Source organism: Dryobates pubescens, chromosome 3, assembly GCF_014839835.1.
Source record: "Dryobates pubescens isolate bDryPub1 chromosome 3, bDryPub1.pri, whole genome shotgun sequence".
Classification (NCBI taxonomy): Eukaryota; Metazoa; Chordata; class Aves; order Piciformes; family Picidae; genus Dryobates; species Dryobates pubescens.
The window spans coordinates 19517253-19578200 of NC_071614.1; the positions used below are offsets into that span (position 1 = coordinate 19517253).

The 60948-nt window shown below is 48.9% G+C and overlaps 3 protein-coding genes across 3 annotated transcripts; 1 reads left to right on the forward strand and 2 right to left on the reverse strand.

Annotated features, from left to right (window-relative positions):
- Window positions 1–20130: 20130 nt before the first annotated feature.
- Window positions 20131–24462, forward strand: LOC104303059 (interleukin-17F). Its single transcript, XM_009903634.2, has 3 exons — window positions 20131–20157; window positions 20934–21178; window positions 24225–24462. The coding sequence occupies exons 1-3, from the start codon at window positions 20131–20133 to the stop codon at window positions 24460–24462; spliced, it is 510 nt and encodes a 169-aa protein (XP_009901936.2).
- Window positions 24463–33722: 9260 nt separating this feature from the next.
- Window positions 33723–38981, reverse strand: LOC104303058 (interleukin-17F). Its single transcript, XM_054178168.1, has 3 exons — window positions 38955–38981; window positions 36216–36460; window positions 33723–33960 (listed from the first exon to the last, which is right to left on the reverse strand). Exons 1-3 carry the CDS (start codon window positions 38979–38981, stop codon window positions 33723–33725), a joined length of 510 nt encoding a protein of 169 aa, XP_054034143.1.
- A 7939-nt stretch (window positions 38982–46920) lies between these two features.
- On the reverse strand, window positions 46921–60701 carry MCM3 (minichromosome maintenance complex component 3). The gene is made up of 17 exons (XM_054178177.1): window positions 60627–60701; window positions 59448–59560; window positions 58388–58596; window positions 57957–58087; window positions 56586–56824; window positions 55824–55932; window positions 55029–55182; window positions 54355–54486; window positions 52614–52822; window positions 50704–50878; window positions 50395–50521; window positions 49643–49793; window positions 49351–49491; window positions 49037–49143; window positions 48002–48084; window positions 47584–47659; window positions 46921–47354 (listed from the first exon to the last, which is right to left on the reverse strand). Exons 1-17 carry the CDS (start codon window positions 60699–60701, stop codon window positions 47156–47158), a joined length of 2430 nt encoding a protein of 809 aa, XP_054034152.1. The 3' UTR covers window positions 46921–47155.
- Between the last annotated feature and the right edge of the window lie 247 nt (window positions 60702–60948).

Here is a 60948-nt window from a genome sequence, read left to right on the forward strand (position 1 = left end):
TTTACCATGAGGGTGGTGGAACACTGGAACGAGTTGCCCAGGGAGGTGGTTGAGTCCTCATTCAAGGTCAGGCTTGACAAGGCTCTAAGCAATCTGATCTAGTGGAGGATGTCCTTGCTTCACTGCAGGAGACTGGGACTAGGTGACCATTGGAGGTCTCTTCCAACCCAAACCATTCTATGATTCTGTGATCTAGTTAGACTTGCCTATGCTGCAGTGACTCATGTTCACAACTTAATTTTAACCTGTCTATGAGAAGTGCTGCTAGCAGGCAGACTTTGTAGCTCAACAAATTCATATCCCTGCATTTGTCCAACCTCCAGGCCAATTGTGCACTTCAAGCTGGCCACAGTCTGCTGTAGACAGTGCTGGAACCAGCTATCTTTCGTCACTGTAGCTCATAGTCCTTGGCCTCATACTCCAAAGAGGCTTTGACATATGGGAGTCCAGGTTTTGCTGTCTACACCACTATGAGTTCACCAAATAGTGCCAGCAGCTGTGTTAATGCCCTCAAATCAGTGAACAAAAAATGACTATGCAACTCTCTCACCTTCTTAAACAGATGGCCATCTTCAAGCTCCTTACTGGGAATGGTCCTTGGCCTGCCTTAATTCCCAAAATGAGCTTGGGAACAGTTAGGGTCAGTGCTAGTTGACACAGGTCAAAACTGTCTTAGCAACTGTGCTAAACACAACAGAAACCACTGAGTTCCTGTGCTTGTGTCTTGGCTCTGTTTGATATACCAATATACAGACCTTGAAACCAGTGACATTTATGTTCCTCAGTCACCAAGATGCTCTGCCAAATTTCAGTCTGAATCAAAACCAAGGCTCCTTCATCTGACCCAGTCTCTGTGGTCTTCTAAAGGTGCTTCAGATGTAAACATTGTTTAACTCTGAGGTTACAAAGCCTAATTCAGAAGAGAAACAGAGTAGAGGAAAATTCTTCTTCTTTTCTTTAATCTTAACAACTAGGCAATGAAAAGGCTGGCAAGGGTGTGAATCTGAACCTCTGTTCTCTCCCTGGCTTTGCTGATCAATGCATTGCTCATGTCTCAAACACATTTTTTCCTTTCTGCACCTGGTGGTCTTCTCACCTCTAATGCATTGTGTAGTCTGTGGAGATCTGGGTTTTATTTGATTGCCTAAAATGATAACATTGGAGACACCCTAAGAATAGCTCACTGGCTTCCAGCGCTTCTTCAAGTATGTCCTGTGCCATACCTGCATGTCACATCCTCTGGGTCCTCAGATGGTGCCAGATGTTTGTGTTGGCAAATGAAACCGACTCCTCTGACTGGTCACCTGAACCTACCCCTAGTTTTGACCAGCTATAGGAATTTGGGCTTTAAATCTGGAGTGGAATCCCATCCCTCCTTTATTTTCTGCAGCTGTCTCCAGCCTGCATACTCCTGTTCCACCAGAGCCTGCAACTAGCATTAACTCTTGCTGCACGGCGTGGACCGGGATCAGGTTACAGACACACACTTGCAAGGACACACGAGAAGAAATAAAGCAGACTTCTCAGGCAGGCATGGGGCTAAGGTTTAAGAAAACTTACAGCCTGGCTGAGGGTCAAGGCCACTGTTTTAACCCCATTCCTCCCTCCCATCCTCTAGCTATCTGCACCCAGACCCTGACTGAAGGTGAAAATATCAGACAGACTAAGGACCGGTCTAATTCTGCTTCACTTCCATCAAGTTTGCAGCAGCCTAGAGTTGATGGGAGAGTGCATGAAGTGAATGTTACAGCTGAAGGGTTGCCTGAGCTGCTCTTTTGGCAGCAAGCTTGGTATCTCTATAGGGAATACAGAATTTATGTTGCTGGTGCTTTCCTTGCTCATGAACAGCCTTGGTGAAGCAGGGAGAAGATGAGAAGCAGTCTTGAGGTTACTAAGGTTAATATTCCTTCAAGGTCAAGCAGTGAGAGGGCAAAGGGAGAAAAAAAAAGAGAAATAAAGAGGGAAAGAAAATCCTCCTAATTAAAATGTATTTCAGAGGAAAAAAAAATGTATCAGGTCCCTTAAGAAACACATGCACAAGGAAAGGGGCCTGGGCACAGGGTTAGAAAAATGCAGCTTTTGTCCTGGTTGGAAGCTGCCCCATTCCTCCCTGCTTGTGGTCTCTGGCAGCTGTCTCCTCGCTGAGGCTCCCAGGTACAGCTGGAGGTCTCTCTGAAAAGCGATGCCTGACTGACAACTGGCAGGTGACCCCCCTTCAATTGACAAAGGAGGTGGCTTTCCTCCCTTCCTCCCTCCCTCCCTCTCTCTTCTTTTTTCTTTTATTTTCTTTTTATTAATTATTTTCCCCTCTTTTTCCCTTTTTTCCCCCTTTTTTGTGTGGTTGGGTTTTTTTTTTAAGTATTTAAAAATTATGGGGAAAAAAATAGGAAAGAGGAAAAAGAGGGAAAGAGAAAGCAGCAGGAAGGAAAGAGTTGTATGAAAATAAGTCTTCAGGCATACACTGCTGTGGCTCAGGATCTAACAGGCTGCCCAGGGGGGTTGTGGGGTTCTTCCTCTCTGGAGATATTCAAAACCTGCCTGGATGCATTCCTGTGTGATTTAGTGTAGGTGATCCTGCTCTGGCAGATGGGGTGGACTGGATGATGTCTAGGTCCCTTCCAGCCCTTAACATTCTGCTGTTCTGTGATGGGCAAAGGGCAATCCTGTCAGTTTCGGAAGGCTTTAATCATTACCCATGTCCAGCTGAAGACTAGACTCCAAACCAGGCCCAGAATCTATGAAACATATAATCACAGCCCTGGAACTTGGCTTCTGGGTTTGTCCTCAAGCCTAAATACTATTCACTTAGGCCTTGGTGAGAAATTCGCTCCAGTCCAGACAGCCACCCAGGACCTGGGGTATCACATGGACCCTGTGCACAGACCAGTTTTCCACCAAAATGGATGCACCAGAGATCACCTTATTGCTCCCTACAATTACCTGAAGGGAGGTTGTAGCCAGGAGTGGGTTGGTCTCTTCTCCCAGGCAACCAGCACCAGAACAAGAGGACACAGTCTCAAGCTGTGCCAGGGGAAGTTTAGGCTCAAAGTGAGGAGAAAGTTCTTCACAGAGAGAGTTGTTGGCCATTGGAATGTGCTGCCCAGGGAGGTGGTGAAGTCACCATCCCTGGAGGTGTTCAAGAGGGGATTGGATGTGGCACTTGGTGCCATGGTTTAGTAGTCATGAGGTGTTGGGTGGCAGGTTGGACTCGATGATCTTTGAGGTCTCTTCCAACCTTATTGATTCTATGGTTCTATGATCTAAGATGCAAAGCGGTGAGGCCTCCTAAGCTGGTGTCCCTGCACCATTCCTCTCTCTCTCTAAGCAAAGATTTGCACCAGTGCTTCTGTCTAACCTGTCTAATTCTTCTTCCAGGTAAGGCACAGCAAAGCCAAGCAAGTTGTGTGGTCAGGAGCTATGCTCTGCTCTGGCTGGTCAAACGGAACCAAGCCCATCTTCCTCGGAGGTTTGGTCCCCTTCAACCAGCTACAGCAGCGTTGAAAACATCAAGCCAGGAAGGTACACCTCCCTCCACTTCAACATGACCCCACCAGCCCTTCTGCCTGGATGGATCTGCTGCCCCTCTGAACATCTCCAGGGGTGCATCTGGGTATGAGCCACTTGAAAAGGTCTGGGATAGGGTTTGGGGTTTAATAAGCACCACTGCAAGCTTGCTTGCCCCTGCAAAGGCACATCCACGTGCCAGCTCCAGCATTGCCACTGGCCAAATACGTCACACACAAGGCTTACTGGGTTTGTAACATTCAGCAGCTTGTTAAGTCAACGTGGATCCACAAGGCCAGGGGTGATTGTTTTAAATGAGAAGCAAGGAGACTCAGACTAGGTATAAGGAATAAATAATTTATGCTGAGAGTGGGGAAACACTGACACAGGTTGCTCAGGGAGGTGGTAGAGGGCCCCATCCCTGGCAACGTTCCAGGTCATGCTGGCTGGGGCTCTGAACAACCTGATCTAGTTGAAGATGTCTCTGCTCACTGGAGGGAGGTTGGACTAGATGACCTTTAAAGGTCCCTTCCAACCCAAACCACTGCTGTGCCTCTGAGATTCTTCACTTCTCTTTCCCTCCCAAAGATCCTCCCCTCCCCTCTTCCTGAGCCCTGCGAGCCCAGGTCGTTTGTATTCAAAATCAAAGGAAAACCAAATAAATCATAAAGAAGAAGGATGACATATCCTTGAAAGCACACTGTGTCTGCATGTCTTTTCTTAGGTATTTAATGCTGAATTAAGCTATAAATAGCCACAATCTACAGGGTAAAGGTTTGTGGCCCACAGGAAACAACACATCAGTCATGCCATAGCCGCTTAGCCCACAGCTCACACATCCCCTCACACAGCTTCGTGCAGGGTGGCTTCTGAATCTCCCCATCCACACCACACTGCAGGAAAGGAGGAAAAACATCCACAGAACTTGTAAATGGCTGTGCTAACAGGGCCTGGCCTGTTCTCTTAGCTAGGTGATAAGAACCCCAGCGTGGAGGCAGTTGGAAGGGACGTCTGAGGATCATCCAGTCTAGCCCCCACTGCTAAAAAGCAGGGTCACCTAGAGCGTGGTGCACAGGATCACATCCAGGCAGGTTTGGAATCTCTCCCAAGAAGGAGATTGGATCTCACATTAAAAAAAATAATCTAAGTGAATTGAGATGAAAAGTGAAAATCCTAGATTTATAGAACCTGAACCCAGAAACTGAGCTTTAGCAGTGGGAATGCCATTTGAGATCACATCCCTTCACACAACAATTCAACATATATGTAGAATCATACAATCATAGAATTGTTAGGGTTGGAAGGGACCTCAAGGATCATCTAGTTCCAACTCCCCTGCCATGGGCAGGGACACCTCACACCACGTATCAAGGAAGCCCAAAAGCACAGAATGTTAGGGTTTGGAAGCGGCCTTTAGAGATCGCAGTGTGCAACCCCCCTGCCAAAGCAGGATCACCTAGAGCAGGCCACACAGGAATGCACCCAGGTGGGTTTGGAAAGTCTCCAGGCAGGAGATTCCACAACATCCCTGGGCAGCCTGTTCCAGAGCTCTGCCACTCTTCCTTTAAAGAATTTTGTCCCCATGCTGAGGTGGAACCTCCTGTGCACCAGCTTGTACATGTGATTCCTTGTCTTAACACTGGGCATCACCAAAAGGAGACAGACACCTTCATCTTGACACTCACCCCTCAGGCATGGATAAAATCCCCTCTCAGCCTTCTTAAGGCTTAGCAACCCCATTTCTCTCAGTCTTTCTTCATAGAATCATAGAATTGTTAGGGTTGGAAGGATCATCCAGTTGCAACCCCCCTGCCATGGGCAGGGACACCTCACACTACAGCAGGTTGCTCACAGCCACATCCAGCCTGGCCTTCAAAATCTCCAGGGATGAGGCTTCCACCACCTCCCTGGGCAACCTGTGCCAGTGTCTTACCACCCTCATGGAGAAGACTTTCTTCCTAACATCCAGTCTGAACCTGAATAAATATACACATTTTTACAATGTATATGTACACTTTATTTCTAACAGCTACTACAAGCATGAATTTAGCTAACTTCAGATAGCCAACTCAGTAAGTTGCTCCCCATCTTCACCCCACCAAAACAAAAGTAAATGAATAAATGCATATCAACATTAGTTCATTACATTCACCATCCTTGCTGCCCTTATTTTTTGCTGGATGGGTGGGAATGAGGGAGAATGGAGCCAGCATGCACAAAATAAGGACTGGCATCAGGTGTCCCAAGCAGCTTGTGTCTCTGCTACAGGACCATGATGCTCCATGGAGGTCCATGTCTTCCAGGTCCCTGCATTTTCCCTGTGGGGATGCACTGGAGCACAACTTCATTTCTGCCAGGTCTCCATGGATAATGTCACAGGATCAGAGGCTCACAGGATGTTAGGGGTTGGAAGGGACCTCTGAAGATCATTGAGTCCAACCCCCCTGCAAGAGCAGGACCATAGAATCTAGCACAGGTCACACAGGAATGAATCCAGATGGGGCTTGAAAGTCTCCAGAGAAGGAGACTCCACAACCCCTCTGGGGAGCCTGTTCCAGTGTGCTGTGAGCCTCACAGGGAAAAGTTCCTCCTCATGTTGAGGTGGAACCTCCTGTGCTGTAGTTTCTATCCATTGTCCCTTGTCCTATCACAGGGTGCAAGTGAGCAGAGCCTGTCCCCTGCCTCTTGACACCCAGCCCTCAGATATTTATAAACATTTATTAAATCCCCTCTCAGTCTTCTCTTCTCCAGACTAATCAGCCCCAGGGCTCTCAGCCTCTCCTCACAAGGCAGTGCTTCAGTCCCTTCATCATCTTTGTAGCCTTCTGTTGGACTCTCTTGAGCAGATCTCTTGAACTGGGGAGCCCCAAACTGGATGCAATATTCCAGGTATGGCCTCAGCAGGGCAGAGTAGAGGGGGAGAATAACCTCCTTCAATCTGCTGGACACACTCCTCTTAATGCACATTTCACAGTCCTAAAGTCTCTGGAGGTTTCAGAGCACTTCAGGCAAACTCCCAGTTTGAAAAAGTTCCTGAAGATGAGTCAAAAGGGGATTTCTTTTTTTCTTTTTAGCATCTCATATTTCACTGCACCTCCACTCTATGCAACTCAGTTTTGTTCAGCCTCAGCACTGCCCTCTTAATGGCCTCACCAGGGCAGAGTAGAGGGGGAGAGTAACCTCTCAAGTGTGCTGGACACACTCCTCTTAATGCAGCCCAGGATCCTACTGGCCTTCTTGGCCACAAAGGCACATTGCTGACCCATGGATAACTTGGTATCCACCTGGACTCCCAGGTCCTTTGGAATACCCAGCCACACAGGGCTGACAGTGCATGGCAGAGGGGACAGTGGCCAAGACAGTGCAAAGGACAGCGGCTTCTAAGTCCGACACCACATTGGCATGGGGGTTTCCAAGAGGCAAGGAGTATGCACATCATGTGGGATTGCTGGACCTACTGAACCTAAAAGGTTTAGCAAAGTCAGGTCAAAAGACAAACTGTTCCAAGATGCCCAGATTTCCCCTCTTATGGCAGAAAGACAAATTCATCATGAGCAAGAGCTGTGTCATCACCGACAGTTCATGGATCTTAACCACCAAATGGGCAGAGATACCACATTTCACAGTCCCAAAGTCTCTGGAGGTTTCAGAGCACTTCAGGCAAACTCCCAGTTTGAAACAGTTCCTGAAGATGAGTCAAAAGGGGATTTTTTTGTGTTTTTTTTTCTTTTAGCATCTCATATTTCACTGCACCTCCACTTTACACAACTCAGTTTTGCTCAGCCTCAGCACTGCCCTGCAGAGACACCACACCTATGCCATGAGCCAACAGTGTGCCCAGGTGCCCAAGAAGGCCAATGGCATCCTGGCCTGCTTCAGAAATAATGTGGCCAGCAGGAGAAGGGAAGTCATTGTGCCCCTGTACTCTGCACTGCTTAGGCTACACTTTGAATACTGTGTCCAGTCCTGGGCTCCTCAATTTAAGAAGGACATTGAGATACTTGAAATGTGTACAGAGGCTGGGGAGAGGTCTGGAGCACAAGCCTTATGAGGAGAGGCTGAGGGAGCTGGGGTTGCTTAGTCTGGAGAAGAGGAGTCTCAGGGGAGACCTTATTGCTGTCTACAACTACCTGAAGGGAGGTTGTAGCCAGGAGGGGGTTGGTCTCTTCTCCCAGGCAAGCAGCACCAGAACAAGAGGACACAGTCTCAAGCTGCACCAGGGAAGGTTTAGGCTGGATGTTAGGAAGAAGTTCTTCCCAGAAAGAGAGAGTGGCCATTGGAATGTGCTGCCCAGGGAGGTGGTGGAGTCACCATCCCTGTGCCAGGTACCAAACGACAGGACAAGGGGTAATGGGCATAGGAAACTTCATGTGAATATGAAGAGTTTTTTTTTCCCTGTGATGGTGACAGAGCCCTGAAACAGGCTGCCCAGGGAGATTGTGCAGTCTCCCTCTCTGGAGATACTCAAGACCTGCCTGGTTGTGTTCCTGTGTGATCTGTATAGGTGATCCTGCTCTGGCAGGGGGGTTGAACTGGATGATCTTTCAAGATCCCTTCCAATCCCTAACATTCTGTGATTCTGTGAAAACCTTTGTCTAGAACAATAATGTGCACCAGCAAACAAGGCTGAAAAAGCCACCCCAGCAGGTTTTGTTTGTCTCTTGACGGAGGGTTAGGCAGGCTTAAATCCCATCCTGTTTTACACACAGATTTTTGCTGAAGTCCCATTTAAGCAGGTGTCTGAAATATGCAGGCTTCTCTAGCAACCAAAACCTGAGATAATAACAAGCAGTGACTCCAGTTCACCCAGAACAGTCTTTCCAGCCACCTCGCATCCCTCCTCGGAAACACACAGTGCCAGCCAGTGCTGCCCTTCCCTTCAAACACTTCGCTTTCTGCTTGCCTTTAGTTTTTTTCCCCTCCTTGTGTTTGGATGCCTTTGTGTTTTGTAATTCATAGTATCAGCATCATAGAATCAGTCAGAGTTGGAAGGGACCACAAAGATCATCTAGTTCCAATCCCTCTGCTATGGGCAGGGACACCCCACGCTAGATCAGGCTGGCCAGAGCCTCATCCAGCCTGGGCTTAAACACCTCCAGGGATGGTGCCCCAATCACCTCCCTGGACAACCCATTCCAGGGCTTCACCACACTCATGGTGAAGAACTTCCTCCTCACCTCCAGCTTGAATCTCCCCACCTCCAGCTTCATTCCATTCCCCCTAGTCCTATCACTACCTGAGATCCTGAGAAGTCCCTCCCCAGCCTTCTTGTAGGCCCCCTTCAGATACTGGAAGGCTGATACTGGAAGGCTGACTGATACTATACTATATAGTATTGTATATATATATTTATATAGTATTATATATATAGTATATAGTTTGACAGTGTGAAGAAAAATAAAGTGTGTGAAATTAGAAATAAGTGACTATTTAACTTTCTGATGTGATGTTCCCTCTTGGTTCCCTCCCCTGTGTGGGAATTACTGGTCAAAGTATATCTTTCCCATTTCTCCTGCATCCCAGCATCTAATGAACCCAGAGCTTCCATCAGCAGATTTCTAACCATTGCCACGAATCAGAACTCATGAAGAACACCAACAACTGTCAAATGGAAAAGTCTTTTTGAATGCTCAAAGCTCAAAAGTTTTCTTTTGTGATAACAGAATCATGCAATGTTTTGGGTTGGAAGGGAACTTTGGAAGCCGTCTAGGCCAACTCCGTGCGCAGCAATCAGGGAGGTCTTTAACTAGATCGAGCTGCTCAGAGCCCCCTCCAGCCTGACCTGGAATGTTTCCAGAAATGGAGCGTTTTTAACTAGGTCAGGTTACTCAGAGACCTGTCCACCCTGAAGTCACAGAGGTTATAGAATCATAGAATGGTTTGGGGTGGAAGAGACATTTAAAGGTCAGCCAGTCCAACCCCTCTGAAGTGAGCAGGGGCACCTTCAACTTGATCAGGTTGCTCTGAGCCCCTGCCAGCTTCACCAGGAATGTTTCCAGGCATGGGGCTTCTACCACATCTCTGAGCAAGCTATGCAACTGCTTCATTGCCTTCAGTGTGAAAAATCCCAACTCTTACTTTTGTCTCAATCTCCCCTCTTTTAGTTTAAAACCTTCACCTCTTGTTCTGTCACAACAAGCCCTACTAAAACAATTGTCCCCATCTTTCTTGGATGCCCACTTAAGGCCAGAAGGAGGTCCCCCTGCGACCTTCTCCAGGATGAGCAATCCCAACTCTCTCAGCCTGTCCTCATAAGAGAGGTGTTCCAGCCCTCTGATCATTTCTGTGGCCTCCTCTGAACACACTCCAACAGGTCCATGCCCTTCTTGTGCTGATGGCTCCAGAGCTGCATGCAATACTCCAGGTGAGAGTCTCACCAGAGCAGAGCAGAGAGTCAGGATCCTCTCACTCTTCACGCTGGCCACGCAGCTTTGGATGCAGCCCAGGATGCAAATGGCCTTCTGGGCTTCAAGACATCCATGCTCTCTTCAGGATTGTTGGACTAAATGACCTTTAAAGATCCCTTCCAACCCCAAACATTCTATGATTCTATGATTCTATGGTTATGAGATAAGGAAGACAATGATGAGTAATTCAGGGGGGAAGGGGGAAAAACAGTAATTCTTAGAATTCACTGATTTCCTTTGTTTTCAGAAAATGCAAATCTGACCCCATTTTTATTTACTGCAGTCACCTTGAAGTTGAAACTACTTTAGAAGCAAGCTTCAGCAAGTCTGCATTAAACACACTCCTTTACACAGCACATGAAAACAGGATGACAATCCACCTGGAGAATATTCTACCCAGACAGGGATGGGTGCAAAATAAACTGCACATGAATTGGGGATTCATTACCACAACTGTGATTTTTCAGCAAACATTCTGGCCTGCATCAGGAGCAGTGTGGCCAGAAGGAGCAGGGAGGTCATTCTCCCCCTGTACACTGCGCTGGTTAGGTCACACCTTGAGTCCTGTGTCCAGTTCTGGGCCCCTCAGTTTAGGAAGGATGTTGACTTGCTGGAGCATGTCCAGAGAAGAGCAACGAAGTTGGTGAGGGGTTTGGAACACAAGCCCTATGAGGAGAGGCTGAGGGAGCTGGGGTTGCTTAGCCTGGAGAAGAGGAGACTCAGGGGTGACCTTATTGCTCTCTACAACTACCTGAAGGGATGTTGTAGCCAGGTGGATGTTGGTCTCTTCTCCCAGGCAGTCAGCACCAGAACAAGAGGACACAGTCTCAAGCTGTGCCAGGGGAAGTTTAGGCTGGATGTTAGGAAGAAGTACTTCCCAGAAAGAGAGATTGGCCATTGGAATGTGCTGCCCAGGGAGGTGGGGGAGTCCCCATCCCTGGAGGTGTTCAGGAAGAGACTGGATGGGGTGCTTGATGCCATGGTTTAGCTGATGAGATGTTGTTGGGTGATAGGCTGGAGTTCATGATCTCAAAGGTCTCTTCCAACCTGGTTTATCCTATTCTATTCTATTCTATTCTGTTCTATTCTATTCTACTCACCTTGAAAATTTCAAAACAGATGAGTTCTGTAAGCTTGATCAGCAGGTCCATACCTTTCCCAGCCCAGAGCTGGACACAAGACTCTATGTACAATGCTTTCCTCTGTTTCTGGGAGTAAGTATCTTGTTTTGAGGTCTCCTGTGTACAGAGAGACTTCATTTCAAGTATTGGTACTTCTAAAAGGGTACAAACCCTCAGAAATGAAGATTAGCCACAAAGATGATTGTTTCTGGGCTGTTGCCATCATAACTACTTGGTCATAATTATATGAATAGCCTCTTTAGCCCACAGAGAATCATTTCAATGTTTTTATTCTACTTGTGTGATAGTTACAGATGGATACAAACTGTGTTTTAATTCTGTGCCAAGGAACTCTGTCCAAATAAATGCATGACCATCCTGCACAAGCAAACTGGGAATGCTTGCCCTACCTGCCTGGACCATATTTAAGGCCCCTTCCAACCCAAACCATTCTATGATTGCATGCTGTGTCAACATGAGAAGACACAGACAGAACCTTAACAATAGTTCATCTGGACCATACCCATGGCAGATAGTCACAAAGAGCACTCTTCCCAGAAAGAGAGATTGGCCATTGGAATGTGCTGCCCAGGGAGGTGGTGGAGTCACCATCACTGGAAGTGTTTAAAAAGAGACTGGATGAAGCACTTAGTGCCATGGTTTAGTTGATGAGATGGTGTTGGGTGATAGGTTGGACTTGATGGTCTCAAAGGTCTTTTCCAACCTGGCTAATTCTCTGTTCTGGAAGATGTAAAATATTTGCTTGCAAAAGACTTGATCAGGAATAGCTTACTTGTTTCATCATATAATTTCCTTGTGAAAGATCATTGAAGTAGCTCACCAATGTGAAGTTTGATTTGTAGCTGCAGCTACAAATGACAAGAACAACCACAACTACCTGAAGGGAGGTTGTAGCCAGGTGGGGGTTGGTCTCTTCTCCCAGGCAACCAGCACCAGGACACAGTCTCAAACTGCACCAGGGGAAGTTTAGGCTTGAGGTGAGGAGAAAGTTCTTCACAGGAGAAGTTGTTAGCCATTGGAATGTGCTGCTCAGGGAGGTGGTGGAGTCACCGTCCCTGGAGGTGTTCAAGAGGGGATTGGAAGTGGCACTTGGTGCCATGGTCTAGTAGTCATGAGGTGTTGGGTGACAGGTTGGACTTGGTGATCTTTGAGGTCTTTTCCAAACTTGTTGATTCTATGATAAGCCATCCAGCCAAGGACCTGTGTGGCCACAGTTCCCACAGATGTTTCTAAACCCTCCTCGTTGCTAAGAGGTCAGTGTCATTTGCTAGAAGAGCTTAGAATGCAGTGTACAGACAGAAGGCTTGCATGGATCACTGAGGGATTGCAATAACCAAGTTCTGGTCATTGCTTCCCAGTTGCTCATCTGGGAATTGAGAAATGGCTGTTTTCACCCACCAGAGAAGCTTTGGGAAATGGTGATGGATTATAGGCAATGCTGGAGATCTTTGGGCAGGATGATGCGTGAGGACCTCTCCTGGGGCCCCAGCAACTCACAGTGGAGTAGCTACTCCTTTGTGATTCCAGACTAGGGACAGGAGCACCCAAATATAAAGGTGTTTCTTTGCATTTTCACTCCAGTGTTTCCAACCACTTTTCCCCTCATGTGTCTACATCTAGGCATTCATACAGGAGTCTGTTCTCCATCCCAAAAGCAACAGAAGCATTTTGGTTTGAAACCCAGTTTCAAGATAATCACTTGCATCATTTTCAGTTCTGAACTGCTGTCCTTTGAATTCTCCTTGTTCAAAGTACTCAAGAGCTTAAGAGGGGAAAAAAGGATTCAATATTAAATAACATACATCTGCAATCAACCAAGTGAGGATTTGGGGTTTAGGGAGAGAAATAATTAGCAAGGACCACAAACTGAGCTAAAGAGGCTGATATATGTGAAAAGCTTGAATGACTGATGACAAATTAGAATCTAAACATACCTTTCACTTTCATAAACAGGCTAAGATCATAGAATCAAGCAATCATACAACAGTTTTGGTTAGAAGAGGCCCTAAAGATCATCTAGGTCCATATCCAGCCTAGTCACAAGCACTCACATATTCCCTGGGCAACCTGTTCCAGTGGCTCACCACCCTCACAAGAATTTCCTATAGAGTCATAGAATTGTTTCAGTTGGAAAAGACTTCTATGGTCATTGAGTCCTTGTACATAATCTAGATCTCCCTTGTGTTTTTGTAGTCTGAAGTCATCACTTCTTGTCCTATCACTACATGCACTTGTAAAAAGCCTCTCTCCAGCTTTCCTGTAGAGCCCCCTGTAAGTACTAGAAAGCTACTGTAAGATCTCTCCAGAGTTTTCTCTTCTCCAGGCTGGACAACCCCAACACTTTAGTCTTTTCTTATAAAAGAGGTGCTCCAGCCCTCTGATCATCTTTGTGACCCTCTTTTGGCCTTGCTCCAAGAGGTTAATGTCCTTATGCTGGGTGATCCGTAGTTGAACACAGTACTATAGTTAAGGTCTCGTGGGAGCCAAGTAGAAAGGGGAGAATCACCTCCATCAACCTGCTGGACAAGCTTCTCTTAATACAAGTTGGAAGAGATCTTTGAGATCATTGAGTACAACCTATCACCCAACACCATCTCATCAACTAAACCATGGCACCAAGCACCCCATCCATCCAGTCTCTTCCTAAACACCTCCAGTGATGGTGACTCCACCACCTCCCTGGGCAGCACATCCCAATGGCCAATCTCTCTTTCTGGGAAGATCTTCTTCCTAACCTGCAGCCTAAACCTCCCCTGGCACAGCTTGAGACTGTGTCCTCTTGTTCTGGTGCTGGTTGCCTGGGAGAAGAGACCAACCCCCACCTGGCTACAACCTCCCATCAGGTAGTTGTAGACAGTAATAAGGTATCATCTGAGCCTTCTTTTCTCCAGCCTAAGCAACCCCAGCTCCCTCAGCCTCTCCTCACAGGGCTGTGCTCCAGACCCCTCCCCAGCTTTGTTGCCTTTCTCTGGACACCTTCCAGCAAGTCAACATCTTTCCTAAACTGAGGGGCACCATTGCATTTCTGAAACTCTCTTTTAAGAGACAGCCAAGTGTCAGATTGAGATAAATCCCAGAGGGCAAGTTCTAATCTCCTGGGCGAAATCACGCTCAATCCTCATGCTCACTTCAGACCAGGAAGAGCTGGGAAATAATTGTTTGGAGCCTAGCAAAATCTTGGTACCAGCGTTCTGTTTGCCTAATTCAGGCCTCGTGGAAACATTTCAAGAGGTTTCTTTCCTCCTGAGACCCTCTCATCCTCCCTATGACAACTGCACACAGACGCATTCACGGCTTAAAATAAACCATGGAAAGTTTTTTCTCCGTCACCACTGCGACGCTGCTCTACGCTAGGCGTGTTTGAATGGTTAACTATTCACCTCTCAAGTGCTGAGGTAACCCAAACCACTGACACATTTAGAGTAGATAAGTCAAGATTTAGGGGCAGGCTGGTTGAACCTGACCTTCTGCTACCTCGCACGCTTTAGAGCTCTAACATTGGAAATTGAGCTGACCCACTTTAAATGGATATTTCAGTAAATGGCAGTAGAGGAAACCCCTTCTGAGGGAGCCATTTCCTCTACCCTCTGCATCTCTAAGAGGGAAACTGAACAATGCCTTGAACTTTTCAAGCATCAGCAACTTTAAAACAAGCTGATGTAGGTTATGACTATCCCAGGAACCACAAACTGAATTCTGCTCTTCTCTGCGCCCTCCTGCGGACGGCACAAGTTGAGCACAAAGATTGGAGCTGCATGTAAATATTAAGCAGATTTTAGGAGCACACCTCATTTGCATGATTTTCATCTGAAATGGTCACCGAAATTAGACCTGAGAAGAGGCCTGCAAGGCTGCTACATGGAGTGCTGCTTCATGGTGCGCATCCTAGCTACTTGTAACCCGCAGACAGAGCAAAGCAACAAGAGCAAAGTGGTGATTTCCTTCCTAAGAAAGAAATGCTAGAGACCCCTCAACATTCACCTTCTCCTTTCTAAAGCTAAGCCCCTTTGACAAGACTATCTCTGAAATTCAGCCTATGAGCAGCATCAAGACCCTTGTGGCTGTCCATTGTCCACCTTCTTCCAACCCTGACTGATTCTGTGATTCTGTGGAGGTGGGGAGATTCAGACTGGATGTGAAGAAGAAGTTCTTCACCGCGAGAGTGGTGAAACCCTGGAAGGGGTTGTCCATGGAGGTGCCTGAGGCCCCATCCCTGGAGGTGTTTAAGACCAGGCTGGATGAGGCTCTGGCCAGCCTGATCTAGTGTGAGGTATCCCTGCCCATGGCAGGGGGGTTGGAACTAGATGATCCTTGTGGTCCCTTCCAACCCTGACTGATTCTGTGATTCTTTCCAGGAACCTCATCAGAGAAGGTGGCAGTAGCTTGTTTATTACATCTCACAGTTCCTTATGGTCAGCATCATTAGCTGGGAAGCTGCAGCCTGAGAGAACTGAGTCCATTCCTCTCTCTAAGTGCCAGGCTTTGTACATTCTAGGTGGAAAGTCTTCCCTTGGTAGGTATTGAGTTGTCCTCATTAGCTATGTTGCAGAATCATGGAATCATAGAATGGTTTGGGCTGGGAAGGAACTTTAAAGGCTATCTAGTCCAACCCCCATGCAGTGAGCAAGGACATCTTTAACTAGATCAGATTGCTCAGAGAATGAAGCATTAGCCAAGTAGAATACATAATACAGAATACAGAATAAACCAGGTTGGAAAAGACCTTTCAGGTCATCAAGTCCAACCTATTACCCAACACCATCTAATCAACTAAACCCTGGCACTAAGTGCCTAATCCAGTCTTATTTTCAACACTTCCAGGGATGGTGACTCCACCACCTCCCTGGGCAGCCCAATACAGAAGACACTGTAGGAGAGTGGTTGGGATTTTTTCCTGGGAGAGGCATCAGGTTTCAAGTTCCTGGTGTGGTCTGTGCTTTATCTATGATTTTCACATCCCTACTTTGTTGTTGATGGTGTAACTGTAGAGTTCTGAGCTCTCAGCAATGGATATTGAATGGTGCCACAGAAGCACCCTGTCCCAGAGCATCCTATAAATCCAGTGAGAAAAATACTTACTAGAAAGCTGTTGATTGAAATCACTGAAAACAGATGAGGGCAGTGCATGCAGACATCTCTCATTGCAGGTGAGGTCTCACAGAAATTTTAAGGTTGGAAGAGACCTCAAGGATCATCCAGTTCCAACCCCCCTGACACTGACAGGGACATCTCACACTACAGCAGGTTGCTCACAGCCACATCCAGCCTGGCCTTAAAAACTCCCAGGGATGAGGCTTCCACCACCTCCCTGGGCAACCTGTGCCAGTGTCTCACCACCCTCATGGGGAAGAATTTCTTCCTGACATCCAATCTAAATCTACCCATTTCTAGTTTGTTGTTTCTTTTCCATTCCCCCTGATCCTATCACTCCCTGACACCCTAAAAGTCACTTGAGGTGAGGACACCCTAAAAGTAGGCTGGAGGTGAGGAGAAAGTTCTTCACAGAGAGGGTTGTTGGCCATTGGAATGTGCTGCCCAGGGAGGTGGTGGAGTCACCATCCCTGGAGGTGTTCAAGAGGGGACTGGACGTGGCACTTGGTGCCATGGTTTAGTAGTCATGAGGTGTTGGGTGACAGGTTGGACTTGATGAAGGTTGGACTTGATGACCTTTGAGGTCTTTTCCAACCTTATTGCTTCTATGATTCTATTAAAAGTCCCTTCCCCACCCCATTTTCCCCCTCAAACCCAGAGCACCTGGGCTCTCTTGGAGTCTCCTCCCACCCCAGGTGTGACCACTCTGCCCTCCCCACCCACTGCCCTATTTAATCCCCACCAGTAAAGGCAGCAGCCCTAAGCTGAGCCCTTCTGGGCTGGAGGATCCTCCTCTCATCACTGGTGAGTGCCCATGGTGCGCACTGGGTGATGGTGGTGGTGACAACAAAGGCCGGGGGGCCTGGTGGCCCCCCGGCTGTTAGGGCCAGAATCAATGACTACTCCAATACCATCCACAGGTGCTGGCTGGGGTTCCTCACTGGGGCTGAGCTCTTCTGTGTTGGTATCTTGGCTGGTGAGGGTCTTGCCACTGGCTCTGGAATGGGTGCTAAAAGGGTGGTGGTGGATCAGGAGCTGTTTAGCCTTTAGCATTTCTGGTTTTGCTCCATTCCCCCCAGTCCTATCATTACCTGATGCTCTAAAAAGTCACTCCCCAATTTTCTTGTAGCCCCCTTCAGCTACTGGAAGGCCATAATAAGGTCTCCTCAGAGCCTTCTCTTCTGCAGACTGAACAGCCCTAAGTCCCTTTCAGGGTGAAACTCTCAGCTGGTAAAGAGTATTCACAGCTCACCCAGACATCTGCCTAAGAAAAACAGCAACAACAACAACCTGAAAAACAAACAAACCAAAAACACCCCCCCATCATCTAGAGCACCAACAATGACCCAAAGTCACAAGAAGAGCACAGCCTTGAACCAGCAAAATCTTTCCAGACATGCAATCCCCACAAAGGAATGGAAGAAAGAGCCAACAACATGGCCTCATGGCCAAGAACAGAATAGAATTAACCAGGTTGGAAAAGACCTTTGAGATCATCAAGTCCAACCTACCACCCAACACCATCTAATCAACTAAACCATGGCACCAAGCACCCTATCCAGTCTCTTCCTAAACACCGTCAGTGATGGTGACTCCACCACCTCCCAGGGCAGCACATTCCAATGGCCAATCTCTCTTTCTGGGAAGATCTTTCTCCTCACCTCCAGCCTAAACTTCCCCTGGCACAGCTTGAGACTGTGTCTTCTTGTTCTGGTGCTGCTTGCTTGGGAGAAGAGATCAACCCCCACCTGGCTACAACCTGCAGACAGCAATAAGGTCTCCCCTGAGCCTCCTGGTTAAACAACCCCAGCTCCCTCAGCCACTCCTCATAGGACCCCTCCCCAGCTTTGGTGCCCTACTTTGGACATGTTCTGGCAACTCAACCAGAAGGCTAATGGCATCCTGGGATCCATTAGCAAGAGTGTGGCAAGCATGTCAAGAACGGTTCTTTTTCCTCTCAGGTCTACCCTGGTGAGACCATATGTGGAGTATTGTGTCAAGTTATGGGCTCCCCCATTGAAGAGAGAAAAGGAACTGCTGGAGTGAGTTCAGCAGATAGCCAGTAAGATGAGGAGGGGGCTGGAACTTCTGCCTTATGAGGAAAGCCTGAGAGAGACAGGTCTGCTTAGCCTGGAGAAGAGGAGGCTGAGGGGGATTTCACTAATGATTATAAGTATCTAAAGGGCAAGTGTCAGGAAGAGGGAGCCAGACTATTCTCAGGGTGTCCAGTAAATTGGGCCAGTGGACACAAAATGAAAGACAGGAAGTTCCATGTAAACATAAGGGGAAAAAACCTCTTCACTTTGAAGGTGGCAGAGTACTGGAACAGGCTGCCCAGAGAGGTTATGGGGTCTCCATTTGTGGAGGTATTTAAAACCCACCTGGACTTGTTCCTGTGTGATTTGATCTAGGTGGTCCTGCTCTAGCAACAGGCTTGGACTGGATGCTCTTCAGAGGTGCTTTCCAAACCCCACCACTTCAACATGTGCATTGAAATACTGCATGCTTAAATACTAACATGGGAGGGGACATCACAGCTGCAGTGTTTTGGACTTACAAGGGTGGAGAGACAGCAGGGTGGGATTAGGAGCTACATAGAATTACTGATCACTGTCACCCAGGACACAGGACTAGGACAAAGGGAGTTGTACTGCCTTGGGGTTATACAATCCAAGGTGGTTTTGCTCCCAATATTTTCAAGTGCAACACACTGTCACCTATATTCCATGGAGAATGTGCCTGCAGTTCCTTTTTCCTACTACAAGAGGATTCATTTTGCATCTCACCAGCCTTCACCAGATTTCTCTTGAGCTCCTCTATCCTCTCCCTAACTTAAAAACTGAAGGTTTAACTTCTTCCCTCACTCTTCCCAGACCCCTTTCCTTAGGATCAAAAGCCCTGTCCCATAGCACAAGAGCCTTGAAGTGAAATGAAAGAGTGGAAAGTTCAAAATCAGCATTCACAAGAGTATTTATCTTTCCCCAGATGGAGAATGTCTGACCTTGAGAACTTGCTATCACAAAGCATTCTGATCAAAACTGACATATCACACCTGAGGTGCAGACAGGAACAAAAATAGCCTGATTCAGACAAGGAAATCTAAGAAGAAGATAGGAGCTTGAGAAGGAACCAAACTCCTCAGACATCAAGCTAAATGACAGCACATGGCAAGCACTGGAGAGCAAGTGGATGGGGGTCAGCTGTCAGTTATCTGCCCAGTTTAAGATGAAAAGACATCAGAATGACCTAGGAGCAAAGAGATCCAATCTGCCAGTGCCATTAATGGTTTGGATACCTATGGCATTCCCAAGACAAGACCATGAAGTGCACCTACTTAAGTTTGACTGGATGGTGACACCAGTCCCAGTATTAAATGACCATAGAATGGTAAGATGGTCTGGGTTGGAAGAGACCCTTAGAGGTCACCTAGACCAATCTCCCTGAAGTGAGCAGGGATATTTGTAAGTAGATACAGTTGCTCAGAGCCCCATCCAACCTGACCTGGGATATTTCTAGGGATGGGAAATAGAATAGAATAGAACAGAATAAACCAGGTTGGAAGAGACCTTCCAGATCATCGTGTCCAACCTATCATCCACCTCAACTGTATACTTTGTGGTCACTCACTGCAGTGTTTGCCTTTTTTTTTTTTCTCCTCCTTCTTTTGGTGGTTTTCTAACAGCATCATTGAGTTTTGTAACTCTTTGAGTGACATGGCTGAAGTAATGACCTCATCTATACATCTAAGAAAGGGTGAGCCCATATCCTGTCTTCCACCTGCGTTGATGGAATATATATACACATACACTTTTTAACTCAAGTTCTGGTCAGAAACCACAGTTAAGGTAGGGAAAGAAACACCTACTCCAAATTAACTAGGACAGCACAGAAGCCCTTATAAAAGGTCCAGAAGCAAATGTGCCCAAGCATCTTCAGACCAACGCAGCCCAGTGCAAGCATCAGCTGCAGCAAGAGGAGGAACGAAGATGTCTCCTGTCCCTTGTGCTTTCCCGGTAAGAGCTTGCTTTCTATTTCTTTTCCCCAGTTTGACAGACTTATTTCAGTTCTAACAGATGGCTGTCGAGAATGAGGACTGTTGACAACTGAAAATAACCAAAATGTGAGTGCTGAGCAGCAGCACCAGCGTGGGGCAACAAGGAGAGTGAGATGGGGCTACTGCCATATACTCTTGAGTCAACTCAAACTCAGAGCCTCTTCCTGTTGTTTTATCTTTTCTGCTGTCTTCTGCATTAGATTATGTTGTAGGATCTTTTTTTTAATCAACAAATTACAGCTGAGTGGATACCTTACCTGTCAGCACCAGAAGAATCAGAATCATAGATTGTTTTGGACTGGAAAGGACCCTTAAAGGTCATCTAGGCCAAACTCCCCTGCAGTGAGCAGGGACATCTTCAGTTACATCAGGTTGCTCAGAGCCCAGTCCAACCTGACCTTGAATGTTTCCAGAGGTGAGGCATCTGCCACCTCTCTAGGAAAACTGTACCAGTGTTTCAACAGGCTCACTAGAAAAGACTTCTTCCTTATATCCAGTCTTCATCCCCCCCCCTTTGGTTTAATGCCATCACCCCTTGTCCCATCATCAGTTAAAGAAAGCAAGAGCAGATGTGATACATGGCACTTTTTTGTCTAACTACTCCAAGCTATAGGCTTGAACAACCAGCTGGGCTGCCTGTGGATGAATTCCCTAGCCACACAGAAAAGCTGTTACCTGTGCCATGTCACAGAAGCTGTACCTGCCTTGTGTCCTAAATGCACCAATTTTCTGCAGACCAGGTCACTGCTCTTGGTGCTGCTGGCCGTGCTGTCAGCCAGCAGCTCTGCCGATGGGAAGGTGATACAGCCTAGACTGAAGCCACAGAACCTCTTCAAGCAAGCATATGCTGGATGCCAGACCCAAAAAGACTCAAAATTCCCTCAAACTGTGAGAGTCAACATAAGCATCAGCAACACAAACCAGGACACCAAAGTGACTCCTGATGTCAGCAGCCGCTCTCTGGCTCCGTGGGATTACAGGTATGAGTTCTGTCCCTATGGGTCTAGAAATACCCTGGCTGCAGTGGTCAGGAAGAATGCTGGGGCTGTGCCCACATCTTTATTTTCAGGATTTTCTCTGCTGAGAGATTTTGGGAATGTAAGGGCATCCATAATCCATGCAATCCTCTTTGAAAGATAACCAATACAGAAAGCAATAGAGCAAAAGCATGGTTTAGGCTAACATACAGAAAGCAAAGCACAAGCCCTGTGAGGAGAGGCTGAGGGAGCTGGGATTGCTTAGCCTGGAGAAGAGGAGGCTCAGGGGAGACCTTATTGCTGTCTGCAAATACCTGAAGGGAGGTTGTAGCCAGGTGGGGGTTGGTCTCTTCTCCCAGGCAACCAGCACCAGAACAAGAGGACACAGTCTCAAGCTGTGCCAGGGGAGGTTTAGGCTGGATGTTAGGAAGAAGTTCTTCCCAGAAAGAGAGATTGGCCATTGGAATGTGCTGCCCAGGGAGGTGGTGGAGTCACCATCACTGGAGGTGTTTAGGAAAAGAATTGATGGGGTGCTTGGTGCCATGGTTTAGTTGCTTAGATGGTGTTGGATGATAGGTTGGACTTGATGATCTCAAAGGTCTCTTCCAACCTGGCTTATTCTATTCTATTAGGCTGGATGTTAGAAAGAAGTTCTTAATAGAAAGAGAGATTGGCCATTGGAATGTGGTGCCCAGGGAGGTGGTGGAGTCACCATCACTGGAGGTGTTTAGGAAGAGACTGGATGGAGTGCCTGGTAGTGATAGGACTAGGGGGAATGGAACGAAGCTGGAGGTGGGGAGATTCAGACTGGATGTGAGGAAGAAGTTCTTCACTGTGAGAGTGGTGAAGACCTGGAATGGGTTGTTCAGGGAGGTGTTTGAGGCTCCATCCCTGGAGGTGTTTAAGACCAGGCTGGATGAGGCTCTGGCCAGCCTGATCTAGTGTGAGGTGTCCCTGCCCATGGCAGGGGGCTGGGAACTTGATGATTGTCATGGTCCCTCCCTTCCAACCCTGACTGATTCTATGATTCTACGGTTTAGTTGCTTAGATGGTGTTGGGTGATAGGTTGGACTCGATGATCTCAAAGGTCTTTTCCAACCTGGTTAATTCTGTTCTGTTCAAAGGAAATGATTTTTGTAATTTTTTTATATATTGGGGCAAACTTAACCTTCTAAAGCATTCTTTACCTATGATATCATGGAAAACAAAATAACCAAACCTCAGCGGGCTACCATTGTACCAAATTCAGTGGTGGTTTAATGATATTAGCATCAGGCCCTAAAAACATTTCTTCTGCTGTCAGAAGGGTCTTTGGGTCCATTAGTCAGTCTGACCTGCTGAGAAGCTCAGATTATTTCTAATCAGCCTTTCAAAGTCAGTGCCCAGTTGAAACAAGTTCACTACAAAGACAACTGCATGCAGGCCTGGCTTCAAAATTTGCAGCATTTACTTACTGAGCACTTCAGCTCTTAAAATTCTGCAGTAGGGGAGAATAACAGAATCCTAGAATGTTAGAGGTTGGAAGGAACCTCTGGAGATCATCTAGTCCAACCGCCCTGCCAAAATAGGACCACCTAGGGCATGCCACACAGGAATGCATCCAGCTGGGTTTTGAAAATCTCCAGAGGAGGAGACATCACAGCCCCTCTGTACAGTCTGTTCCCATGCTCCATCCTCTGCAGAGCAGTTTCTCCTCATGTTGAGCTGCTCCTTCATAAGCAATCTCCCAGAAGGTATGCAATCTCCAGCTGGGAGCCCCTAGTGATCCAGCCTATCAGGCCTCCCGAGATGCGTCAGCATTTCCATTACTGTGGTAGTTTCAGACTGAGCCTACAAAATTTTCCACAGATCTTGAGCAAAATGTGGCAGAATGCAAATAAATTACCATTGGATGTAAAAAAGGAAAATAGTGATAAGGTATCTGACATAAAGCTAGTTGTATAAGCTAACTTTTTCACTTCCTTTGCTCTGGCAGATACCAGCTGGTGTTTCTGCTAGCCTGCTGACCTTGGCTGCACTGCTTTGCTGTGCCTAAGAACTAACAAGCAACTCTCTGCTTTTTAGCCTGGGGAGGAGGAGGCTCAGGGGAGACCTTATTGCCACCTACAACTACCTGAAGGGAGGTTGTAGCCAGCTGGGGGTTGGTCTCTTCTCCCAGGCAACCAGTGGCAGAACAAGAGGACACAGTCTCAAGCTGCACATGGGGAAGTTTAGGCTGGATGTTAGGTCACAGAAAGTGATTGGCCATTGGAATGTGCTGCCCAGGGAGGTGGTGGAGTCACCATCCCTGGAAGTGTTTAAAAAGACTAGATGAGGCACTTAGTGCCATAGTTTAGTTGATGAGATGGTGTTGGGTGATAGGGTGGACATGATCTCAAAGGTCTTTTCCAACCTGGTTTATTCTGTATTCTCCTTTCTTTCTACTGTCCTATGCACAGAGGGAAAGAGGGGAGGAGAGGGGGAGGGAAGAGGAGGAAGCTGTTGGTAACCCCCTGGTTTTGCCCAGAGGGCTTCTTGTGCTGTTTATAAATCATAAATATACATATTGCCATCTACAACTACCTGAAGGGAGGTTGTAGCCAGGTGTGGGTTGGTCTCTTCTCCCAGGCAGGTAGCACCAGAACAAGAGGACACAGTCTCAAGGTGTGTCAGGGGAAGTTTAGGCTCAAAGTGAGGAGAAAGTTCTTCCCAGATAGAGTTGTTAGCCATTGGGATGTGCTGCCCAGGGAGGTGGTGGAGTCACCATCCCTGGAGGTGCTCAAGAGGGGATTGGATGTGGCACTTGGAGCCATGGTTTAGTCATGAGGTCTGTGGTGCCAGGTTGGACTTGATGATCTTTGAGGTCTCTTCCAACCTTGGTGATTCTGTGATAAATTTTGTCTGTATTGCAGATATCCATTGCATGCTGTAGTTTAGATTGCAGCTTTGCTTGTAAATACTGCTTCAGGTGGTTTCCAACTGAGCTGGCCTGGCAATTTTATGTTGGGGGGTGGGGGCATAATTCCAACCCACCACAATTACAACTGCATCCTTTCACGTGGGCCTGCAGGATCGATGAGGATCACAACCGCTTCCCCCAGTTCATTGCCGACGCCGAGTGCCGCCACACCAGGTGCCTGAATTCCCACGGGCAGTTGGATCACAGCCTCAACTCCATCGCCATCCAACAGGAGATCCTCGTCCTCAAGAGGGAGCCGAAGGGCTGCCACCAATCGTTCCGGCTGGAGAAGAAAATGATCACGGTGGGCTGCACCTGTGTCTTCCCCATGATCCGACACCAGGCTTGAGGGGAGCCAGCAGGGGCAGAGCAGGGAGTCGCAGACAAAAGCTTCCTCGCCTAACAGAAGTGAAGTGAAAGGACCTGATTCAGTCACTGCAAAACTGAATCAAGGCTGGGTGATTAGCTGGAAACTAGCAGAACATATCAAAAAAATTAACCCATCTCAGCTTTAAAGAAAAAGAGTTGTTTTCCTCCAAACTCTGGGAACTCAGTGGATTCAGAATCTGGACACTGGTGTGTGAGGGAACTATAGTAAGAGGAACTCTCTACACAACTTTAGTTTACAGTTTTAAATGTGTATTTAAGCAATATTATTTATGCTGGTGGAAGAGTTGTTAATAATGTGTCTATTTATCTTTGTGTAATAAAAAATACCCTGTGAAAGAAATCAATGCATTGGTGTCACAAAATAAACCCCCAACAACCACAACTGTGCAATTCTTCTTTCTGACTGAAGAAGCCTTTTTAGAATAGAATTAGCCAGGTTGGAAAAGACCTTTGAGTCCAACCTGTCATCCAACATCATCTAATCAATTAAACCATGGCACCAAGCACCCCATTCAGACTATTCCTAAACACCCCTGGCACAGCTTGAGACTGTGTCCTCTTGTTCTGGTGCTGGTTGTCTGGGAGAAGAGACCAACCCCCAGCTGGCTACAACCTCCCTTCAGGTAGTTGTAGACAGCAATAAGGTCTCCCCTGAGCCTCCTCTTCTCCAGGCTAAGCAACCCCAGCTCCCTCAGCCTCTCCTCACAGGGCTGTGCTCCACACCCCTCCCCAGCCTTGTTGCCCTTCTCTGGACACCTTCCAGCAACTCAACATCTTTCCTAAACTGAGGGGCCCAGAACTGGACACAGGACTCAAGGTGTGGCCTAACCAGTGCTGAGTACAGGGCAGAATGACTTCCTTGCTCCTGCTGGCCACAGCATTCCTGATAGAGTTCAGGATGCCATTGGCCTTCTTGGCCACCTGGGCACACTGCTGGCTCATGTTCAGCCTACTATCAACCAGTACCCACAGATCCCTTTCTGCCTGGCCGCTCTCCAGCCACTCTGACCCCAGCCTGTAGTTCTGCCTGGGGTTGTTGTGGCCAATGTGTAGAACCTGGCACTTGGATGTGTTCAGTCTCATGCCTTTGGACTCTACCTATCTGTCCAGCCTGTCAAGGTCCCTCTGCAGAGCTCTCCAACCCTCTAACAGATCAACTCCTGCCCCCAACTTGGTGTCATCTGCAAACTTACTGATGATGGACTCAATGCCCTCATCCAGATCATCAATAAAGATGTTAAAGAGCATGGGGCCCAGCACTGATCCCTTTTTGATGATGCAAGAAGTCACTCAGTTCCATAATGGTCATACTAGACCCTTGCATGATGCTAAAATATCAAATTCTCTTGATAATGTCTAGCTCTGCTGCAGTGAAGTGTAAATCCCATGGGAACATTAGAGTTTGTATCCTTAACATGGTTTTGCTGGCAGAGAAACTAAGATACCTGAAGAGAAATGGTTTAGCAAGCAACACCAAATAAATTCACATTCAAGACTGATTAGATATCCACCTAATTATCTGATTGGAAATTAATTGTGTAGAATGGGTTTGGGTAGGAAGGGGTTATCCAGGCCAAATCCTTGCAATGAGCAGGAACATCTTTAACCAGATCAGGCTGCTCACAGCCCTGTCCAGCCTGACCTGGAATGGAGCTTCTACCACCTGTTTGGGCAACCTGGGTCAGAGTTTCACCACCCTCATTGTCAAAAATTTCTTCTTTATGCCTAAAGTCTAAATCTCCCCTCTTTTAGTTTAGAAACATTACTCCTTGTAAAGAGCAATTCCTGGTTGCCCAGGGACGCAGCTGAGTCCTGTTCCTGCAAACATTCAAGATCAAGCTTGATGTGGCTCTGGGCAGCCTGATCTAGTTGGAGGTGTCCCTGCTCGCTGCAGGGGGTTTGGACAAGATGACCTTTGTTCATCCCTTCCAACCTAATGCAATCTGTGTATCAACAAAATGCTCTGAATACTTCTTGGGGTGGGGGGTGGGGGGGAAAGTAACTCTTCCTCCTCAAATGCTGAGTGCATTTCCACTGCTCACTTTAACTTTGGCCTGATGCTATCTGTGGTTTTCACTTCAGCCTATCTCAACACATTTGCTGTGGGTCAGCATCACAACTTTGGTATGCAAGGAAAAAATGAATGAGTGAGTTTTAGGTATTAAGCATGTATTGCTAGCTGTAATCATCATTTCCTCCATGTTCATGTCCTTACACTACATGCACTGCCAGCAGCTGGTGCCTCAAATGCAGAGCACTCTGACACAGCACTTCTAGCGTAGGTGGACATCTAGCACTGCAGGTGTGTTTATTTAAAGCACATTTGGGTTAAAAGTGCTCAGATAAAAATCTTCTGCATTTCAGAAGGCAAGCTGGTTTGCAAAGATGTGGATGTTTTGCTTGCTGCTGTCTAGAGGAGGTGTGACCCTTCTTGGCCACAGGCAAATAGGACAGCAAATATTAAACTTCTCATGAGGCAGAGCTCAGGGAGACAGATTGCTAATCATAGAATCAACCAGGTTGGAAAAGACCTCACAGATCATCAAGTGCAAACTATTACCTAATACCTAACACCTTATGACAACTAAACCATGGCACCGAGTGCCACATCCAGTCCCCTCTTGAACACCTCCAGGGATGGTGACTCCACCATCTCCCTGGGCAGCACATTCCAATGGTCAGTCTCTCTTGCTGTGAAGACCTTTCTCCTCACCTCCAGCCTAAACTTCCCCTGGCACAGCTTGAGACTGTGTCCTCTTGCTCTGTTTCTGGTTGCCTGGGAGAAGAGACCAACCCCCACCCAGATACAACCTCCTTTCAGGCAGTTGTAGAGAGCAATAAGGTCTCCCCTGAGCCTCCTCTAGGCTAGCAAACCCCAGCTCCCTCAGCCTCTCCTCACAGGGCTGTGCTCCAGACCTCTCATCAGCCTCATTGCTCTTCTCTGGACACATTCAAGTATTGCAATGTCCTAATGAGTGGCAAGGTTCACTCAAGTGGAAGCATGTTCTCCAGATTCATCTGTGCTAACTGGAGATGTGATCATCCCAAGTTTTGCTACTGGTGGTTATTTCTTCCAGCTTCACCTCCCTAATCTACTTGGCTGGACTCACTGATCTTTGGTTTTTTTCCCAAGCAAAATGATTCTGATTCCAACTCTAATCCAGGCAAAATCAAGTGGGTCAGCCTGTAATGTAAACTCACAGAACGGCCACAGGTTTCATACCATCCCTTGACCTCACAGATGTGCACTGGTCCAAGGAATCACAGACTCACAGAAGGATAGGACTTGGAAGGGACCTCTGGAGATCAGCTAGTCCAACACTCCTGCTAAAACAGGTTGCACAGTGTTGCATCCAGGCAGGTTTTGAACATCTCCAGAGAAGGAGACTCCACAACCTCTTTTGGCAGCCTTTTCCAGTCCTCTGTCAACCTTTCAAGAAGAAGATTTTCCTCACATTCAGATAGAAATTCCTGTGTTCTAGTTTGTGCCCATTGCCCCTTGTCCTGTCACTGGGCACCACTAAAAAGAGTCTGGCCACATCCTCTTGACACCTGCCCTTTAGAGACTGATAAGCATTGATAAGAAATAAGCACTGACAAGAAAACATCACTTGAGTTATCACAGCACCTGCAATCACAACAATGAACTCTGATATAACTTTGCCCAGGGATCTGGCAGCATATGTGATCCTAACTTAGCTTGTTTCCTACCTTATCTCCAACTATTCCTCCTTGAGGTCTCCTGCAGATCCTGAAGTTCACCTCAGCTGATTGTCCCAAGAATATTAAGTATGGGAACAGGCTGGCAAAAAGAAAACAACAACAAAATGATCCAGGAACACTCATCCTCTGAGGTTTTCAAGTCATTATGTAAGTATCAGTCCAGGAAGACTGAAATAAAGCTGATTGCTTTGTCCATTAGATAACCTCTCAACATCCTAACACTTGCTACAGAAGCCTTGGTGAATTGACTGCAGCAGCCCAAGTGAATTCTAGCAGTTAAAATTACAGTTAGGTCCCACCCTTTACTACCTGGTAGTGATGCTAGAGTTAGCACATGAGTAATAAGGACTAGTTAACAAAGCTGAGAGAAAAAGAAAGAAGCAGGTCAGCAAGAGATGACAGAGCTGGAGTGCACAAACACCAACAGCTCTCTGCTGATGGGCTGACAGGCGTCCTTCTCCCTTGGACAATTTACCAGCCCAATTCAATCTGTGCCTCAGCACACAAACCCTGTTTAGTTACTTGGCCTCTTGTCAACTTCCTGCTCACCTTTGCAAGTTGATTGTATGTTGTCATGCTCCAGCAGAAGTGCTTAAAGGGTCCAAGGAGACCTTATTGTAGCTTTCCAGTATCTGAAGGGGGGCTACAGGGAAGCTGGGGAGGGACTTTTGAGGGTGTCAGGGAGTGATAGGACTGGGGGGAATGGAGCAAAACTAGAAATGGGTAGGTTCAGATCGGATGTTAGGAAGAAGTTCTTCCCCATGAGGGTGGTGAGACACTGGGACAGGTTGCCCAGAGAGGTGGTGGAAGCCTCATCTCTGGAGGTTTTTAAGGCCAGGCTGGATGTGGCTCTGAGCAACCTGATGTAGGGTGAGGTGTCCCTGGCCATGACAGGGGGTTTGGAACTAGATGATCCTTGAGGTCCCTTCCAACCCTGACAAATCTATGATTCTATGAATGGTACAATCACCTTGATTCCTTTGGCCTGAGAAAGATTTCCTTTCTTGCTGCAAGTTCTCTTTTAAGTCCAACATCCTTCATATTGTTGTGCTCAGTTGGAAAGCTGCAGAATCATTGCAAATCAATACACTCTGCCATGAGGTCACCTAATCAGTACCTTTGTTTCTCTGGGAAAACATTCACCAGTAATGATCACAACAAGGCACTAAAGAGAGTAGGAGCCTTCTTTTATCCTTGCTCAGCTCTTACTGGTTTGAGGTCCAGCAGCTCTTTCTTCTTTTGGAAAGTTTCAGTGCAAATTCCTGCTTATATTTTGTAGTCCCTTTGAACACCCCTAGGAGCATCTGCCTGTTGTCAAGGGTCCAAAGAAGCCTGACTCACACCTGTAGGGCCAACATATCCATAAGTCTGGGAGGAGGCATTTCCCTGGACTCACATCACTGCTCTGTGTCCCAGCATATGCTAATGCAGGACTCTCTCCAATGTTCTCCTTCCAGCATCCCATGAGTGCTGCTACACAATGGGATCCTGCTTGAGTTGCCAGGATAGGCACAGCCAGGGGAAGGGCTGAGTAAGGAGACAGGAAAAGGAGGTTAATGAGAGGCAAGCAGATGGTGAAAAGAAGAGGAAAACCAGAAAGCTCAGATACTAACCTGTAACTATAGGTTGCTTAGCCCAGCAGGTTACAAGAAGACCTCTGTGGGACTACAGCAGTGTCTTCTCCTTCTGGTAAGATGTCTGAGTCTCTGAAGGCTGCTCTAAGCCACATTTCAGAGCCAGAGATGCTCAAGTGAGGATCCAGGAGCTAGATGCCTGATGCAAGTGGAACAAAACAAGCAAAGCCTCTGGCAAAATGTGGTCCTTGTCTGTGAACTGTACTTGCTCCTGGGGGTGATATGACTGGGCTGTCTCTTTGTTGCATCCTTAGATTGCTGGGAATTAAAGCCAACCACCTACCTCATCACAAAAGCCAGCACCTAAAAAATCACCAGACTCTTATTTACAGCCAGCTGCACTCTAAGAATGATGCCATGAGAAGGAAATCACCCTTGTTGCTCATTTAATTTAGAAACAATCCCCACATACATGCCTTAATAAGTGGTGTGTGGTTTGCAGTTGACAGCACTGGCTGCAAAACCTCATGACCAGGGGTGAGAGTTCCCCAATTAGCTACCTCAGAACTTATCAAGCCAGGACAACTCTTCAGCCAAGCTGATGAGTGTTTAAGAGCATCAGCACAGGAGATTGTATCTGTTTAGCTTCCAAAAAACTAATGCTGAATGATACCTGGAGAGAGAAATGTAAGCTGGAGGAGAGAAATAGGTCAAGAGCAAAAACCAGGGTGTGCAACCTGAGATTTCCTGGTCAGTGGTTACTGTAAGAGAAGAGATGGTGTCAAATAAGGAGAAGCCTTCATGGGTTTGTGCTGCACCACATGAAGAATTTGGTGGTCATAATGAAACATTTGCTGCCACAAATGAGTACACATGTTTGTAACTGAAAGAGAAGGTTTCCCCACCTGGTTACCCATGGCTTGTTAAACTGCTTCCTGGTGACCCATGGGGCAGGGAATACACTCAACAAACAAGTACCAAAGGAGTCATTTAGACCCAACAACTCAACCAACCTCTTCTGGGCAGGAAACCTAAGGTCTAACTGCACCAGGTGGGGCTCAGTCTTTTCTCCCAGGTAACAAAGCATAGGACAAGAGGAAATGGCTTTGAGTTGCACATGGAGAAGTTTAGAATGGAAAACTTTCTTCCCTGAAAAGGCTGTCAACAGGCTGCCCAGGAAAGTGGTGGAGTCACTGCCACAGAATCACAGAATCACCAAGGTTGGAAGAGACCTCAAAGATCATCAAGCCCAACCTGTCACCACAGACCTCATGACTAAACCATGGCACCAAGAGTCACGTCCAATGCTCTCTTGAGATGTGTAGATATGGTGCTGAGGGACAAGGTTTAGTGATGGCAGCACTTGGCAGTGCTGGTTAATGGTTGGACTCGATGATCTCAATGGCTTTTTCCAACCAAACTGATTCCATGATTCTAACTTCAAGTGACTTCTGTGTAGCTGAAATCAAAGACCAGGTTGCTTGCACACAGGCTTACTCTGGTTTAAATGTGAGGGAACAAGGATATATAGGCTTAAAACTTCCACTAGCAGCCATCAAAGTCAGAGATCTTAAAATGTGGCTTAGTTCAGCATGAAAAATGAGTAATGTCAAGAAACCCCACACCCAAACACTGCGGCAATCTGATAGAATAATAGATAGTGAGTCTTGCTGGGCTGTGCTCCGTGTGCAGCTAAGGGAGAGAAAAGGGGATCCCTCTCTTCCCAAGTTGCCCCACCTCAGCTCAGTAGGAACTCTGTCCTGGAGGTGTTTATTCCTTGTTCCTTTGACGTGGAGGGATCCTCATCCATCAGTTTGAGCCCAATACATTATCTTTGAATGGCTAGAAACTGGTGACATGAAGCCACCTTTGCATGTGTCCAGACATTCCTGCTCAGGCAACCACAGAATCATAAAGGTTGGAAAAGACCTCAGAGGTCATCAAGTCCAACCTGTCACCTAACACTTCATGACTACTAAACCATGGCACCAAGTGCCACATCCAATCCCCTCTTGAACACCTCCAGGGACTGTGACTCCACCACCTCCCTGGGCAGCACATTCCAATGGCCAGTCTCTCTTTCTGTAAAGAACTTCTTCCTAACATCCAGCCTAAACTTCCCCTGGCACAGTTTGAGACTGTGTCCTCTTGTTCTGGTGCCGGTTGCCTGGGAGAAGAGACCAACCCCCTCCTGGCTACAACCTCCCTTCAGGTAGTTGTAGACAGTAACTATCCAGCTGGAGAAGGCTGTTGCATGACATCTTGCCTGGAAGAAAACAGGACAGGCTTTTGCCAGCTCACATGAACCAGACTAGACCTCCATCCCAAATTTCAGCTGCAGCCCTGCAGTATCTCCCACCATCATGGGGTTGTTTAGACTGGAGAAGAGGAGGCTCAGGGGAGACCTTATTGCTCTCTACAACTACCTGAAGGGAGGTTGTAGCCCGGTGGGGGTTGGTCTCTTCTCCCAGGCCACCACCAACAGAACAAGAGGACACAGTCTCAAGCTGTGCCAGGGGAAGTTTAGGCTGCAGATGAGGAGAAAGTTCTTCACAGAATGAGTAATTGGCCATTGGAATGTGCTGCCCAGGGAGGTGGTGGAGTCACCATCCCTGGAGGTGTTCAAAAAAGGACTGGACTTGGCACTTGAATCCATGGTTTAGTTAGGTGTGGGAGATGTTAGGTATTCAGTGATAGGTTGGACTTGATGATCTCTGAGGTCTTCTCCAACCTGGTTGATTCTATGACTCTATGGTCCCTAGAGACTATCCCCAAGGTCTAGAGAACCCAGCTACACTGCCACCTCCCCCAGCACTGGCTGTGTAACCTCACTTCATCACTTGCAGCCCTTCTTTGGGCCTCTCTCCCTCTATCTAGGTCGCAAGCTCTCTTGTGCTCCTTTTTACTCATATCACTGAGCCTGAGCAAGCCTGATCTTCGGTGAAATGTCTCAGTGCTCCTGCAGCACAAACCCATTTTCTGTGTCTCCTTTCATTTTGATTCACCATAGCACCACCTTCTTGTAAATAAATTAGAATTTTTATTCAGCAGATAAATTATTGAATAAATACAGATAAATACTAATTTTTTGGATACAATGAGCACATACAAAGCCATAAATAGAGTAATAAATAGAAGATATAAATAGAGACACAGAACACTCATTAGTTCTTTGGTGGTTTAGGTCTCAATGGAATTGGACTCAGTTCTCTCCCAAAATGCTCTGACAAAAGTCTGGGTGGCACAGACTCAGAGTCCAGTGAGAATCAGGCCTGTCAGATGTGCACTGGTAATATGCTGGCAAGCAAGGACAGATAGAAAAGATGAGGTGGTAGGAAGGGAGGGAGAGAAAAGGTGCAAGAGGTGGCATTCTTTGTGGCAGTGCTGGTCAGCATGTATCTGTTACTGCCAAGGACAACCTCTGAAACTGTAGTTCATTCATTCACCAAATTGACATAAAATGCATCAAAAAAACCCCCTAAACCCAAAAAATAAACCCTAAAAGCACTGCTTTACCCCCACCCTACTGCTTGGAGCCATAAACAAAACGTTTCCTCTATCCCACTCTTTCCCCACCCCCAACCCCAGTTTGCAGGGACTTCCATTCAGGAATTAAGAGGAATCAATGTTTTCAGTAGGTAGTTTGGTCAGATTTGGAAAGGAAAGCTGTTGAGAGGCTGGGATGCATCTCCCCCACCCTACTGCTTGGAGCCACAATCAAAACTTTTCCTCTATCCCCCTCTCTCCCCCCCAACCCCAGCTCGCAGGGACTTCCATTCAGGAATTAAGAAGAATCAATGCTTTCAGGAGGTAGTTTGCTCAGAATTGGAAAGGAAAGCTGTGGAGTGGATGGGATGCATCTCCCCCAGGAGGTCTTCACAGGAGCCATTTCTCCCTCCTGATGTTGTCTCAGTAACCCCTCCTAGGAGTGGCGGTAGACAATTGGAGCAGCACAGGTGCAGCCCACAGTGATGATTTTCTTCTCCAGGCGGTAGGTGGGCAGGCAGCCCTCTTGATCCCGCCGGAGGACAAGGATCTCCTGTTGGATGGGGACAGAGTTGAGGCTGTAGTCCTCCTGCCCCTGTGGGTTCATGCAGCTGGAGAGGCGGCACTCAGCATCAGCAATCACCTGGGGGAAGCGGTTGGGGTCCTCATCGAGCCTGGGGATGGGTACACAAAAGAGCTTTATGCACTTGTACAGCATGTTTGGGTAGGCTCTTCTTGTTTATCTCCATGAAAACACCATGCTGTTGACCTGTGTGTCCTCACTGGGAGGCATGCCCAAAGAATTTCCCCATCCTTGACATTTTTAGAATGATTTCCTAGAAACTGTCTCAATTTTGGGAGAGTAATACCACACTATTAGTCTTTTGGAGAAGAGGAGGCTCAGGGGAGACCTTCTTGCTGTCTACAACTACCTGAAGGGAGGTTGTAGCCAGGTGGGGGTTGGTCTCTTCTCCCAGGCAACCAGCACCAGAACAAGAGGACACAGTCTCAGGCTGTGCCAGGGGAGGTTTAGGCTGGATATTAGGAAAAAGTTCTTCACAGAAAGAGAGATTGGCCATTGGAATGTGCTGCCCAGGGAGGTGGTGGAGTCACCATCACTGGAGGTGTTTAGAAAGAGACTGGATGGGGTGCTTGGTGCCATGGTTTTGTTGATTAGGTAGTGCTGGATGATAGGTTGGACTCAATGATCTCAAAGGTCTTTTTCAACCTGGTCTATTCTATTCTATTCTATTCTATTCTATTCTATTCTATTCTATTCTATTCTATTCTATTCTATTCTAATCTATTCTACTCTGTTCTGTTCTGTTCTGGAGTGAAATGGAATGGAGCTGGGTAAAATACAGAACTGAGGGCAAGTGGACTATTCATTTTTTCTTTGGTTTTGTTTCAGTTTCAGCATTTGGGACATTTCTTTCAGTTAGGAAAATGTAAAATCACAGTATACATCTTTTCTTTTCCTAGGGGAATGAGTAATTCCATTGTTGTTTCAGCCCCATGCAGTGCTAAAGGATTGGGGAAGAGTGACTGGAAAGATGACCAGTGGAGAAGGACCTGGGGGAACTGGTCAGCAGCAGGCTGAATGTGAGCCAGCAGTGTGCCCAGTGTGGCCAAAAAGGCCAACAGCATCCTGGCCTGTATCAGAAACAGTGTGGCCAGCAGGAGTAGGGAAGTGATTGTGCCTCTGTACTCAGCACAGGTAAGGCCACACCTCAAATAGTTCATTTTGGGCCCCTTACTACAAGAAGGACATTGAGGTGCTGGAGTACAACCAAAGAAGGGCAATGAAGCTGGTGAAGGGTCTAGAGCACAAGTCCTGTGAGCCAAGTCTGAGGGAATTTGGTTTATTTAGTCTGGAGAAAAGAAGGCTGAAGGGAGACCTTCTGGCTCTCTACAACTCCTTTGGTGTAGCAAGGTGGGGGTTGGTCTCTTCTCCTAAGTAACAAGAGAGTGGGCAAGAGGAAATGGCCTCAAGTTGTGCCAGCAGAGGTTTTGTTTGGACATCAGGAAAAATTTCTTCATGGAAATGGTTACTGAGCTTTGGAACAGGCTCCCCAAGGAAGTGATGGAGTCACTAGCCCTGGAGGTGTTAAAAAGCCATATAAAAATGATGCTAAGGGATGTGGTTTACTAGTGGACCTGGCAATGTAGGGTTAATGGTTGGACTTGATAATCTTCAAGGTCTTTTCAAATCTGAATAATTCCATCATTGCCAAAGACTGACAAGATGATTAGAAACCATTCCATTCATGTCCCTTTGCGCTGCAGTTTGTCTTGGAGAAACCTCACCCAGCATCAAAATGTGAAGTGTCTATCATGAAGGATCTGGAGGGTGCTGGAGCATGTCCAGAGAAGGGCCATGAGGATGATTAAAGGTCTGGAGCACCTCTCCTATGAGGACAGACTGAGAGAATTGGGGCTGTTCAGTCTGGAGAAGAGAAGGCTCTGAGAAGACCTTATTGTGGCCTTCCAGTGTCTGAAAGGGGCTACAAAAAAGCTGGGGAGGGACTTTTGAGGGTGTCAGGGAGTGATAGGACTGGGGGAATGGAGCAAAAATAAAAATGGGTAGATTCAGATTGGATGTTAGGAAGACGTTCTTCCCCATGAGGATGGTGAGAGACTGGCACAGGTTACCCAGGCAGGTGGTGGAAGCCTCATCCCTGGAGGTTTTTAAGGCCAGGCTGGATGTGGCTCTGAACAACTTGATGTAGTGTGAGATGTCCCTGCCCATTGCAGGGGGATTGGAACTGGCTGATCCTTGAGGTCCCTTCCAACTCTAGCAATTCTGTGATTCTAAGTGTCTGCAACATTCACAGGACTCCAGGCATCTGCTGAGAACCAGGCAGCATTCACAGCAAAAGCCACCTCTGTAGGACACTCATTGCAGTTTAGAGAACAACTGAACAGGTACCTGTAATCCCAAGGAGCAAGAGAGCGGTTCCTGACATCATGGCCCATTGTAAAGGCATGGTCTGGATTGCTGATGCGAATGTCAACGTTCACCATTGTAGGGAATTTGAGATCCTTTTGGTTCAGGCACTCTTCGCTGAGCCTCACAGAGCTCCCATGCTTGCGGGGTTGAGGATGAATTACCCTGCCATGTGGTGAGCTCCTTACTATGAGTACTAGAACCAGCACCAAAAGCAGGGATCTGAACTGGGAGAGAGAAAGGTGTCATTAGCTCTGTTCAGTCAGGAAAAGAGACAGCATGATCCAAGCCTTAGCTAGATTGGAACATTTTCATACTTACATATGGGTGAGAGAGTCCTGCAACAGCAGAAAGAGCAATCCTAATAATACTACTTATAAGAATCAGTAAGGTTGGAAAAGTCCTCTGAGATTATCAAGTCCAACCTGTCACCCAGCACCTCATGAGTAACTAAACCATGGCTTCAAGTGCCTCTTGAACACCTCTAAGGATGGTGACTCCACCACCTCCCTGGGCAGCACATTCCAATGGCTAACAACTCTCTCGGTGAAGAACTTTCTCCTCACTTTGAGCCTAAACTTCCCCTGGCACAGCTTGAGACTGTGTCCTCTTGTTCTGGTGCTGGTTGCCTGGGAGAAGAGACCAACCCCCACCAGGCTACAACCTCCCTTCAGGGAGTTGAAGAGAGCAAGAAGGTCTCCCCTGAGCCTCCTCTTCTCCAGGCTAAGCAACCCCAGCTCCCTCAGCCTCTCCTCACAGGGCTGTGCTCCAGACACCTTACCAGCCTCATTGGCCTTCTCTGGATACTTTCAAGTGTCTCAAGAGATGCTAGACTCATTCAAATTCCAGTTCCTAGCTGGATCTACATCAAGAACATCTCTACAACAAGCTATGCAGGGTCCTCCTCCATGGTCAAATGCCAAGGCCTTATGATCTACATAGTGGGGTAAGGACTCAGCTGATCCCATATCTAAGCTTAGGACCCTAATATATTGTTCATAGGCTTTCTCAGGACAGAAAAAGCTGGTCACCTAGCAGAAGTTTGCTAGAAACAACGTTTTTATGAATGAAATCTGAGATTCTCAGGCCATTTCCAGGAGCTCAGGTTTAGATAAGACAGATAAATGCAAAGCTTTAAAAAAAAAATCACAGGAGTTGACAGTGCTGGAATGGGTTGTCCAGGGAGATGGTTGAGGCCCCATCCCTGGAGGTGTTTATGACTAGGCTGGATGAGGCTCTGGCCAGCCTGATCTAGTGTGAGGGTGTCCCTGCCCATGGCAGGGGGGTTGGAATTAGATGATCACTGTGGTGCCTTCCAACCCTGACTGATTTTATGATTCTATAAATACTGCCCAGGCTGAAATTTAAAGGTCCAGAGACCTCACAGTGAAATTGCATCAATGTTGATCACCTATGGTCTGGGAAAAGGACTGCAACCCCTAGTCCCACATCAGCAGTGCTGCACTTCCAGATTAATAATGGGTAAGGCACTGCCTCTTTGTCATTCAAGCAGCAAGGACATGTGCAAAAGCTCAGGAGAGAAAGCTGTATCAGAGAGACTTAGCATCCCATTGAGCTCCCCATAAGACCTAAAGGGTCACTTGTAGGTAACAGCATTATGAGATCTGCATTCTGCTTTTCCTCTTCCAGCAAATGAATCATAAAATTGGTTTGGTGGGAAGGAACCTGGAGGATCAGCAAGTCCAGTTGTTAATCTAAGACTGTCAAGTCCACAAAAAAAAAAACCAAAACAACATGTCTCTCAACACCACATCTACACATCTTCTAAATACCTCCAGGGATGGTGACTCCACCACTTCCCTGGGCAGCCTGTTCCAGTTCTTGACAACTCAGTGAAGAAATGTTAACTAGTGTCCAACCTAAACTTCCCCTGGAACAACTCGAGGCTATTTCCTCTTGTCCTATTGTTTCTTTCACTTGGGAGAACAGACCAACCTCCAACTCACTACAACCTCTTTTCAGGTAGTCATAATGAGTGAGAAGGTCTTTCCTCAGCTTCCTAATCTCCAAGCTAAATAAACCCATTTCTCTCAGACTTTCCTCACAAGACTTGTGCTCTAGACCCTTCACCAGCTCCATTGCCCTTCTTTGGATATCATCCAGCACCTCAATGTCCTTCTTGGAGTGAGGGACTCAAAACTGAACCCAGTATTTGAGGTGTGGCCTTACCTGTGCTGAGTACAGAAACACAATCACTCTCCAGGTCCTGCTGGCAACACTATTAGAATCACAGAACTGTGTAGGGTTGGAAGGGACCTCAAGGATCAGCCAGTTCCAACCCCCCTGCCATGGGCAGGGACACCTCACACTACAGCAGGTTGCTCACAGCCACATCCAGCCTGGCTGCAAAACCCTCCAGGGATGAAGCTTCCACCACTTCCCCGGCAACCTGTGCCAGTGTCTCACCACCCTCATGGGGAAGAACTTCTTTTTGACATCCAATCTGAATCTACCCATTTCTGTTTTTCTCCATTCCCCCCAGTCCTATCATTCCCTGACCCCCTCCCAGCTTTCTTGTAGCCCTCTTCGAATCCTGGAAGGCTACAATAAGGTCTCCTCGGAGCCTTCTCTTCTCACCACTCTGTTCCAGTGTCTCACCACTCTCATGGAGAAGAACTTCTTCCTAACATCTTGCTGACACAAACCAGTGCATTGCTAGGAACAAGTCATCTTGAGACTTACACAAATGTAGGTACTTACCCCTGCAGTGTAGCTGGCAAAAGCCATGGCAACCTCTTTGTTTCTCTAGGCAGATGCACACAGTGACAGAGTCCAAGAGTTCTCGTGCTCGGAGATCTCTTCCACTCTGCATGTGTCTCAATGCCAGTTGTGTCCTCCTTTTTATAGAGAAGTTCAACCACTGCCATCCTTTCCATTGCAGCATGAAGCTGGCTTACCTGACCTGAGGTTAGGAGCTGATATTTCATTTTCTAGCCCACTTCCTTCCGTTTACCTCCAGCGAGGGAGGGGCAGACACTGTCATCAGGATCCCAAATCAGCCAATACACTTCATTCAAATAAAGAAATAAGGGAAGAAAAGGAGTAAAAAAAGTATTGTTCAAGCAGCCTTTTTTTTTCTTTCCTCTTCCCACCCCCTCTTTCTAATAACAATGTTCTTTCACCACAAACACTTCCATGTGCTTCACAGAAACCAAATGTCAGAGATCAGCAAGCTGCAAACCCCCAGCAAGGGCTTCAAAGTGAGGGCAAGCTGTGGAACTTCATGGTTTACCTCCCTTTGCTTCAGTTCCACCATCCACCCACATCTCACCTCAGGTACCCCCATGTGTGTTCAGTTCATGGCCCCTCAATTTAAGAAGGATATTGAGACTCGTGAATGTGTCCAGAGAAGGGCAATGAGGCTGGGGAGAGGTCTGGAGCACAGCCCTGTGAGGAGTGGCTGAGGGAGCTGGGGTTGTTTAGCCTGGAGAAGAGGAGGCTCAGGGGAGACCTTCTTGCTCTCTACAACTACCTGAAGGGAGGTTGTAGCCAGGAGGGGGTTGTTTTTTTTCTCCCAGGCAATCACAGTCTCAAGCTGTGCCAGGGGAGGTTTAGGCTGGAGGTGAGGAGAAAGTTCTTTACTGTGAGAGTTGTTAGCCATTGGAATGTGCTGCCCAGGGAGGTGGTGGAGTCACCATCCCTGGAGGTGTTCAAGAGGGGATTGGATATGGCACTTGGTGCCATGGCTTAGTCATGAGGTCTGTGGTGACAGGTTGGACTTGATGATCTTTGAAGGTCTCTTCCAACCTTGGTGATTCTGTGATTTTCAGACAAAAAGGAACTAACCCACTCCCTGCCCTTTCACTTCTGCTGTGTGACACTGGCAGAAATCTCCCTCTACTGCTTCTTTAGGCCACTGCAGGATGTTGTCATGATTTTGTGGTTTGATTCTACTGACAGTTCAGAGCCCAGCAACTCATCTTACATAGGTTTTTCACATCTCAGGCTACTAAGCTGACCTGAGGCAGCACCAGCTTTGCGACACACGTTCCCGCTCTGACTGTTCACACCTAGCACACCTACTGAGACAGGGAGCGTGGAAGAACAGACCAGGGTGCAATTACCAGAAATTCACTTTGACAGCCCAGAATCTGACCTCTTTTTCTTTTCCCCTGAGGGCTCTCAGGGGAAGGGAAAGGTTATTGCCATGAAAATGGGTTGGATTCTGCAGGCACGGGGTTAAAGTGGAAATTGCTATGTGCAACAAAACAATGACTTCATCACCCCAAATACTGAGTTGTTAGCCCTGACCACCACTTTCCACTCACATCTGCTCTCTTCTGCAGCTTAGAAGTTCAGCAAGGATTCCTCCATTGACCTGAAATCTTCTGTGACTGAATCACAGATTCAACCAGGTTGGAAAAGACCTCAGAGATCATCAAGTCCAACCTATCACCTAATACCTAACACCTCATGACAACTAAACCATGGCTTCAAGTGCCATATCCAAGCCTTTTTTTAACACCTCCAGGGTCAGTGACTCCACCACCTCCCTGGGCAGCACATTCCAATGGCCAAAAACTCTTTCTGTGAATAACTTCCTCCTCACCTTGAGCCTAAACATTCCCTGGTGCAGCTTGAGACTGTGTCCTCTTCTTCTGGTGCTGGTTGCCTGGGAAAAGAGACCAACCCCCACCTGGCTACAGCCTCCCTTCAGGCAGCTGTAGAGAGCAATAAGGTCTCCCCTGAGCCTCTTCTTCTCCAGGCTAAGCAACCCCAGCTCCCTCAGCCTCTCCTCACAGGGCTTTCTGCTTTGGAAGCATGTGCCCAGCCATAAGGGAGGGATATGGATGGAATCCAACCTTGTCTATTCTATTCTGTTCTGTTCTATTCTATTCTATCCTATCCTATCCTATCCTATCCTATCCTATCCTATCCTATCCTATCCTATCCTATCCTATCCTATCCTATCCTATCCTATCCTATTCCTTACCAATGAACAGGACCTATCTGAAAGTAGTTTTTCCAGCACTCTCGGCCCCCCCCCCCCCCCCGCCACTGCCCAATGGACATGATCCACTGGGCCAATGTTGGTGTCTGCAACCCAGCAACCTACCATGATTTCACTATGAGAACAGGCAGTATTTCTGGCTGAGGCAGGTGCCTCAGCCACCTGAGCTGAAGCACATCAGAGGACCTTCCATAGCCTGCAGCAGAAAAGAATATAAAAGGGCTGAAACTAGAATCAATCCCTAGAAATCTCCAAATGCCAGGGTCCAAGGAGATGTTTTGGAGCTGATCTCAGCAGGTCTTCTGAAGCACAAGCACAGGGCCAGGCCTGAGCCTCCAGCAGCTTGCTCCTGCCTTGCTGGTGACCTCAGATTTTCCCCTTTGTGACCTGTGACACCGTAACATCACCTACCCTCTGGTTGAGAGAGCTGACTGTACACACCCATGCTTGCCCCCTGTGGGGTTTGCTGGCAGTGGTTTAGCACGTTGACAAGACTCATGACCAACATGCAGACCACAAGCTGAGAGACATGAACTGGAAAGACCAAATTCTGAGGGGAAATGTGGCTGGCTGAGCAGGCCACAGACACCAGCAGCAGAAAGCTTTGCACGGGGCCCTCCGCATGCTCTGCTCCAGCAGGACGGCAACCGCAGCTCTGTGTCATCACTGGTGGCCCTCAGAGGGCACCAGCAGCACCTTCAGGCTCCTTCTACAGGTGACTGGCAAACCTCTTTTTTGGCTGCCTCCACCAGCTCAGCTTTGCTAGAACAGGGTGTCCCAAGAGGAGGAAGGCTGTCCCAGGAAGGTGGTGGAGTCACCATCCCTGGAGGTGTTCAGAAAGGGATTGGCAGTGGCACTTGGTGCCATGGTTTAGTAGTCATGAGGTGTTGGGTGACAGGTTGGACTTGAGGATCTCTGAGGTCTTGTCCAACCTTATTGATTCTATGATTCTGAGAGGGTGTGGAGTGTCCTTGTCTGCAGAGATTCCAAACCTGCCTGGGTGCAATGCTGTGCAACCTGCTGTAGATGAATCTGCTTTAGCAGGGGGGTCGGACTAGATGATCTCCAGAAGACCCTCTCACCACCCCTACCATTCTGTGATCCTGTGATTCACACTTGGGCCAGGATTGTGAGTTGATTTGGAGGCAGGGATTAGCTGATGTTGATGGTGCTGGTGTGGGGATTTCACCCCTACGTTCACACTCTGGGTGCCACAGGCAGATAAAGAGGGCTTTGAATTTCTAGCATTGATAGCCCTGCTGAGAGTGGGGAGGTCAAAGGGCTTAAGAAATATAACACCAAGTGCAATACATCACATAAGGCACCAGAGAAAAGCCTGGGTGCATGACCCAGCCCTGGTGGAAGGACAGATGAGCTGAGTGATGGGTGATGCAGAAAGGCACAGGACCTTCATATTGGGTCACCCAATCCCAAACAAGGGTCAGGGCCACACCTGGAGCTCCTGTTCTGACTCCCTTGCAGCAGGAATGAGATCAGGTGAATTACTAGCAGCGGAACTTGGAGGAAAGCACAAGCAATGTATAAGACCAAACACTTTGGTTGCCCAAATGGCATTCCCTGAATCCCTTTTTATTACCTGTGATCTTTAATCTCAAAAGGAGCATGAATGTTTAGGAGGAGCATTGGTTGTTTAGCCTGGAGAAGAGGAGGCTCAGGAGAGACCTTATTGCTCTCTACAACTACCTGAAGGGAAGTTGTAGCCAGGAGGGGTTGATCTCTTCCCCCAGGCAACCAGCACCAGAACAAGAGGACACAGTCTCAAGCTGTGCCAGGGGAAGTTTAGGCTGGAGGTGAGGAGAAAGTTCTTCACAGAGAGAGTTGTTGGCCATTGGAATGTGCTGCCCATGGAGGTGGTGGAGTCACCATCCCTGGAGGTGTTCAAGAGGGGATTGGATGTGGCACTTGGTGCCATGGTTTAGTAGTCATGAGGTGTTGGGTGACAGGTTGGACTTGATGATCTCTGAGGTCTTTTCCAGCCTAATTGATTTTACAATTCTACAACTCCATGAAAAACACCCATGGCTTTACCTACCCTGGAGCTCCTCCTGCTGTCTTGTCGTGAGAAACACAGTACTAGCTGTTCCCAACCGCAAGGGCAGGGAAAACAACAGGGTCTCACCAGAAAGAGGAGAGAGATGCATCTAAAAAGCCAGATGCCCTCACTGCTCCCTGCTGGGATCCACAAAGAGGAACAGCCTCCAAAAGCTGGCAGCTGGAAGGCAGGACAGGACAGTACCCCCACTGCTACATCAGGGCAATGTCACAGAGTCCTGGAATTGTTTAGGTTGGAGTAGACCTTTATGGTCATAGACTTCAGCCACTAACCCAGCAGCGCCAAGTCCCCTGTTCACCTAGGAATGGCAACTCCACCACTTCCCTGGGCAGCCTGTTCGAGGGCTTCACAACCCTTCTGGTGAAGAATTTTTTTCCCCATACCCAACCTAAACCTCTCCTGGTGCAACTTGAGGCCATTTCCTCATGTCCTGTGAGAGGTACTACCAGGAACACTTTTCCTAAGCACCCAAGGACTTTTTCCTTTGCCCACAAATGAGAATAGAATAGAATAGAATAGAATAGAATAGAATAGAATAGAATAGAATAGAATAGAATAGAATAGAATAGAATAGAATAGAATAGAATAGAATAGAATTAACCAGGTTGGGAAAGACCTTCGAGATCATCAAGTCCAACCTATCACCCAAAACCATCTCATCAACTAAACCATGGCACCAAGTGCCTTATCCAGGCTCTTCCTAAACACCTCCAGGGATGGTGACTCCACCACCTCCCTGGGCAGCACATCCCAATGGCCAATCTCTCTTTCTGGGAAGAACTTTCTCCTCACCTCCAGCCTAAACTTCCCCTGGCACAGCTTGAGACTGTGTCCTCTTGTTCTGGTGCTGGTGGCCTGGGAGAAGAGACCAACCCCCTCATGGCTAAAACCTCCCTTCAGGTAGTTGTAGACAGCAAGAAGGTCTCCCCTGAACCTCCTCTTCTCCAGGCTAAGCAACCCCAGCTCCCTCAGCCTCTCCTTACAGGGCTGTGCTCCAAACCCCTCCCCAGCTTTGTTGCCCTTCTCTGGACACCTTCCAGCAACTCAACATCTTTCATAAACTGAGGAGCCCAGAACTGGACACAGGACTCAAGGTGTGGCCTAACCAGTGCTGAGTACAGGGTACAATGACTTCCCTGCTCCTGCTGGCTACACTGTTCCTGATACAGGCCACGATGTCATTCGCCTTCTTGGCCACCTGGGCACACTGCTGGCTCATGTTCAGCCTACCATCGACCAGCACCCCCAGGTCCCTCTCCACCTGGCTGCTCTCCAGCCACTCTGACCCCAGCCTGTAGCACTGCATGGGGTTGTTGTGGTCAACGTGTAGAACCTGGCACTTGGATGTGTTCAATCTCATGCCCTTGGACTCTGCCCACCTGCCCAGCCTGTCAAGGTCCCTCTGCAGAGCTCTCCGACCCTCTAACAGGTCAACTCCTGCTCTCAGCTTGGTGTCATCTGCAAACTTACTGATGGACTCAATGCCCTCATCCAGATCATCAGTGAAGATATTAATGAGCACGGGGCCCAGCACTGATCCCTGAGGGACACCACTAGTGCCTGGCCTGCAGCTGGATGTGGCACCATTCACTACCCCTGCCTGGGCTCGGCCCTCCAGCCAGTTCCTAAGCCAGCACAGAGTGTTGCTGTCCAAGCCATGGGCTGACAGCTTGGTCAGTTGATGAGAAAACATCATCTACACCCAAGAAAAGGGTACATTTGCCCTATTACTCCTGCCCAAGGGCTTTGCAGCATGGTGGCAGTGCAGGAGCAGAACATGCTGGCTCACCTTCCCTCCCAGCCTCACAAAGCTCAGGCCTGGAGCTGTGCAACAAAGCCACCGAGACAGAGCAACTCTGACCACCTGTGTGTTTACCTCCTCTGTAGTTTGTAGCTATACAAAGCCAGACACCAGCCCTAGGGCTGAGGTCATAGAATCATACAATGGTTTGGGTTGGAAGGGATCTTTAAAGGTCATCTAGTCCAAGTCCCCTGCATCAGGCAGGGACATCTTCCACTAGGTCAGGTTGCTGTGTAGAAGTGCAACATATTCATCTGGAGATCTTTAGGAGGCTGCAACCTTGCCAAATCCCCTCCAAACTTGAAAGTCTGCTGTCACAGCTGTGCTGGATGCCAGGAGCTCAGCATCAGACTTTAGTAATTCAACATAGCTGAAGAAAAATGAGAGGCATGGCAAAGGCCAAATAGCTGTGGTGGGGGAAGCAGGAGCTGCCCACATTCATTGCTCACCTGCCCCAAGGGCATCTCTGCAAGCGTCTGATGCACCACAGCAAAGGCAGCGTGGGGGAAGAATGTGCCCAACACCAACCCTGAGCCCAAAGAAGGCTGAAGGCTCTCCAAAGCAGCACAAGTCCCCAGAAGACATGTAGATGTGGTGCTAAGGGACATGGAGTAGTGGTGAGAGGTAGTACAGGGCCAGTGGTTGGACTTGAGCTTGAAGGTCTTTCCCAACCAAACCCATTTCCACGCTTCCCTGATTTGAAGACTACAGAGTTGCATCCCCAGAAATGGAAACAGTTTAAAAGAAAACAGCAGAAAGTCCAGGTGGAAACAGTGGTTGGGCATTTTTATTATTGAAATCAACATTTATGGCACCTAGAAACAAGGGCACAGGAACTGCAGATGCCCAGAGATGGGCAGAGACAAAGAGCAAAGAGCCTGCGCTGATCAGAGGTCTCCTCTACAGCCTAACCTCAAACTTGCCAAAAAAAAACCCAAACCAACCTCAAATTTCAATTGAAAGTATGAAATAAAATCAGAGAGCTTCAGCAGCTCTGGCCTCATGAGCAGCTGAGACTGGTCTGACTGCAGGTGGGGCTTTTCTTGAAAGCCATCCAAAAACTATGGCTGCTTGCTGCTTTCTAGGCACAGTCTCCCTCTCTGCAGTGGCCACCTAAGTGTTCCCAGAAAGCAAGACAGTTCAACAAATCCCCCAAGAGCAAGGGAAGGCTTTTAGAAACCCACCAGCTTGTGGTTACCTCCCACAGGATGAAGGAATATTTGCAGCAGCTCAGCCAGCAGGACTGACAGGGGATGCAGGGTCTCTGGTCCCAGTGGATTGACCTTTCTTTAAGGTTTTCCCCCCATCTGTGGTGCTTCCATTATATTCATACAGGCACTGAAGCCAAGAGCAGCTGGAGACCAAACCCATCTGTGCCAGGGACATGTCCCCTGAGCAGCTCTGAGCATCTCAGGTCCTTCCCAGCCACGTGGGGCCAAAACTCCCAGCAAAGCTGTGAAATCTAGAAGTCAAGCTGACCCACAGGTGGTGGAGCACGTCAGGCTATGCTTGTCCCTCCCTCACCAGGAATCACCCTCCATAAAGTGGGTAGGAGTTGGGGAAGAGGCTGGTCACAAACAGGACATCATGCAGCTCTACTAGAGACAAGCAGCTCCAGGCTGTACAAGTGGGGAAAAGGAAAAAGAAAGGGGACAAAGGAAAGCTTCACTACTAATACTGGAGGTTCCATTGCTTCTTACCATCACTGAATGCTGGGTCCCTACATCCAGATCTTTTTTATTCTCAGGCTGCAACTGTGACCACCAAAGCTAAAACCAACACATTAAGAACACTGATCATTTACACTGAAGTTTTGACTGTTGGCTCCTTGCAGGAACAAACCTCTTCCTGAATACTCCAGTTTGAAGACAGCAGAAGGTTGAGAGCTTCCAGAGTTCCTGGCTTTTTTGGTTTTATTGCCAGCAATGTACAGCAAAGGAGGACTGTAAAGTGCTCAGACTTGAGCTCTCCAAAGTTCAGCTCAGCCAGATGAAGCATTCAGGAGAAAACTGAAAGCAAATACAGAGTCTGAAGACTGAGAGTCCATGAGAACTTAGGCTTTTCCACCCAGAAGCTCAGATTAAGAAGACAATGTCATCAGACACCATGATCTGGTTGTCATCTTGCATGTGTGCCAGTGCCATCTTCACTTCAGCCAGCGAGAAGGGCTCAGGGTTGTCACGGTTGATGGACTCCATCACGTTCTTCAGACCCACAGACTGGGCATGGGAAGTTTTGAACACCTCCAGAAGGGCAGCCTTGAATGCTTTCAACCTGGTCAGGCAAGCAAGAAGCATTTCCCCTCAGAGCCCACACAAGACCTTCCCCTTCCATCCCAGCCCAGGGTGCCTCAACCCTTCCCCATTTCCAGAAGCAGCATCCAATAGGAATGCTGAACAGGAGCACTCAGCACAGATGCACCTCCAGTCTCAGACAACAGCTTGGACCCACCAGGGTGGGCTGGAGCATGCCCAGAGAGACACCTCCTCCAGGCCCTGCTCACCTTGGTTCAGCCAGTTCTGTCTTCTTCTCTTCACCAGCAGCTGAGGCCTCTGGAGTCTTGGGAGTGTGTGCCTGGACTGGAGGGGAAAGAAGAGTTATCTTCAAATTCCCTGGTGCCCAAAAGAACAAAAGCACTTGGCCTGAGGATGGGGTGGGTGATGCCAAATTCCCTCCCAACATTGTTACTTCTGCAGCAATTTGAAAGCAGATGGAGAAAAGTTAATCAGCAATCCTTACTCTCCTGTCCCACTTGGCCACGGGGGGTCACCAGCCTCGGTTTGTGGTGGTGGCTGATGCCACACAATGCCAGGGACCTCGAGTGACCCCAAACCATCCCTGCTCCCCAGGTGCACAGACCCACCAGGACAGAAAGAAGCAGCACCCTCAAGAGCAAGGTGACACAAATTCCAGGGACTTACCCTCTGGCATCTCCTCCTCAGCATCACTGAAGTCATATGGGTCATAGGAGTCTCCCTCACCCTCTGTGCGTGCCTTCTTTCTCCTGAGGAGGTAAAAAGAGGTCACCTCTGCTCCAGCTGAACTGCAGAGCTCAGAAACTCCTCAATCCTTAGTTCTTGGAGATGTCTGCCCAGACCCTCAGAAGGTACCTGCAGCTCACAGGTAAGCCACCCTTCAGCCACAGATCCCTGTGCACATCATGGGACCCCCAACCTGGTACCAGTTCCAAGGGTTGTGGCTGACATAGCCACACAAGGGTTTGGCTTGGAAGGGATCTTCAAAGATCATCCAGTTCAACCCTTGGAACACAGGCAGGGGTATCTTTCACTACTTCAGGTTGCTCCAAGCCCCATTCAACCTGACACTGATGACTTTCAACAATGGGGCACCTACAGCTTCTCTAGTGTCACACCACCCTTCATTTGACTCTTTTTTTCCTTAAACTTCTGACTCATTTAAATCTACCTTCCAGGTGGGGTCCCACCTGAGTAGAGCAGAGGAACAGACTCCCCTCTCTTGACCTGCTGGCCACACTGCTGTGGACACACAGCCCAGGATACTGCTTGTTTTAGGGGCTGAGTCCACATTGCCACCTCTTACCCAGCTTTTCACCCACCAGTACCCCCAAGTCCTTCTCCACAGGGCTGCTCTCCACCCCTTTCTCCCCCAGTCTGGATTGATAGCAAAGATTGCCCCTGCCCATGTGCAGGACCTTGCAGGGGGCCTTGTTGAACCTCATGAGGAGGTTTGCACAGACTCCTGAAGGACACCACTCATTACTAATCTCCATTTGTAGCCCAGGTCCACAACTGCAGCTCAAAGCCAGTTCCTTATCTGTGAAATAATCACACCCCTCTATTGCAAACTGGGAGGGATGATAACCCCTAGGTTGAGCAAAACATGGAATACTTCCCAAGGCCAGCACTGTCTGCTGCAACCTCAAGAGGCTGTTGCCCTTGCCTGACATCCTCCCCTCCCTTGCTCTGGCTTTCTACCTCCTTATCCTACGCTCCTCCGTGGGCTGTGACTGCTCATCCTCCTCCTTCTCAGTCTCAGAATCATCCTCTGTCTGCTTTTTGCGCTTCTTCTCCCTCTCCAGCACCTGTGTAGCAAAGACAGAATGGACTCAAACCCCTTTTCCACTCAAGATGCTTTTAGGGGACCAACTCCAAGTGACCCAGGATCCCACCATGGTGGCCTTGTCCCACGCTATTACCAGGAAAGGACCCAACTTGCAGCCCAGTGTGCCCAGCCTGCACCAAGCCCAACTTCAGGGCCCTCTGAGCAGCAAGGGACATCTTTTCCCTACCTTTTTGAAGTAGGCAAACTGCACCAGCTCCACAGCTGCCTCTGCATCCTGCAAATCAACTGTCTTGTTCATCCTGGCCTTGGCGTGGGCCGTGGAGAGGCGGATCAGGGTCTCCAGGGTACGCGCCGTGATGGGCGACGTCTGGTAAGGAACAGAGAGAAGTGGTTCTACAAGGCTGACACCTACCATAGCATCCCACCAGGGGTGGAAAACACCTGTAAGGGATGAGGGGAGCCCTCTGCCTCAGTTTCCCTCCTCCTGGCTGTGAGAGGGAGCTGCTCCCAGGACTCACCCTCGCGATGTCTGAGTTCATCTCGCTCTGGCTGCGCAGGCGAGAGTACTCCTCTGCTATGTAGCTCGCTGACTCCTGGGTCAAGACAGGCTTGATCATCTTTGCTACATGGATGTACTTCCTCATGAACTCCATGCTGACAACCTTCTCCCTGCAGAGAATGCATGCACACCTGTGTCCTCCAAGGTGGGGATAAGCAAACGGGGGTTGCTGAAGTGGGCTCCCTGCTTTTCACCCTTTGTGGGTGTCCAGGCATGTGGGGAATTCACAGCCTCATAGAATTGTTGGGGTTGGAAGGGACCTCAAGGATCATCTAGTTCCAACCCCCCTGCCATGGGCAAGGACACCTCACACTAGATCAGGTTGCTCAGAGCCACAGAAGCCACGCAGCATCATAGAATACCAGGTTGGAAGGGACCTCAAATCTAGCCCAACCTTTCTGGGTCAGAATAAAGCTGAAATGGGATGGCCCAGCACCCTGTCCAGCTGGGCCTTGAAACTGTCTAATGTAGGGGAATCCACCACCTCCCTTGGGCTAATAGTTCAAAAGGTGAAAAAATTCAGCTCCAGGAGATATTTCCCACCTGCCCCCCACGAGAAATCAAGCCCAGAGCAGGGCTCCCTTGGCATCCTGCCCACGTACCTCCCTGTGGACCACACAGAGCATTGCTGGCACCACCAGTCAGCCACTGACTGGATGGCTCAAGCCAAACCCCCACACAGCTCCAGGGCACGTGGAAGGAAGGACTCACTTGCGGCGGTGGGGCCCATGCAGGAGGTCATCATGTTTCTCATACACTTGGAGCTCCTGTTCCTCCTCCTGAGCAAAGTCAGGGTCGTCTGTAGCCAGGATCTCCACGGCACTGCCCAGAGGCATGGCTGGAGAGGGAAGGGTCACAGAGAGCAGGGCTTTCAGCTTCTGAAGCAACTTCCAAGAGCCATCAACAGCAGTGTTTCAACAGCCAGGGATGCTGAGCCAAAAGAGCTGCCACCCAGAGGTGACACTCCCCAAGGAAGGGCAGGCCTGAGCAGCTCGGGGGCTGCAGTTGCAGGCGACTCACCGTCCCCGTCCTGCTCGTTGGGGTTGCGGTAACGGTGCATGCGCAGCACGTGGTCCGAGATCTCCCTGTCCTGCTCAGGGTCCATCTGGTCCAGCACGATGAAGAGCAAGTCAAAGCGGGACAGCAGGGAGTCTTGCAGGCCTATGTTCTCCATGGGTGTCTTGTACTGGTCATACTGCAAGAAGATACAGACATGGGCTAGCCTTGGCTGCCAGGGACACCGGCAGGGCCTCCTCAGACCAGGCCATAAAGGATGGATGTCCAGGCAGCTGGACACAGTCTCAAGCTGCACCAGGGGAAGGTTAGGCTGGATGTTAGGAAGAAGTTCTTCATAGAAAGAGAGATTGGCCATTGGAATGTGCTGCCCAGGGAGGTGGTGGAGTCACCTTCACTGGAAGTGTTTAGGAAGAGACTGGATGGGGTGCTTGGTGCCATGGTTTAGTTGATGAGATGGTATTGGGTGATAGGTTGGACTTGATGACCTCAAAGGTCTTTTCCAACCTGGTTAATTCAATTCAATTCAATTTCATTCCATTCCATTCCATTCCATTCCATTCCATTCCATTCCATTCCAATTGTGGTTAAGTACTAATAACACCACTCAGCTCTCTGTTTTGTCTGGTGTACTGGAGGAGAGAAGAAAGCAGGGAGCGGGGAAGGTACCAGTAGCCCCTGGCTTTGTCCAGTGGGGTTCTTGTGTTTTTTATAATTGTAAATACATGTAAATATTGTCTGTTTTGTACATATTCATTGCATTTCCTATTTTAGATTGTAGTTTTGCTTGTAAATACAGCTTCATTTGCTTTCCAACTGGGCTGGACTGGCAATTTTGTGTTGCAGGGTAATTTCGACACACCACAATAGCACCAACTAAATCCACCAGATCTTCACCGCCCCATTGATCCCAGTCCTAGCAAGAACCAAGTCACTGGTTTGGGGAGATCTGGGTTTTAGCAGCTGCCTCCTTGTGGTGGGTTGAAAATTCCCCAGGGGACCCCAGGGGGAGTCCTTGTGCTGTTCATTAATTGTAAATACCTGTGAATCACAGCATCAATAAGGTTGGAAAAGACCTCAGAGATCATCAAGTCCAACCTATCACCCAACACCTCATGACTACTAAACCATGGCACCAAGTGCCACATCCAATCCCCTCTTGAACACCTCCAGGGATGGTGACTGCTGTCACCCAACACCATCTAATCAACTAAACCATGGCACTAAGTGCCTCATCTGGTCTTAAATACTTCTAGTGGTGGTGACTCCACCACCTCCCTGGGCAGCACATTCCAATGGCAAATAACTCTTTCTGTGAAGAACTTTCCCTTCACCTTAAGCCTAAACTTTCCCTGGAGCAGCTTGAGACTGTGTCCTCTTGTTCTGATGCTGGTTGCCTGGGAGAAGAGACCAACCCCCTCCTGGCTACAGCCTCCCTTCAGGTAGTTGCAGAGAGCAATAAGGTCTCCCCTGAGCCTCCTCTTCTCCAGGCTAAGCAACCCCAGCTCCCTCAGCCTCTCCTCACAGGGCTGTGCTCCAGACCTCTCCCAGCCCCACTGCCCTTCTCTGGACACATTCAAGAGTCTCAATGTCCTTCTTAAATTTAGTGACCCAGAACTGGACACAGGAGTCAAGGTGTGGCCTAACCAGTGCTAAGTACAGGGCAGAATGACCTCCCTGCTCCTGCTGGCCACACTGTTCCTGATGCAGGCCAGGATGCCATTGGCCTTCTTGGCCCCCTGGGCACACTGCTGGCTCCTGTTCAGCTACTGTACATTTTGCACATAGTGCATTCCACGGCAGGTTGTAGTTCTGCTTGTAAACACAGCTTCAATTGCTTCCAGCCGAGCTGGTCTGGCACATTTAGTGCTGGGGGGGCGGGGGGAGTTTGCAAGCCCCCAGGGGCTGGCACTCACCCGGCCGTAGACAGGGTTGGCGGCCGCCAGGACGCTGCAGCGGGAGTTGAGGCGGGCGTGGATGCCAGCCTTGGAGATGGTGACGCGGCCCTGCTCCATCACCTCGTGGATGGCCGTGCGGTCGATGTCGGACATCTTGTCGAACTCGTCGATGCACACCACCCCCCGGTCGGCCAACACCATGGCCCCCGCCTCCAGGCGCCGCTCACCTGCGGGCAGAGGAAGAGCAACCACCCCTCTAACCACCCTCCTCCTCACCCGGGGTCACACAGAATCAGCCAGGTTGGAGGAGACCGCCGAGATCATCAAGTCCAACCAATCACCCAACCCTAACTAATTAGCCAGACCATGGCGCTAAGTGCCTCATCCAGTCTCTTCCTAAACACCTCCAGGGACATCGACCCCACCACCTCCCTGGGCTGCCCATTCCGATGGCCAATCTCTCTTTCTGTAGAGAATTTCTTCCTAACATCCAGCCTGAACTTCCCCTGGCACAGCTTGAGACTGTGTCCTCTTCTTCTGGTGCTGCTTGCCTGGGAGAAGAGACCAACCCCCACCTGGCTGCAACCTCCCTTCAGGTACTTGTAGACAGCAAGGTCTCCCCTGAGCCTCCTCTTCTCCAGGCTAAGCAACCCCAGCTCCCTCAGCCTCTCCTCATAGAGCTCTGCTCCAAACCTCTCCCCAGCTTTGTTGCCCTTCTCTGGACACATTCCAGCAACTCAATATCTTTCTTGAACTTAAGAGCCCAGAACTGGACACAGTACTCAAGGTGTGGCCTAACCAGTACTGAGTACAGGGACAGAAGGACCTCCCTGCTCCTGTTGGCCACTCTGACATCCCCCTCTACCACATCATCAACCTTGCAACTAGGCCAAGCCTCAAAGAACAGCAGCACCCTTCAGGGCTGCCCATCTTCACCAGAAGGGTTGTCAAGCCCTGGCACAGGCTGCCCAGGAAAGTGGTGGTGGTATTTGAAAGAGATGTAGATATGGTGCTGAGGGGACATGGTTTAGTGGTGGTTAATGCTTGAACTCAATGACCTTAAAGGCCTTCTCCAACCTCAATTCTATGACATGGTTTAGTGGTGAAATTGGCAATGTTTCAATGTTTGGTTTACAGCTGGTTTACAGTTGGTTTACTCAACAATCCTAAAGGTGTTTTCCAACCTAAACAATTCCATGATTCTATCTCCTACCCAACCTGACAGCCAAAGTGGGATGTTTAGGATGAGGAGCAAGTTCATAAGGAAGACAAGACCCAGGCTGCTGCTAGGCCTCACACAGGGTGCACCAAATAGAAGTGTAGAGAAGATCACCACCAAATAGAAGAGTAGAGAATATCACCACCAAATAGATGAGCAGAGAAGATCACCACCTAACAGAGGTAGAGAAAACACCCCTAAACACCACTGCTGTTGCTATAAAGCTTTAGGATGCAGCAAGTCCTGTGTCACTGCAGAATGAACAGCAGAAAAAGGAAAGAATTCTTCACAGTAAGGGCGGTGAGCACAAGTTGCCCAGAGAGGTGGTAGAAGCTCTGCAAACATTCCAGTTCAGGTTGGATGGGGCTCTGAGCAACCTGCTCTAGTGAGATCACCCCTGCTCACTACATGAACTAGATGACTTCTACAGCTCTTTCCCAACCCAGACCGTTCTAGGGTTGTATGATCCTGCAGAGTGTCTCTCAGGTGTTAACAGGCACCCCTCTGACAGCTCCCAGCAAGAACCAGCCTGCTCCTCACCGGTTTCTTGGTCAGTGGTGACAGCAGCAGTCAGGCCAACGCCAGAGGAGCCTCTGCCAGTGGTGGGGATGGCACGGGGCGCAGTGTGGAGCACATACCGCAGCAGCTGAGACTTGGCGACAGAGGGGTCTCCTGAAATGCAGAAGACCATGTTCAGTAACTGCACATCACCTGGATACTAACTGTGCATTACCTGGACACCCTGTCCTGTCTGGGGCTCCTCAGTGCAGGGGCAGGTGAGAAGGAAAGGGGACAGCAGTGGGGTTGTTCAGCCTTCGGAGAAGAAGGTGATCAAATTACCTTCTTGCCTTCCTCAATGAGAGGAAACAGAGAAGATGGATACAGAGTTTCAAGAGATGTATGATGATAGGACCAAAGGCAATGGGGACAATTTGGAACACAGGAAATCCCAGTTGGAAAGCAGAAGTATAAAAATCTCCTTGAGGGTGGGTCAAACATTGGGACAGTGGCCCACAAACGTCATGGGATCCCAACCAGGTGTTCCAAACCAACTGGACAAGTACCAGAGCAACATGATCCACCAGTGCACATGCTTGGATCAGAGGAGATCCCATCTAACCTCAATTATACAAAACTAACTCCAGAAAAATGCTCCTTCATCTCATCCCACAAAGCTACCAAGCTGAGGGTGCCTCTGCCCAGCTTTTCCAGACCTATCAGCAAGACGTTGATGTCTCCTCGGATGCGGCTCCCATTCTCCAGGATCTTCTCCACCCCTCCAAGCAGCAAGCAGAGAATGGCCTTCTTGATGTACTCATGCCCATGGATGCTGGGAGCCAGGGATTTTGCCAGCTGGTCAAAGATATCCTAAGGGAGAAGAGGTAAAGCACAGCCCATCAGGCAGACAGTAGCAAGTAAGGACAAGGAGAAACACTTCAGCACATAACAAAGTAGTTTATTCCTTTTACAGAACCACAGGGATGGAAATCATTTAGAAAAGAAAAGACCTTTGGCCAGAGTTTTCCTCCAATGGAGCTCTAAAGTCCTAGTCCACCCTGTCACAGTCACCCAAGAAAGCACTGGAAGCAGCAGCCCCTGTGAGAGCAAAGCTTTCTCCTCACCATGCTATGAAGTACAGATCTGAGCACCAGAGCAGGCTGGGGCAGACCACAGTATCTCATTCTGGTTTGGGGTTTGAAGGGGCAGATGCTGGCTAGCAACCAGCTGGCAGGGTCAGACACACACAACACGGCCAGATTTCTGTCTTGACACATGTGCAGAGCTGCCAGTAGGCAGGCAGGAGTAACAAAAACCCCCAGGATCTGACCAAAGCCTCAGCAGAAAGTGCAAAGGACGTACATGGTATATCCAGCAACATCACTAAAAGAGCTGAAGAGTTCCTCACAACCCAGCAAGGCATCTCCTTAGTCACATGCCAGGCCTTAAAGCTGCTCTAGCTGAAACCTCATGCTCCCATAGAAGCCTTCCAGATATAAAGACTTCAGTACCTTGGAGCGAGTCTTGCTGAACCTCTTGATCTTGGCCACATCAGCGGCAGAGTAGAGAGGCCGAACGTCTTTGCTCATCTGCTTCACGTGGCAGGCAATGAGGATTGTCCTACAGAAGGCACCAGGGAAGGTTTAGGTTGATTATTAGGATAAAAAAAATTCTACACCAAAAGGGTTGTCAAGCCCTGAACAGGCTGCCCAGGGAAGTGGTGGAGTCACCAACCCTTGTCAGGCCCTGAACAGGCTGCCCAGGGAAGTGGTGGAGTCACCATCCCTGGACGTGTTTAAAAGCTGTGTAGATGTGCTGCTGAGGGACATGCCTTAGTAGTAGAATTGGCTGTTCTAAGGTAATACCTTCATGACCTTAAAGGCCTTCTCCAACCTCAGTTCTATGATTCTAAGGCAGACAGACACTAGCAGATCTGCAAAGCCCACAGAGCCTACAGGTCACACCACCACAACAGAAACCACAGGGTGGTCATCCTTCGCTCTACACAAAGTCCTGGAGCAGGCTGGAAAGCTCCAAGAGCTGTAGGCCCCTCTGTCCAACTGCACTGGGGCATTAGTGGAGCATCTTTAAGGACATCCAGCTTCCTCTGCACAAAAGCTGGAGCTCACAGCTACACACTGGTGTTAAAGAGCAAGGTGCTTCTAAGGGATTTAGGCCAACATTTGCTCCAGCTCTGGGATGGCCACATGCCTACCCTAAATCTCATCTTCCAGAGAGAGGGAGGGCTGAAGTCAAACCAAAAGAAGGCTCACCTGAAAGTCCCTGAAGTGTAACCCCCTTTCTTTCCTGGCAGGCAGCGGTAAGTCCCCACCACCTGGATGCGGTCCCCAGGCTTCACCTTGTCCACCAGGTCATCGTCCAGAACGACGTCCACCGAGCGTGGCAGCTGCCCCGCCGGCGCCTTCTCGGGCATCTCCTGAATGGTGATGGTCTGATGGTCCTTGTAGACTGAGAGGCCAAACTCTGTCTCCAAAGGGTTATTCTCTTCATCCTAGAAGCAGCCCAACAAAAACAGTCAGCACCTTTCAGGAGGGCAGGGAGAAGGAGGTCAGCTCAGCAGTGGGAAGACAGACTGCATCGCCCGGCATGCAGCAGACAGCTGGCCAGGGTTATCAGGACTGACAGAGGCTGGAGTTCACCAGATTCAGCCTACAGCTGCCAACACCCATCACTGCTGGTATCTTTCCAAGCCCTGTACCTACCACGGGCAGGCAGTGGTGACACACCACTCATTCATCAGACTGAGTGCAACTGGGACAAAGCTCAAGACAACCTTCTTCCCTTCCCAAACACGGGGCAATCCCTCTACCAAAGGCTACACGTCCCTGCTGAGCTGCATCCCAGGAGCAACCAGCCTGGCTGACAACATCCTACACCTTGAGTACTGTGTCCAGTTCTGGGCCCCTCAGTTTAAGAACACTGAGATACTTGAATGTGTCCAGAGAAGGGCAGCAAGACTGGGGAGGGGTTTGGAGCACAGCCCTATGAGGAGAGGCTGAGGGAGCTGGGATTGTTTGGCCTGGAGAAGAGGACGCTCAGGGGAGACCTTACTGCTGTCTACAACTACCTGAAGGGAGGTTGTAGCCAGGTGGGGCTACAACCAGCCAGGCAGAACAAGACGACACAGTCTCAAGCTGTGCCAAGGGAGGTTTAGGCTCAAGGTGAGGAGAAAGTTCTTCACAAAAGAGTAATTTGGCAGTGGAATGTGCTGCCCAGGGAAATGGTAGAGTCACCATCCCTGGAGGAGTTCAAAAAAATACTGGATGTGGCACTTGAAGGCATGGTTTGGGTGTCACAAGGTGTTAAGTATTAGCTTGGACTTGATGATCTCTGAGGTCTTTTCCAACCTGGTTGATTTTGTGGTTCTGTGATTCTAAGAAACCATGCTACAGCAGAACCAAGATCTGAACTAGTGGGCTAGTGATCTTGTGTCCAACAGACTTTCTTCACATGTTGATTGTAGCTCTCTGGGACTTCCACACATGATATTTCTTCTTTCTACCCCACAGGCCTTGTTGGCATGATGAGAAAGGATACACAGGGAACTGAGCTCTGGGCTCAGAGCTGGAGCATTCTCCCTAGAGGAACCTGCTGATGCTTCCCACAGGTCTATTTCACCTCACCTTTGTAGGGTAGACAGAGCTGGATGGGAAAGCATCCAGGGAAGTCATGTCTGTGTAGCGGCGCTCAATAGTCTTCTTGGTAGCTGGGCAATAATGGACACTCCGGACCACCTTTGGACGAACCAGAGAGCCTGAGGTTGGAGGAAAGATAAGTTAGGGACAGGAATGTCCCACCCCTCTGCCAGCAGACACTCCCCCAGCAGGGTCTCTAAAGCTAAATGCAGTTGGGACACAACCTGCTGTCAACCACAGCCAGGATTTGCTGGGCTCAGAGATCATCCCAGTACTCACGACCTTCTACCAAGTCCCCTGATCCCTTTGCCCAGGCTGCCAGGATGGACCATGGCTCCCTGTGGACCACAGCCCCTCCACAGAAAACACCTGGACCCGCCACCTTTGCTCAAAGCCCCTGGGTCTTCCCCCAGGCTCACATTTTGTCACGATGCCCTCCACACAGACAATGCAGCTGAGGAAGCAAGCTGTCAGCGTCCGTGGTGACACGTGCTTGGAGCCAAAGCTGCCCTCCAGCCCAATGTAGAAGTCCTCATACTGCTTGGCATAGGTAGCATCAACAGAGGCAACAAAATCCTTCAGAGCACGCTGGAAGGCAATCAGCTCCTCAAAGGCATTGGTCAAGAGCCTGCAACAGAGGTGACAATGCAGATTAGCCCTTTCTGCCCTCCTCCTCAACATCTTTCCCATGCCTTCATGTGCTCATCAAGTTCACAAGAAGCAGGAGATGAAAAACCCAAAGACCAGCACAGCTCTGTGTCAGGTCCACTGCTACAAACAGCCAAGAGCTGAACAAACCCAACCACGTGCAAGAAACCTCACATGCTGCAGTGCAGACTGCAAAGCTTTGCCCAAAACACCCCCAAGCATCCTTAGAAAGGAGATGATTTACATTCCACAACCAGCCTCAGCTTGTTGCAGGTTTTTGGCACATGATGGGTTTGCAAGCTTGGAAGGGATGAACATCACAGAATCAACTAGGTTGGAAAAGACCTTTCAGATCATCAAGTCCAACCTATCACCCAACACCATCTCATCAACTAAACCATGGCACTAAGTGCCTCTTCTGGTCTTACTTTAAACACTTCCAGGGATGGTGACTCCACCACCTCCCTGGGCAGCCCATTCCAATGGCAAATCTCTCTTTCTATGAAGAACTTCTTCCTAACATCCAGCCTAAACCTCCCCTGGCACAGCTTGAGATTGTGTCCTCTTGTTCTGGTGCTGGTTGCCTGGGAGAAAAGACCAACCCCCACTTGGCTACAGCCTCCCTTCAGGTAGTTGTAGATGGCAATATGGTCTCCCCTGAGCCTCCTCTTCTCCAGGCTAACATCAGGTCCACCCTTTCAGACAGGCCTCGGTGCACAGGACAGGATTCGGCCTTTCTTTGGCACAAAGAACCTGCAAAATCTGGGCTGGGCCTCCAAGAACCCACCCAGGGCACAGTGCCAAAGGAGAACCCTGCTGCCCCACACCAACCTGTTGGCCCTCTTCTCATTCTTCCTGCGCAGGTCGTTGATGTTGACGAGGAGGCGATACCGATTGTCACTGATCATGTCCCGCACTTTGCTGTGGTAAACCCCTTGATCCTCCTGCAAGAAAGGGTAGGGGAAATAACACCCAAATTTAGTCACACAGACAGTGGGAACAGCTGCTCCCCCAGCAAGTTTGCAGGTGACACCAAGATGAGCAGCGCAGTTGACACACCAGAGGAATAAGAATTAGGCTCTTGTGAACCTCAGGAGGCTCAACAAGGCTAAGTGTTGGGTCCTGTACCACCCTCAGGATCAACACAGGCTGGGGGATTAAGGGATGGAGAGAAGTCCTGTGAAGGATATGGGGGTGTTGGTGAGTGAACAGCTGGATATAAGACAGCAATGTGTACTCAAGCCAACCATATCCTGGCCTGCACCCAAAACAACGTGGCCAGCAGGTCAAAGCAGGGGATTCTGCCCATCTACTTCTGTCTGGAGAGTCCCCACCTCCAGTGCTGTTTCCAGCTCTGGGGTCCTCAGCACAAGAAAGATATGGACCTGTCAAAGTGGGTCCACAAAAAGTCACTGGAGGACTGGAACCCCTCTGCTGAGGGGACAGGCTGAGAAAATTCGGGTTGTTCAGCCAGGAGAAAAGAAAGCTCCAGGGAGACCTTATTGTGGCCTTTCAGTACCTAAAGAAGGTCTGTAAGAAAGCTGGAGAGGGACTTTCTATGAGGGCATGTAATGACAGGGGAATGGGTGATGGTTTTAAACTAAATAAGGGGGGAATTTAGACTAGTTGTTATGGTAGCTTAATGCCTTCAACTTCAGACTAGGTAGGAGGAATTAATTTTTTATGCTAAAGGTGCTGAAACCCTGGCACAGCTTGCCTAGAGAGGTGGCAGATGGAAGCTGGAAGCAGTTAACATCAGGCTGGATGGGGCTCTGAGCAGCCTGATCTAGATGAAGATGTCTGAGGCATCCCGCTCCAGGAGCTGGTTCCTGCAGCGCTCGATTCCCTTTAGCCCCACCGACCAAGTTGCGGGGGGGGGGGGGGGGGCAGGGAAGGGGAGGGGAGTAGGGGGAACGGCTACAGGGATCGCTTGCTCCCCAACCCCCGGGAGCACGGGAGGCGGCTTACTCAGCCCCCGTTTCTCCAGTGCAGCCCCGCTCCCGGCCTCACCTCATCGTCCAGGAAATCGAGGTAGTCTCGCTGCGCCTCACGCAGCTCCGCGTCCTCCAGCACGCCCGCCGCCATGCTGCGCTCGCTCAGAGAGACCGCAAGAGGGAAGGCGGCTGGTCAAGTGGAGCTGGCCAAGCCCCGGCAGCAACCGCTGTCCGACCCGCTGCGAGCCAAGCCGAGCCGAACCGAACCGAGCCGAGCCGAGCCGAGCCGAGCCGAGCCGAGCCGAGCCGAGCCGAGCCGAGCCCTACAGCCGCCGCGCTCCCGCTTGGCGCCAAATCCGGTACCTTTCCCGCCACCGAGCGGGAGTTCCGCCTCCTAC

Coding starts and splice junctions, on each gene's coding strand:
- LOC104303059 (XM_009903634.2), top strand. CDS start 20,131: ATGTCTCCTGTCCCTTGTGCTTTCCCG. Junction 20,158..20,933: donor CTGTCCCTTGTGCTTTCCCG/GTAAGAGCTTGC, acceptor AATTTTCTGCAG/ACCAGGTCACTGCTCTTGGT. Junction 21,179..24,224: donor CTGGCTCCGTGGGATTACAG/GTATGAGTTCTG, acceptor GTGGGCCTGCAG/GATCGATGAGGATCACAACC.
- LOC104303058 (XM_054178168.1), bottom strand. CDS start 38,981: ATGGCTTTTGCCAGCTACACTGCAGGG. Junction 36,461..38,954: donor TTGCCAGCTACACTGCAGGG/GTAAGTACCTAC, acceptor TCTCTCTCCCAG/TTCAGATCCCTGCTTTTGGT. Junction 33,961..36,215: donor CTTGCTCCTTGGGATTACAG/GTACCTGTTCAG, acceptor ACCCATCCCCAG/GCTCGATGAGGACCCCAACC.
- MCM3 (XM_054178177.1), bottom strand. CDS start 60,701: ATGGCGGCGGGCGTGCTGGAGGACGCGGAGCTGCGTGAGGCGCAGCGA. Junction 54,487..55,028: donor CATCAACGTCTTGCTGATAG/GTCTGGAAAAGC, acceptor TCTGCATTTCAG/GAGACCCCTCTGTCGCCAAG. Junction 48,085..49,036: donor GAGGAGCGTAGGATAAGGAG/GTAGAAAGCCAG, acceptor TTACCTCCTCAG/GAGAAAGAAGGCACGCACAG.